The 72,089-nt window shown below is 36.6% G+C and overlaps 4 protein-coding genes across 6 annotated transcripts; 3 read left to right on the forward strand and 1 right to left on the reverse strand.

The window, feature by feature from the left end:
• Positions 1–13,773: 13,773 nt before the first annotated feature.
• On the forward strand, positions 13,774–20,463 carry LOC124344492 (ral GTPase-activating protein subunit beta-like). Of its 2 annotated transcripts, none has more exons than XM_046798045.1 (25): positions 13,774–13,955; positions 14,095–14,212; positions 14,297–14,412; positions 14,495–14,708; positions 14,927–15,091; positions 15,153–15,383; positions 15,446–15,606; positions 15,674–15,863; positions 15,926–16,338; positions 16,411–16,556; positions 16,635–16,716; positions 16,792–16,939; positions 17,008–17,283; positions 17,380–17,532; positions 17,608–17,834; positions 17,889–18,201; positions 18,267–18,480; positions 18,544–18,775; positions 18,827–19,024; positions 19,135–19,198; positions 19,312–19,482; positions 19,563–19,736; positions 19,833–19,974; positions 20,044–20,160; positions 20,242–20,463. In XM_046798045.1, the coding sequence occupies exons 1-25, from the start codon at positions 13,914–13,916 to the stop codon at positions 20,363–20,365; spliced, it is 4,431 nt and encodes a 1,476-aa protein (XP_046654001.1). In that variant the 5' UTR covers positions 13,774–13,913; the 3' UTR covers positions 20,366–20,463. The 2 variants fall into 2 exon arrangements, with proteins under 2 accessions (XP_046654001.1, XP_046654002.1); XM_046798046.1 differs by having other exon boundaries at positions 18,857–19,024.
• An 805-nt stretch (positions 20,464–21,268) lies between these two features.
• LOC124341680 lies at positions 21,269–24,686 on the forward strand. The gene is made up of 9 exons (XM_046794612.1): positions 21,269–22,316; positions 22,386–22,512; positions 22,579–22,744; positions 22,807–22,990; positions 23,065–23,188; positions 23,255–23,495; positions 23,591–23,747; positions 23,837–24,086; positions 24,175–24,686. The coding sequence occupies exons 1-9, from the start codon at positions 21,388–21,390 to the stop codon at positions 24,442–24,444; spliced, it is 2,448 nt and encodes an 815-aa protein (XP_046650568.1). The 5' UTR covers positions 21,269–21,387; the 3' UTR covers positions 24,445–24,686.
• A 450-nt stretch (positions 24,687–25,136) lies between these two features.
• Positions 25,137–31,918, forward strand: LOC124344493 (centrosomal protein of 131 kDa-like). The gene is made up of 10 exons (XM_046798047.1): positions 25,137–25,556; positions 25,737–26,736; positions 28,398–28,712; positions 30,169–30,224; positions 30,296–30,347; positions 30,415–30,651; positions 30,723–31,076; positions 31,137–31,244; positions 31,319–31,636; positions 31,712–31,918. The coding sequence occupies exons 1-10, from the start codon at positions 25,246–25,248 to the stop codon at positions 31,847–31,849; spliced, it is 2,889 nt and encodes a 962-aa protein (XP_046654003.1). The 5' UTR covers positions 25,137–25,245; the 3' UTR covers positions 31,850–31,918.
• A 26,506-nt stretch (positions 31,919–58,424) lies between these two features.
• Positions 58,425–59,980, reverse strand: LOC124341832. Of its 2 annotated transcripts, XM_046794783.1 has the most exons (3): positions 59,592–59,980; positions 59,300–59,525; positions 58,425–58,802 (listed from the first exon to the last, which is right to left on the reverse strand). In XM_046794783.1, the coding sequence occupies exons 1-3, from the start codon at positions 59,715–59,717 to the stop codon at positions 58,741–58,743; spliced, it is 414 nt and encodes a 137-aa protein (XP_046650739.1). In that variant the 5' UTR covers positions 59,718–59,980; the 3' UTR covers positions 58,425–58,740. The 2 variants fall into 2 exon arrangements, with proteins under 2 accessions (XP_046650739.1, XP_046650738.1); XM_046794782.1 differs by lacking the exon at positions 58,425–58,802 and having other exon boundaries at positions 59,025–59,525.
• Between the last annotated feature and the right edge of the window lie 12,109 nt (positions 59,981–72,089).

The raw sequence follows: 72,089 nt of genomic DNA on the forward strand, positions 1-72,089 counted from the left end.
TTAGGGCGCGCTTTTTTGCACCCTCTTCGAGTCAGCTTCGGTGCTGGTTCTCTCGGTTTCTGTTTAACTTGTTGTATTTATGGCATTGTAGATCTTGAAGCTGGCTAATGCAGTGTGAACTTGTTTGATTTATGTTAAACGTTTAACGGAAATATAACATCGAAAGAAATTTGAATTTCTTGTGTGAGAAAAAGTTCTCACAATAAAGTTGTTTTGTTATCCGAAAGTTTGCAATACACTATTGCGTTACTTGACAACACCATCGGTCGTCAAGCTACTGATAGACCCAAAAGTTATTCACACTTGTGAAAACTTTACAACAACTGCTTTATATATATTTTTTATCTGCACAATTCCACAAACTCCACACCCTTATTGTAACAGCGGTAATGGTGGACATTTCAATTCGGGGATCCAGCCGTACTGGAACTAAAATTGCCATAAAGAATGTATCGCAACATTTACTTACAGCATCACCTGTACCTTAATTTGTAAGACAGCCATTTGGCAACATGAACAAAGGAATCCATCCTTGTTGTATGTCACGCAAGTATTGAAACGTAATGTAAATATAGCGTAAATATTAGATTATAAAATACGATGTTAGTAGAAGTAAACTATATGAAGGTAAAATTTAATATTTGCATTTTTATATTTGTATTTATTTAGCTTTAGTAATCTAGAACAAAAACTTTTTTCACATGGAAAACCAAAATTAATTATCTACACAATGCAAAGGCACGTTTTTTTAACTGAAAGAATTAGTGTTCCAAATAGATGAAAATGATATTTCTAAGTAAGTATTAAATTTTTTAATTCCAGTCTTGTAGATAAATATTTCTTTGTTGTTAATCAATCAATTTTTGTCAATTTATCTGTGCAGATAAATATTTTACTTTCAATGTAACTTTGTTTTCTAAGTTGTAAAGTACCTACCAGAAGTTTGGAAACGCTCGAGAGAAGCTTATCTAGAAAGATGATTTTTGCGGCGTTCCCAAAAATCTAATATTTCACATGGGACAACAAAACTGTTTTCTAGAAGTAGCCATCATGGTTAAAGGCAGGTAAAAAGGAATGTACAAGTTTGGAAACATGCTGTAGGGGCCTATTAAAAATCGGCCGCTTACAAACATGCAATCAGGGAAAAGTACGTCTGTGGGACATAAAATATCAACGTATTCATTCTCGCAACTGTTTTTGGGTTCTAATTGGTTTAAAGTTGGAATAGCTTCTTCTTAAACATACCAGTTTCTATTCTAAGTTTGACATCTTCAATTGGCTGTTTAAGGTTGAGATAGGATGGCAGAGGAACAGTCGGGCGATATATACTCTAACAATTTTATTGCTTCCGGATAGAAGATATGTTAATAAACGAATTGCATTGCTTAATATCAGCGTATCTAGGGCAGCACATTGTACCCGAAGTATGTTCTTTTTTTCTATCTACCACAGGTGAGTCTTGACGTTTACTCGTTGAATCATGGTTTGCTGCACACAATCTGAACTTTGATTCACTTTGAAAGCTGACTTCGTGATTTTCTATTTTCCAGCATTTGTATCAAAATATGGAGTCTAGTTATATATTTCTTAATGAGGAAGAGCTCACGGGTAATTACCACCTTGAGCGGTAGGGATAGACTGGTGAAGGTTAGCAAGATTTTATTCTAAAATACGCTATGATTAGGGGATTCATGGGGCGTACTCATTTTTCGTGTGTTGGTTGTGGCAACCTCATACTTCATTTCTTATGCTGCCATGATGTTGTTAGTTATAACCCATTTGCGGTAGGGTGGCACGTGTCTGGTGGGGATTCTAGTATTTAACACGGTGATATAAAGCTATGTAGGTCTTACTTCAACTGGTGCTCGAATTGCCTTGGCAAAGCTCTACCTGTCTATTTTTCATTGTGGTCAGATAGAACATATAGTAGTCTGCTCTTTTGGTTTTCTTCATTTAAAATTTCTAAAACATTTTGTTTTTGTTAAATCTCGAAGCTCAGACCTAATGAATGCTAATGTAAGATTGTAATCCCTACGCCATGAGGCAGTTTATCACATATGCCGTTTGATCACCAAAAAGTCATTTCGTGAATCACTCATGCATTGATCATTACCCAAAAGTGATCAATCTCTCGTTCATCGCTCACCCAAAAAACTAAAACTTTATCAATCGATCACTCATAATGAAATTTCGACCACAACATTTTGAAAATTACATTTTCATTACTTTATTTCATACTTTTGGAATATTTAAACAAAACGCAGTGAAATACAGTGAATTATGTTTTTGAGGCTTTGATAGGATTATCGATCCGACCAGGCAGCATTCACCATTTAATTTTTAAAACTAGTATTTCATAGTTGGGATTCGATAATCTAGTTCTTTTTGCAGTAAAAATCAAGCCGGCAATACTGAAGACACGTTTGCTGGTGGCTGGCGATGGTGATGGTAACGCAAACAAGAAAAAAATTTAATTTGTACAAAATAAAAAACAATTAACAAAATGTAAGTGTACATGTAGATTTTCTTTTGAGCAGGGAACTTATGAACTAATGAACTTAATTCCGTACTTCTGTCGTTGAGGTAGCTATCCATTTTTTTTTCCATAAAGAAATCTGGGTTTTTTAGTTGATGAAATACCACCACCACCATTGTACCTTAAAATAATCATTTTATTTAAAAAATGTGAATAATGTTATAATAAATTATGAGTAAGCAAATCAGGGTCACATTGGCAGTGTTGTGATGACGAGCTGATGATTTCAACAAAATTATAGTTGATGCTTCTCACTTTCATCCACCCAAACAGTTTTAAAGATCGGGTAAGAGATTGAAACACGCCGTATGTGAACGTGCTTAAATATTTCTCCTATTCTCGAATAACGACCAGTTATTTTTGCCAGAGACAGAGATTCGCAACGTACGATTAAATAATTTTTAAAAACAAATTTTCTTGCAATATATTTTTTTTAAATAATTAATGGTTGAAAAAAGTTTGTGAACGCAGCCTAAAGACAGGGTTTCTTCATTTTTAATAACACCGTCTAAGGGTAGAGTGAAAGGCTCAATGATTCTTACATATTCCAAGAGCAATTTTTCTTCGGCTTTGTTAATGTTTCAATGTGGAAATGGAATAATTTTTTTCAGAAATTCATCGTTTTTCGATTCAATTAGCTACGTGACGCATTCATCAGCGTTGTAGAAAGAGCTTCAGCGCTTAGCATCGTACAAAGCAAAAAGGACTCCTAGCTTGTCCTTAATAGAATGTAAAGCTTAAGACCTACGAGACTGCTTATTCCAGATGCCTCGGTGTTTCGTATCTACGCGCTTCTTCATTTTCTTGAAATTCACCTTATAGATGTTGTTGACGACGTTTCATGGTAATCAGTTTATTAATTAAATGACAGGAACACCGCATATGGTTAGTTTGGTGCGTTTTGTATTGGTGGCTGCAAGTTTTTCACCATCAAAGGGTCGTCGATTCTTGTCTTTCACGATTAAGAGTATTTTTCAAAAATATCTCCTAATCCTATGTAAACATTATCCTCTTCTTCATCAAAATCCTACGGAAAATCGTAATTTTCTTTAATCACTTTAAGGAAATTTTTCCGGTTATCGGTTATCACTTTTGAATAAATTCCAAATTCCTTGTGCACTGTGTCTATAGCAGCAGGAATAACATCGTAGATGTGGGAGCCTATCGCACGACGAACCGCCAAACAAGCACTGCGTTATTGTAGATTACTTTCAATTCGGTGGAGGTCCTACCGATACAACTTCTTCTGTGGGCCGTTCACACATCTGTGGTGGCTTTTTCATACGCCAAATTAAGTTAGTTTTTGAGTTTTAATGTTTTCATTAAAATCGCTCAGTAAAAAAATTTATTTTTTACAATAATTTTCCCATGAAGCATCCCATCAATCAATAAAACAGATGGAATATGAAAAACATCAATATCAATGATTCAAAATTACAATTTTTTGTTGGTTTATATTTGCCGCATTGGTTTATCGTGGCTGACCGCGATCTATTTTAAAAGAGTGGGGTCTTCCAGATCGACCAAGTGTTTGTGATGATTTTGAGTACCTTTCCCACTGGCACCAACAGTTGACTTTTACGATTGAAAAATTTGTTTGATGAACGGAATAAGAGATTTCAATGAGGAAAATCACCAGGAACGATCAGCTATTACCTTGAATTTAAATACTATAATGACGATATCGATTGCATTAAGCACATCAACTGGAAAAATAGCACTCCTCAATCACACTCCCCTTTTACTTTTTTATAGATAAATCAGACTGAGTGCTCTTAGTTTAATTTCGCAAAAAAACATTAATTTTTTTTCTTGTATGCCGGCAGTCTAACAGGCATTGAAGACAAATTACGTATACAGTCCGTCTCGCATTTTCAAAAATAGGGGGTCTCTGTCCTGACCGTTCAACTGTCCGTCGACAACGTTGATTCCGCTACGATCTCCAAACACGCTATCTCTAGTCTGTCATCTCGATAGTCCACACCGTTTCTTGACTGCTCGTCCTACTCCTCGGTTCTCCACTCCAGCGCTTCCTGCCTTTTTTACCACTTATTTGTTTGCTAAATCTCTCACCCCCCCCCCCCCGTAGTCATCTATTTACTCTCCATTCCAACTCTTCTCTCCTACTATTCCACCTCAACTCCTGATTGAGGTGTCCCGTATACTCCTTTTCCAATACCCCTCTATTGTGCATTCACCTTTTATTCGCGACGTACTCGCTTGGCGATCTAACTTTACTGTATTGGCCTCTGGCCCCTCGCGTCTCCTTTAAACTCACAGTTTAAGGCTCACGGGCCCACGGGGTCACACTTCCCAAACTCCTCTAAACGTTGAGCGCCTCGTTTGACAATTACGGTTCCTTAAAATTGTGCCTGTTGCACTAGGAATAAAAAAGACAAGGTAGTTTTTTAGTTACCAACACCTTCTGAATGTCTACCATGTAACGTAGGTCAAATCTATGTAGATAAGTGTATTGCACAGCTGCGACAAAAATACTTAATTCCCGTCTTTTTAAGTAGTTTACGGGTATTTCGCGGTGCTTAATTTAAGTATGCGTGATTTTAGTGTTTTTCTACCGAAAATATGCCAATTTTTTTAGTAATTAAGTACTTTTTTTATACTCAAAGTTATAAAAAACTGCTTAAAATTTTATTGCTTAAAAAATATTGTAATAGAGAAAAAAAGTATCTTGAAATAGCTGCTGAAAGGTTTTTGAATGTTAAACTACTTAAATGAAATATGCATTTGTATGAATCAAATTACCTTAAGTCCCAAAGCTACTTATACCTAAGCATACTAACCCCCCACCACCCCTTGCGTTTGGTTGCGTAGACAGCCTTGGGTGTAAAAGCCATGGAAAAACTGTCTGGCACCGCCAAGGTTTTCCCCTGAGGTATATCAATAACCTTGTCTATATAGTTATGTCAATATGAACTATGACATACAAACATTTTTTAGAAATCTAAAGTATATTTTTTTGTAAAAGAATTAAAAGGAGGCGTTAAATTTTGTTTATTATATATTTATTACCCATGTCATACCGCTATGGGAACAAACATTATCATTCATTAAATGATATGGTTATAATTGGGAGTAATGTGAAATTGGTTGTTTACAAAAACACAATGCAAGGGTATGTCATACTGTAACGTATTATCAGATATTACACAAAAGGTTTTTGTGGGGTTTACAACAAAAGAGAAGAGATTTCCAAGTCTCCGTTAAAAAAAAAAATATTTTTACACAAGACAATTTCGGCAAACCTGGCCCCCAGAAATTAGGCAAATAATCTTTTGTTCGTTTTTTTTTTAAGAAAACGGTTCCAACCCAGCCCATTGTACTACTAGTTCGAATTTTTTGGGGAAAGGTTACCCTACCTTCTCCGTTGCATAATAAGGGATCAACATCTCTTTCAAATATTGCAGCCCAAATACTTTTATTTCATACCATCTCAATTTTAACTGCTCTGGTAACAGCTAAACAACTATCGAAAAAGTCTTCTTCGCCATCTATTTTAACATTTAATCCCACAAGTTTTTCATGAAATGTTGCCATAGAGAAAGGAACACTTTTAAAATAACAGTTTCGTCGCATCACTTTTTTTAAGGGGGCGTTTTTTACTTATATCTAAAACACCAAGAATAGCGTGGTGGGCCAAAAATTCTGATTTGCCAGGGAAAGTGATGTAACGCATGCAGTTTGGGTGTAACTCCTTGCTCCGTATTTCTTAAATATAGTTATACGAATGCCACATGATAAGTGTGAATCTTATTTTCTAACTCAAAGTCAAATGTTTTTCTTTAAATGAAATGCACTGTAATAGTATGGAAAAATTAAGCCAAATAGGGGGGTCTACCCAAAACAAATTGTTATTTTTTTGTCCCCCCTTTTCACTCTTTTCGTCTTTCGACTTTCGACCCTGAGGGCAAAAGAGGGGGTATACGCAGCACGAAAAAGGGTGAAAAAGAGCAAAATTCATCACATTTTAAGGACCACCCACCATAAATGGCGTGGGTTCCGTTTTAAAATGATGTTAAGAAGATATGCGGAAATTTTTCAACAAATAAACAAATTGATTTTCGCCCTTTTTATCGTGTTTGTGTCGCTGCCTAAAGAACATCGACAAAAAATGCAAAGAAGAGAGCTTAAGAGTTGTTCGCATTGCCAAAATGGAGCACCAAGAGTTAGAAAAAAAACGAACCATCATCTGTTATTCAAAACTGGTCCAAGTGTTTAAGGCTTTAAGAACTAAAAAATTAATTTCACGTGAATGTAGTTTGACCAAAAAAGCTTTTACTTTCTGAATAAAAATTGGTCGACACCTGAGAAACTAGAACACGGAAAAAAATATCGATGAATTCTGTCGAATTACAGATGCGTGTGTAATGTATTGTAAATTCATCTCTGTATGCCACTGCTTATATCGACCGAAAAGATCTAACGATGATCTCCTTCTATTTTTCCTGAGCGTATGAGAACTGTTTTTTTTTTTTTAGATTTAAGGCGACGAGTGCCATATGTAAACCAAACCTGAGGTTTGAACATTTTTTCGCAATGGCTACACCTTTTTACACAATCTCTCGTTCTAAGGCTAATAACCATTATATTTCTTTTAGGCGTCTCATGCAGACTGATAGATGGGACGAAAGCATCATTTCTTCACTACTCATCCCCTTCGGAGAACCCATCATCGACGGACCCTACTCTCTTTGGTAAGTTGTTTAATGCTCAATTTCAACCGATTTTGGCGTAGTATTTATTCGCAATTTTGTGATTACAGTTATCGACACAATCAAGTTTTTGATATTGGATTGATTCCGACGGCATTCTCTCAAATCACAACTGTTCTATTTGCCAGCAACCCATGGCATACATCCCATGGCGTTCACAACCCGAAGAAAAACACGCCTATAAGGATCCGACTTCGTCCGTGGGTACCGGCACGTTGTACGATCGATCCAAGCTCTCCATCCAGGATAATCTAATCTTTATTGCTTTTTTACACATAATATGACCCGCCCGAGCTTTTTGATTTGTTTTCACAAAAAGCGTGGAATAGATAACTGCTTCCTAGTGGTAGTGCCCGACCGGAAACCCAAAACTTTGCTTGCCATCATCAAGCAATACATTGTGACAGTAAAACCGGAAGAACGGAGGGCACACAATATTTTGACTGATTGACCTAAATGAAAGACTTGAAGAAGAAAACTTGAGTTTGTTTAAATGAAGTTTATTTGGACAACACTTAGAAAAAACTACATGGGTCTTCCACTCTTGGTCACCTCTGTTCAGGTGTTGAGTGGGAGTTTTTATATACCTGTTTAGGTACAGTATCCTAAGAATAATCAGAACAAGATTTTTTTTATCAGCCTTCTAACCCATACTGCAGGGAACTGTGTTTGGCTTTTAGCCCAAATTTGGGGGGGGGGGGGGCAAGGAAGAAAGCGAAAGGTGGGAAAAAATAAAAATTATTAAGCAGCCACTGGCAATGTCTCCTACCTTCCCCACTCCCCACCCCAAAAAAAATTTTGATTTAATTCAGACGGGCTGTCTGGAATTTTCATGGCGCGAAAAATTGACTTACCTGACATAAGTTCATTGTCGATTATTGGACAAGAGACTTAAAGCAATTTCTTTGAACTTTTCCCGCTTTGGGATGCAAGATTGGGCAGCTCTTAGGTTTTATCGTCACTTGTCCAAAAATTGAGCCTAAGGCTATACAGGCAGCCTGTTTGGTTTTATTCTTTTTTTTATTTTGGAGGGGGGGGGGTGGGTTCTTTCTTCATACCTTTACCTTTGTTTCTAACCCCCTACATTTGGGCTGAAAGCAATACAGCAAAGCAATATATATATAGGGGGCTTTAAAAAAATCGCGTTCGAATTTTTTTAGAATACCGTACCTGACGACGGCGTGGCGTTGGGGATAAACTTTTGCTGGTTTAGCATGGGAACGTGTAATCCAGATAAGGTTACAGATTACACGTGGAATTGTTGCTAATCACCCTGAATTGCAGGTCTCCCCGATAATTAAGTGCATGCGCAACAGGCCCTCACAAGACGTCTGAAGACGTAAAATTTTTAACAAATTTAAGGCTTGATGAATCTTACATGTATTGTACGCTCCCAGCAAAGAAAAATAAAGTTTGAAAAAAAAATTGTATTTACTCAAAAAATTAGCATAAAAAAAATTACGGAACTTAAAATTTCAAACTCAAGCAATGTTTGCTTAAAGTAAAAGTGAAGACAGAATTGGGAAATAAACAAACTGTAAAATGGAGAAAAAATTTCTTTGAATAATGGAAACTAATGTAAAAAAATAAGAAAGAACTGATGGTCAAGAAATCACATTGGAATAGATAAATAAGAAAGACGTTGAACTTATTCTTCGGACAAATTTGAAGCTTTTGTAGGAGCGTGCCGCAAAAAATTCTTAACATGGGTCTGAAAACCGAATAGTTATGTTGAACTACATCCTCAAATTCGGGTTGCATTTTGATACCCTCTACATAATAAGCTGGGCAAATAAATTTGATATAAATGTGAACCAAAACAAATTTAAAAAATGAAAATTAAGGATCCCAAAATAGATTTAATGAACAACATGATATGCCGTCATTAATTTTGTTTGTCTGTGGCTACTTGATTTTCTTCCACTATGATCAACTTGCATTCGTTATCCGTGTTGAGGTCTAAATGCTGCTCGTCTCGACTCAAATCCTCTCGCGCATCATTCGTGCCTACAGAAATTAAATTATGGAAATTATCAAATTTAAGTTAGAACTATTAAGTAAAACGTACAGTATGATTTTCTCGGTTGCATGTAATAAGTTATTACATGCAACCCGAGACTGGATATGTTATTACTAATAACATAAAAAACATAACTACTAGTACTGTTTTCAATACTTCAGCAGTTTTGGGGTAGATTGAAAGGATGATAGTAGCTATCATTCATATTTTCGTAACTCATAGATGTCGTAAAAAATTGGAAAAAGAATCTGAATGGCCGTGATGATATTTTCCATTGCTGCAATGTTTCCATTGCGCGAAGACCTTTCCGTTTGAGCATATGCCTACAATGCGCCAGTTATTTCAACCATGAATTCTCCATAAAGACCACTTGCTTTCTCAAAAGTTGGCGTATTAACAGTATCTTTTTTAGCTCTACTTCGATGTATCTCACTTCCTCGATCATTAGGAACAACATCTTTTTCCTCGGAGGAAATTTGTTTTCATCAGGATAGTTTGCTCACCTTTCTTGGTGTGATTCCCTAATACAGTCTTCTTCCTCCTCTTCGTGCAATAATTGTTTTGCATGGTCGGGCAGTTGCACTTCTAAGTCCTCTGACTTGCGATCCACCTCTTTACCCACCATGTGATCCACCTCGTGATCCACCTCGTAAAGCATCACCCTTGTTGCCGCTGTCTGGTCGACCCATTTGTTAACACTGAAGAGTTTAATGGAACGAGTATAGTTGCTTTAATTATATTCAAACAATAGCAGGTATCTGGCCACAGTATAAAGACGAACATAGATGAAACGATGAGGGCCCTCTCATTTGTAACCAACCATATCCGTTAGACTTAGGGCAGGAAGAAGAAGAAGAAGAAGAAGAGGAGGTTAGGTATGTTGACGATAAAAGAATGAAGGCGGCAACGGCATTCGGGGCGGCCGTTGCTACCAAGCAGTCACACGCAAGGTGAAAAGCGAAGCGATCAGGCATTTGATCCAACGGCAGGGCCTTCAACAGATAAGGTTGGGGTGGCTGTAGTCCCCCTTAATTAGGCGAACAAAGTCTGCCACAATTGAAGCCGGAAGCACAAAATTCGCGAGCTCCATCCCCGGAAGAGATCAGTGATAATAAAGAACCTAGGACTAAGGAAAAAGATAAGCTTAAAGCAGTTAATGCATTGAAAGAACCGTTAGTCCCAACGCAATTGAAGATCATGTACATTACGCCTTCGCTTATCAATTTTCACAGTCGGGTTTTATGCTTAATTGGAGGTGAAAAGAAGACCATTGCTACAGAGAGTTTAGCCACTTTGCTGTAGCAGTGGACACCAGCTTGTCACCACATTACCAGGCAGAGAACTGGTACTGGTGGCACTGTCTTTGATAGAGCCCAGCTTTGGATGAATTTTAGCTCAAAGGGAAGCCTTTGCAGGAGAGCTCGAGAGTTCTTTTTCACGCCGAAATTCATGGAGAGTATACTGAGAGAAGCATCTCAGAATAGTAAGAGGGAAGCAACACTGGCCGCCACATCAAGGACCAGACCAGGAAAGAGGAGTATGGCGAAGCTATCTCAATCCAATCGTGGTTTGAGAACGAGAAGACCAGAGCAACCCCAGCAAGACAGTCACGGTGGTGTTGGTAGTAGAAGGGGACGTCCGGCAAGCCGCATTTTGTGGATGCGAGGTGGACAGACACACGTTTTGACCATGAAATAATGATTCTGCTGGGTTTCATGTTCCTACGGACAAAAACATGCAAGCGGATGTGGATGAGTGGTGTTCCCAAACATAAATTTTCTTCAATCTAGAATGTAAAAAAAAATATTTACTTGTGATTCTGGAACTGACTTAATTATTGAATACATACACATATTAAAGGAAACTATACTTTAACTTACCTTTCTCGGGTCAGTCGTGAATTTCGCTTCACTGGTATGGAATCAGTTTCTGTATTTTAACAGATTTATATGCCATTATTTATATAGGTAATCTGTAGAAGCTTAAGTAAGCTGGCGGCATGGTAATAGAATGAGACAGCACTTTCAAGCTATATGTATCTGTTGTGTACGGGCAAGCTTTCACATTAATATAGAGTTGCGTGTTCATTCTTGCATTTCAATAAGCTTTTTATGACTGATAAATATAACTTGTAAATGTTTGTAAAACATATTTTGTGTATTTAGTTATAATGTAATCAATTTGAGGAAAGAAGAAAAATTTCGTCCAGGAGACTAAGAACACTGGGCTGACTTGAGGAGGAAGAAGGTAATATTATTTAAACCAGCTTCTTCTTTTTTGCTTTCTAGGAACATTTGGGTGGCGCTTTGAGACGATTGTTCAAATACATTTAATGATTCTAAAAGAAGATGCATGCATGTATTTGCAAAAAAAGAAGGGGATGAATCACCATTTTGTTTAAATAACTACAAAATAGAAGTTACTTGACAGACCTATTATGGATCCAAAAGGATACAGGCCAAAATTCCTAAAATATAGGGAAACCAAATTTTTAAAAGTTAACTTGTTTTGAGGCTGCTGTTTTTCCACTCATTTACCTTAGTTCTCCACATTCCTTTTCATAGCTTATACAAAACACGACCCAAAAGCTGCAATATGTGTGTTATTTAGAGGCAAGGAGTTCAAAAAAAATTTATTTAAAGGTAAAAAATCGGAAATTCAGATGATTATGATGCTCCGATGACCGACCATGTAAAAAGTAAGGAAAATTTAATCCTTTAATTCTCCCCCCACGTTTTTCTGAAACAAAGGGGTTTAGTAGGGAATAATCAATTCCGTAGACCAGGCAGCAGTGCACTCTCTCAGATGTGGAATTCTTCACGAAATCAATTTTGATGGTGGGTAGGGAAAGAATACTAATTGTTTTTAAAAATCGTGACTCACGGATGCCATAGAAGAAACGCAGATCTTTTTTTTAAGACCGTTTGCGTTCCTCTAGCATTTCCCAGTGAGTCACAATTAGAACCTAAAGTAAGCCCATTTACATATGGGCCTCTCTACTGTCCGGATACTTTTAGGTTCGTCAAAAACCTACCCTTCCCATTATTTTAAAATTCTAAAAAAAATTTGGATTGTTCCTGGTACCCGAGAAAACCTACAGAAAAATTTTCATTCAAATCGAATGAAAATTTGACTACTTTTTCGCCTTGCGAAAACAGCGTTTTCCCATAAGGTTCTCTCGGGTGTCCGGATACTTTTGGTGCCTTCTGTATGTTAATATCTTTGAAAGTATCGTAAAATAGATAAAGTAACATTGAAAGTGAAATAAGGGATAGAATGATTTTGCAAATAGGAACTTAGAGACTCAGTGCTCTTTCGTGAACAAATATGACTGGCCCGTACAATCAATATATCACAGGGTATTATAAGTTAAAACAAACTTTATAATGTAGGGAATCAGTTGATTAACAAAGCTCATTAATTGGTTTTCACAAAAAACTAGAAATATTTACACAATAAATTAAATTGAAATTTTTTCATCCTATCGTTTTTTATTAATTTAAATATGTTCCCCACCGAATCTCTCGGGAGCTTTTGAACTGCAGATTCTACTAAAAATTACCTTTTTTCCCTAAGAGATTTTTAAAATTCTTATTTTAACCGCCTTTTAAGGTTTGAAGAAACAAAAGTTCCGACAGCGCTCCAAATACCATTAACCCTGAGAGGTCCCTGGGGAATTGGGGCGATTCGTGATTGGTGGAAGGGGTTTTCGTGACCGTGACGCTTTCGTGCTGCTCTGATCGCGACGCGACTAATCCCATTCGATGTAGAATGACTTTTTACATAGGTAATGACTAAATTGTTTTAGTATTAACGAAAATAACGAGAGATTGGGAGCAAAAAAGGGAAAAAAAGGGGAAACTTCAAAAATAGATTGCACATACGATTCCACAAAATTAAAGGGTCCAATCAGTTCTAATGGAAAGAAGATCTTTCCGTCTAACCAAAAAGACTAAATTTGCATTACTTATTTTGTGGTTCGCGAGATATCTGCGAAAGAAAAAGACACCCAGATTGACTTTCAGTTGATTGTTGACTAGCAGACGACGGTAATCTGTGACAGCCAGTCTGCTTCTGGCGTTTGTTATTTACTTCATCTTGTGAAATACTGAATTATATTCCACACAAGAGGCGCAACAGTGAGAGTATAAGATGACAAACAGAGAAAACAATACGAAAACTAATTTTTATAATTCCTAATCAAGAAAAAAAAACGAAAAGAGACTTTTAAAATCTCGAAGGTGCCACAAAGGGGCTTGATTCCAGAATTTTGAAATCAACAAGTAGTTTAAGATTTTTTGTCAGATTGACTGTACTGAACGAGGAATGGTATGGTATGCAGCATTTGCAGGCCTACTTGCCCTACTAAAGGAATATCAGTCCGACCCGCCTCCAAATCCGCCTCTTTTAGATTCCGCCATTCCGCTTCCACCGTTCAGTAATAAGCTGGAGCTGGAATGCTGCATCCCATTCCCATTGTGTAGTATGCTATTATTGCTGCTCTTATTGCTTCGACAGCTCTTATTCCACAGCGATTTTGAAGGACTAATGAAGTTCGTGAATTTATGCGACTTCAGGGCAGTGGCTACATATTTTTGTGTAGTGGAGGTTAGAGTTATGTCTGTAAATGAATCTTGGAGTTCTAAACCGCATGAATTCTAATCAAAAGGTTAGTATAATCACAGTCTACTTTTGTGTTTCTAACTAGTGCTCAAAGATTTTAAAGTTTGTTTAATATGTTGTCCCTGTATGTGCAACTAATAAAATGTTCTATGTTCCACTTTGTATAAACCAACTTTCTGTAACAGGAGGACAAGATATACCAAGATAAGATGTATGTCGACTGGTCCTCCTTTTCATTCTTCAACCAGAGCAACATAGAAAATAGATCTGTATTGACATCCTTACCACTCTCACCTGATGCACGTATGTGTTCATTTAAATTTATGATGAACAACATTTGTAAATATTCTTTTTAATCATGTTAATGCAATGTTATATTTTTTTCAGTCAAACAAATAGTTACACTTGTTGTACAGCCAATTGCAACCAACATAGGCATAACTCATCCATCACCTCTCTCGGCAAAGTTGAATACTGACAGAGAAGTTGCTTGGTGTATGGAAGTAAGTGGTTCTGGCTCATTATTGAAAATACAGTTAAAGTAACCTTTAAAATTAAAATTTATGGTTTCTTAACTGGTATCAGGTTATTGGTTATGGATTAAGTTTACCACTTAATATAGCCACAACAGAGCATGACCCAATCCGAGATTGTGTTCATGTTTATTGTGAGTGGCTTTCAGCATTGCTTCCTCAACCCAGATCTGCGGTTCCCCTTCCATTGCTGAAACTTCCCAACCACTATTCCAGGAAAATTATATGCCAACTCTTCCAGATATTCATTCCCAGACCTGGAGAAGGTATATTAACTTCACATTGTTTGTTGCAAATTAATTGGAAAATTTATGGTTGTGGGGTTTTACCTTTTTAGTCTTATGTATAGGGAATGGATTGTGATAGATATTTAAATATATATTTCAATTATTTTCAAAAAATGTATAATGTCTAGAAATTAATTCAACCTTTTTTAAGATCATTGTAGAATTGATTATAATTTCAGCTTATTTATTTTTAACAGCTCCGGATCTGATAAATCGTCAGGCCGTTCTTTGTCACAGAGTTCTCAGAACAATTCAATCTGTCGTTACTAACTCATCAATAATTGATCAAGATACCTGGGATTCGCTTCTTTTGCTTCTCATGACCATCAACGATGTTCTCTTGGCCCCTCCTACTGTTCCAAGTACATAATTATATCCGTAAATAATATACAAACTAATTATTAATTCAAATTCTACCTGTAGATGATATTGGGGATCAACTTTGTGATCGAGTTTTAAGTGTCCTTTTTGAAATTTGGCTTCATGCATGCGCCAAAAGTTTTCCCTCTCCTCGGATGTGGAAAACGTTAACGGAATTGGCCCAATCATGGCGACATCGAACTAGTTTGATTACCCAATGGAATCGAATCAACTTAGCCCTAACGTCTCGGTTACTAACCGAATTATACGGTCCTCAATTTCTAAAACCGGCAGGTCAGACCCTTAAAATTCTAAATATGATGAAGTAGTAAAAACCTTTGTAAAATTCCCCGTAGATGATGAACAAATTCTGGTTCCAGTAGAGTTGTCTGGTAAAGTCTTAACGCAAGCTTGGTATCGCCTTTTGCACTGCATAGGTAACCCTGTGCAATTGGCTCGTCCAAGTATAATAAGCCAGACTCACAAATTTTTGCAATATACTATAATTAGTTCTCAGGTACTTTCCTCGAGACATTTGTTAACAGTTTGAGATTTAAATATGTTTTATTAATGATGGTATATAGCTTTCAGATCCCAGCCAGCACCCTTGTTTGTTTTCATTGCCTAATATCTTTGTGGAAGCAATGAAAGGCATAGCTGGACTCGTTGATGCATTCCTTGGGTTGCGTTCCTCCGTTTTCCCACACGAAAGAACAGAACGTAGGACACACAGTGGAAGTATTGGGCGCACGTCATTTCCCGTCGATAATGCCGGTTTGTAACCAAGTAATTTTTATTGGGAACCCGAGCATTTCATTTTTACATTTTCATTGCAGGATCAACTTCTATTCTGCATAGAGCTCGTTGTAACTCTCTCCTTCATCTTTTCGGTTCTTGGCTTTTTGAAGCGACTTTAATTGACTGCGAAACTCAATTTAACCTGAAAACCTCCACTGCGGAAACCAGCTCCTCTAGCTTGCACTTGACTGATCGATCACGGGCTTCAAGTGTTAGTGTCACTAGTGAATCATCACTCCAATCCAACCGTCCACGTAGCGCTACTGTGGTTGAGCTACCCCCCGACACTGCAAATGTTGGTGCAACATTAGATGGTTATGAAAGTGGTCGAGCCGAAGCACTTGGAGCTCTCTGTCGAATCTTTTGTTCGAAAAGTACGGACGAAGACATACTTCCGCAGTATCTTGCTCGCTTCTATGTGGTGCTAAACAATGGCTTAAAAATAAAAGATGTACGTAATCCACTTTCTTGTAATCTAAATTGTATTTATTTGCTTACATTTTTACATTTTTTATTTTTGCAGGAAAAGTTCATCAGTGAAGCCATGGCAAGCATTCTGTTGCATTCTGCTGATTTGTTTCGTGTGAACTTGGACGGTGTTTTTACTCTGATCCCATCAGTGATAGATTCATTAGAAGTAATCTTACTCTCCAAAGATCTTAAAATCAAGTAAGATTTGATATTTGATGTATTTAATTATTTATTGATACATATATGCACGAATATCACGATATATTTTAATTACAGGCCTAGCGTAAACCGAGTAGAACTACGACGAGCTTCTATCCATGTGCTTGTTTCGATTCTTGCAGCACCTCTTCATTTTCATGTATGTTCGATTCGCATGTGTGGATTCCGTTGGTTGTAAAATATTTATATTGTTTCCTCTTTTTTATTCTTCTAGTCATTGCCGATCAAGGAGTTGGCTGGTGGAATTGGTGAACGCAACACATTACCCACAATTTTTTCTAATGTCCGCCCACGTTTGACACAGCTTCTACTGTCTGCTTTGCAAGTTGAAAGTGATCCTTTGAACACCCATATTCTTTTAGGTATTTGAATTTATTTCATGCAAGTGTGCCAGTTGACATTGTTTCTTTGATCATTCGATACTCTTTAGGCGGTCTGGCGAGCTTAATTCACGACTTGGCAGCATTTGAGCAGTCGGAGCACAACGCAGTATCATTGGCTTCCCACAATTATCCGTCCACACCCATGCAAACCGATTCTGCATCAAACGTTATGTCTTCAACTTCAGATACCCATAGCTGTCACAGCACAAGTTCAAACTCCTATCCCAGTGTGAGTGAGATCACATTAGATTCCCATCTTGAAAACGATGCTTCCTATTCAGAGAGAATCTCATACTCTGGCCCTCTATTAACATTTCCTTTAGGTAAGCAATTTTTTCTTACATGTTTTATTGATGATCACGAGGAAGCTACTGTGTTGAATATAAGCTAATCTCACAAGAATTCATTTGAAAATTTAGGATCGTTTCACGGGTTAGTAAACGCTACTTTCCACCTAGTATCGTGCAAACTTCTTGCAGTTTGGAAAGCAGATCTAAATACATCTCTAGCCGCGCTAGAATTACTAGGTTTCTTGGCGGAGGTTTTGGCGAAGTTACGAGTCTCTGATCAAAGTAGGTCTTTTACGTTTCTCACCTTTTCGTTTTTTTGTTTTTTCTTTTTCATTGTAAGTACCAATTTATTTGAAGATGTAGGAGAAAGTCGTCGAATTGTTCGTGTTTTATGCGAATATATTTCTGTGCAATGTTCGCGGCCACCACCGGCTCATTCCAAAGACCTTCATTCAACGATTGTTGCAGCTTATACATGTTGTGCCTCCTGGCTGTTCGCTCATCCTTTTTTAGCAACAGACAGCGAATGCTTGCATCTTATTCTTCAAGTAATCGAATTGGGAATATCTGGATCAAAATCCCAGGTAAATGAATGCGATGGACTCAAATCTAAAACTTAAATAACCCAAACATTTCAGACAGGAAAAAATGGAGAAAGTATTCAGGCAAAGCACGAAAAACTCTTGAAGCCAGTATCTCTTCGAGTTCGTGACGCCGCAGAATTTTTGCTAACCTCATTGATAGAACAAGTTGGTAATTTCCCTTCACTAACTGGGCCTGGTTCTCCGTCCTGCATTTTAAATGAAGAGGACCTTTTCAATAAGTCAAATCTTATGAAAAGTAATTCCAACAAACCTCATTTATCCGCTGCTCAACATTTTCGATATTTCGCTGCGTCTGAAGGCACAATAATTCTTGGTGTATTGGAGCAACCCTCCAACAAAATACTAGGTAAATACTTCCTTTTTTATTATTATTATTTCTTGCATCCCATCGTAACGCTTTACCGATCTTAGATTCCGACCCCATGGTTACAATTCTAATCCGTAATCAATTTGGCCGCCAAGTTTGGGCATCACAAATACGTCACTTACCACGGCATAAATGTGGTGTTTATAGTTACACGGTCAATCCTGGTCGACCTCTGCCTATGAATGACGTAGGATCACTATTAAGCTTTGATCCACAGTACTTTCCTGACTCTGTTGATAGAGTTCGACCTTGTTTGGCGTAAACTGAATTTCTCTGGTAATATTTTCTTTCTAGATGTAATTCATTGTTTGTTTTAAACAGGGATAAAACACTACCCAGTTTGGAAACCCCTTTAATGATCGACGATCGTATAGCCGCAGAGTTGGATAAACTTGGAAGACTTGTCGATTCGGCATCAACTCTTACAGTCTCGGAAATTCAAGAAGACATTGAGATTAAATCGGAATGCCAGTCCCCTCTTCTCTGCAATGAATTTCAAACGGCCCGATTATTTCTGTCACACTTGGGATTTCTCTCCGTTGATGGACTTCAAGTATACTGTTAAATTACTAACTTGCTGATTCTTGCCGACGTAATTTATTAGTTTACTTTTGATAAACATACATCGATTCAGGAAAATTCTCTTCGAGGAAATTCGTTGGTTGGATTAGATTCAACTTCATCACATTTCTTTGAAGATTTAGATTCCTTGGACCGGTTGGGAAGCCGCAGTCACGATACCGTTTACGTATTTTATGTTCGGTCAGGACAAAAAGACAGTTACGAAATCCTCTCAAATATGGTAAATAAGAAAATACATGTGTTGTATTGCTTTGTCCATTTGGGAAATGCAATCGTTAATAGTATTTTTTTTATTTTGTTCTATTAAATTTAAATGTTTCTATTATCCAGAGCTTGGCCTCGTCTCTAAATCCTCATTTTCTGGAATTTTTGCAAGCTTTAGGTTGGCCACAAGGTAACAATTTTTGAACTATTTATATATATTTATGTAATTGGATGATTCCGTCCCCATAAAATTATAATCTTTCGGGGAATGTAATCTTTTAAAGATGAAATATCTTGTTCCAGACTCGTTGACTACAGCACAGGCCAAACCAATGTCGAAAGAAAGCATGGACTTGAATTCCAAAGCTAATGCCTATCAAATGACTTCTCAATGTCTTTACTGGGCTGACGGAGTTTCCGAAATCCTATTTGTGGTTCCTGCGTTGAGCTGTACATCTCCGTCATTTATATCTTGTATTGCACATCATTACTTTAGTTTTTGTTGAGGAACTAATTGTTTTGTCTGTTCTGCGTGTTTTATTTTTTTTTATCAGCTCCATTTCATGAGCCTTCGTCACTGAACGACTCGCCTCAGAATCAGTTGGGAAAGGAACAAAAAAATATCAATTTTTCCAAGAGATTAACCAAAGACAGTGCATACATTTCCGAAGTTAGAATGCTAGTCGTATGGTGCGAAAGTTATGAAGATCACACTACTATTCCCATTGGTAAATTTTCGCCATCTGCGTCGTTACACCTACTACTAATTTAATCTTATCATTGCTTATTGGCTCATATTTATGACGAAAATTTCTTGAACCAAGGTGATTTACTGGAGACGATTTCTAGCTGTCGTGATAACGGAGGGCAACAGAAAGCAGATGTAGTAAGCGATTGCTTTGTTATTTTTATTCATGCACAACAATCTGGACTGTACCGCATACATTTGCAAGGACCAAATTCTAAGTATGATTATTAAATTATTTATTAATTAGTAAATATTTTGAGTTTTAACAAATGTATTAATTTTTTTAGAGTGAATTTAGCTACACCGTTGGTAGACGGAATTGTTGTGTCTCGCCGAGCCCTTGGTTCACTAGTGCGGCAAACTGCTGTGAATATGGGGAAACGTCGACGACTAGATCATGACAGGTAAATTGGATTGGAAATTCTACCATTTACTCATGCATTTTGTCCTCGTCCTAAAAAGTAATTCAATGTTCTTAATTCTAGTTATCAACTCCCCCACATTCGCCGTAAACTGAAAGTATCAGAAATCGCATCTAAATATCGCTCGGACATGGATGTTCCATCATTTTATTCAAATCTGTTCTGTAATCCTGAAGTAGGAAGTTAATGTAATTGTTATTAGAAAAGCTGTTAAAATCCGTAACCCACATTAAAATTGAATATAATAAATAAAACTAATTGAAATGCAATTTCTGTTTGAATCAATGTTCAAAATGTTTCCGAGGCAGTGGCGAAGCAGTGTGAAGCTTGTTTCATCACGCAAAAATATAGCACTTAAGTGTAAAAAAGTCACGCAATAATATATAACGCAGTTCAAGAAACATGGAAGGGAAGCCCATAGAAGAGGTAACAGTGGTGGATAATTGCTTAAGATTTCTTTAGTAAATGGGAGTTATCTTTTATAATCTAAATGGCTCTTATTTTTCTTTGATAGAGATTAGGTCACCCAGTCAAGGAGAAGAAAAACAAATCCGATTTACATGAATCGTGGGGAAGCGAGAGCGCAAGTCGTGATAAAGCGTAATAAAGACGGTTTCCTCCCAACACCGAGGCAAAAATGATAACCATAAAAACCGCTAAACATTATAAACTTCAGGACAGGTATTGAACCGTGTAGAAATTAGAAAAGAGGAAAACTCGCGCGCGCGTATAACAAGGGATCGGAATAGAAGTTATCCTCTACATTAAAAAAAAATCATGATCAATTGTTGAATTTTAACTAAGTATTTTTTAAATTATGGCATTATTTTTTAGGGCCTTTAATACACTATCGATCGTCACACTTTAGTATGAATAAAACTCATGAAAATTCAAAATTAAGTAAACCCCCTTTTTTTGTTTCTGGTCTATTTTTCGACTGTACTGTATGCTCGATACAACCCTCGTTAACTAGATGGCTCCCGCGGCCTTACTTAGAGGAAGAGAAATGAGAAAAGGTGAGCAAAATCGAAAATCGGCTCCACTTTTCCAGCACTGTAAAGATAGCAATCCTTTCGGCCTCCTTAAATGTAGTAGGCTACGTTGCAAGAAGCAGTCAAACAACGCCAACACATTGCAGGGTGTGTCGTTTTGAAACTTGTCGGTGGTTTAATGGTTGACATTTAAATTTGAAATAAGTAATTGAGCGAAATGTGTTTAAGAGTGACGTTTCCATTTTTCACGTTAACGTGCCTTCTTGTAGCAGCTGCAATACTTGGGAATCATAGTGTTACCGCCCAGTTTGAATGGCAATCTCGTGATGAATTCGACGCCCTTAAATATCAAATGGATTCAGTTACTGCTGACAACTGCCCCATAAAAAACGTTAACGAACTGCACATGCCCGAAGATGCCGTTTCTCACTTGCCCGATATCAAGGATATCAACATCAATCCTGTATTCCCCAATAGAACAGCGCTTTTACACTTGCACAACATGGCTTTAAACAGAGCTTTCTTTTGGAGTTACATTTTACAAGCCCGTTTTATTAGACCAGCAACCAATGACACTTATGACCCCGGAATGATGTATTATTTTTTGTCAACTGTAGCTGATGTGTCATCAAATCCAAGACTAAATAGCAGTGCAGTTTACTTCAGTCCTAACATGTCCTACACCTCATCTTATAGATCATTTTTCAATAAAACCCTTCCCCTTTTTGCCCCACGGACATTTAGAGCTGATGATTATAATGATCCTATTCACTTGGAACGCTATTCAACATTAAACATGTTTGATGTTCGGGATCTTGGTGCCATCTCAAAAAATAGCAAGAGTGAAAACTATACCACTGACTACTATCGGATCAACAAGTGGTACCAAGCTTGGCTTCCTGATCAAGTGGATGGTCGACAAGATACAAAAACAACATATCAAGTTAAAATTCGCTATGCCAACAACACAAATGAAACATTCACCTTCCATGGACCTCCTGGTGCTGATGAAGTTCCTGGGCCCCTGAAATGGACTCAACCTTATTTTGATTGTGGAAGATCTAACAAATGGGTAGTTGGAGCTGTAGTTCCAATAGCAGACATCTTCCCACGACATACTGGTTTTCGTCACATTGAATACCCCACGTAAGTCGCATTTAAAAATTTAATTAAAGAAAAAAATAATCAATTCATTATTTTAAAAAAATTCATTAGCTATACAGCTGCTGCAGTTATGGAAATGGATTTTGAAAGAATAGACATAAATCAGTGTCCGAAAGGACAAGGAAATGATGGTCCCAACAGATTTTCTAATACTGATAGATGTAAAGAAACAACAGAAGTAATGTGTTTAAAAATTCGTAGTTATCTTGACATCCCTTATTAAAATTCATTATTTAATTTGCAGTGTGAACCTATACATGGATACGGATTTCGACGAGGGGGATACCAATGCCGATGTAAACCTGGACACAGATTGCCAAATACAGTTCGTCGACCTTATCTCGGGGAAATTGTCGAACGAGCTACCAGTGAACAGCACCATGAAAATTTTCATTGTGAAAAAATTGGCTGTAAATTGCTAAGTCATTACTTTTTACTAAGACTTTTGTGAAGAACATATTTTTTACACCAGGGATTCAGAAGCAACCAGTTCAGTGGGGGAAAATGACGCCATTATTAAGGCTTCAATACTTAGAGCGTAATTCTAATTACATGAATTCGACTCAAGGTCCAAATTCGACTCATACCAAGGCAAAGAATATTGATCACATAATTAGTTTCATTCGATCTGTCAACGAACATAACTGTAATAACAGGTATTTATTTTTCATTTCTTCCTTGGTTTTTGTAATTTAGTATTTCTTCCCACTAATACTTATTCCTTTATTAGAAATCTCTTCTCTCCGGATGATTTGGTCTTGCACGGTGACATTGGTTTCGGAGCAGAGCAACAATTTGAGAACGAGGCTAGGATGGCTTTACGTTTGGCAAATTTCTTAAGCGCATTTTTACAGGTTTAACAACATTTGCACATTAGCTGTTTACGTTGTTTCATATTAATCATATAGTATTTTGTTTAGGTTGTTGATTCGACTGAAGTATTTTCTGGGAATCGTTTAGCTGATCGCCCTCTAACTGAAGATCAATTAATGGCCGAGACCTTAGCTCTTGTACTAGGAAACACAAAAATATGGGCAGCTGGAACGTTTTGGGAGCGTCGAAAATTTCCTAATCGCACCCTTTTTGCTCCTTACGCCTACAAGGAGCAGCTTAATACGCGAAAGTTCAAACTTGAAGATCTTGCTCGTTTAAATTCCACTGGTATTATGATTAAATTATTATTTTTAAAAAGAGTTAAACATCTTCTTCGTCTTAACTTAACTTCTTAAAACTCTTTTGAACGTTTGTTTTAACAGATGATTTATATCTTAAAAAACCATGGTATCAACATTTAAAGTCACGTTGGTCAACTAACTTTGATGATCTGGAAAAATATTTTCTGAAAATGCGAATTCGTTCCGAAGAATATGCCGATCACACGCAGAAATACGAGCATTTCCCAATTTCCTACAAGTAAGATATCTTAAAAAAAAAAAAAAGATTTAGCATTTTTGGGGATTTATTGGCCTTCGAGTGAAATAACAATGTATGCGTTTTACTAGGGCTGCTGATTTACGCCATGGTTATTGGACGCGACCTTACTTTGATTGCAATGGATTCGTTAAAAAATGGGTTGCAACCTATGCAGCTCCTTTCTTTGGCTGGGATTCATTACGGACTAAATTGGAATTTAAAGGAGTTGTCACCGTCACCATGGATTTACAGACTTTAGATATAAACCAATGTCCTGGTAAATATCATACGCCGAACGCCTTTAAAGAAACCAACAAATGCGATCTCAAAACTTCTTATGTAAGTTCTTTTCATACTCTCAAGATCCCGTTTCATTTTAAGATTTTTGTAATAACTGGATTTTCGTTGGATTTGTATTTTGATATAGTGTGTTCCAATATTGGGACGAGGCTTTGATACTGGTGGTTACAAGTGTGAGTGCAAGCAAGGCTACGAGTATCCTTTCGAAGATGCCATAACTTACTTCGACGGGCAGCTAGTAGAATCGGAATTTCTGAATCTAGTGGCAAATCAAGCAACCCGATATGATATGTACAAATGTCGTCTTGCTAGTGCCTCTACTAATGGCTCAACTTGGGTTATGATTTTTGTTTTTGCGGTTATCACAAACATGGTAACACTTTGGTTTACGCATTAAGAATCTCGTTGTACCGTGGATCTTTAGGACACACATGTGCCTCTTTATGGTTTTGCATCAATGTTTTCAGACTTCAAAACCAGATCACCCATTCCGTCCACAGTAGGTTTTATTACTAGACTAAGGGTTATCCGTCCAGTTGCTACTTTTTATATCACTTATTTGTCAACGTTTTGATTGTGCTGATTTAAGCATGCTTGACTGAAAAAAAGAAATCAAATACACATAGCCTGGTCTCAGGATTCACTAATCTTTTTTATTCAATAGACTCAAGTTTCATTGTATAAGTCAAGTGCATGGAGCTCGATCCTCAACATGTCGATACCTGCGTAAACTAGATTTTTCATTTTTTGATTTCCAAGCGCATGAACTAAGGACGTTAAGGAACAAGTTAATAGAATACTATCAGATACTAGCCAGCGCATACGTGTGAATAAATGTAATACGGACACTCATTTCCATCTATGTAGTTTCATAACTAAAATAAGCAGCGCTGTTTTTTTAGGTTGAACGTGATTCATTGAGGAAGGAAGGTTTTTTTTTTTTTATTTCCCCGTATAAGGAAAGGGAATCCGAATCCCCTATCCTGCCTTTATAACCATAGGGATAACAACATCGTTGTCGCCATGGTGACAAACAATCATTGACTAAACAAATAAATATTGCGCCTACTCGAGTACTCGTCAGTTGTTTATTCCTTCACAGTTGATATTTCTAGTGCTGGTTGTGTTAGCATTTTAAACAAATCGACAATAGCTACGTAAAATTTGCCAAGTTCCTTATATCTTTCGTTTATGAAAGATGCCTATTAAATTTCGAAATAGAACTGAAAGTAACAGTAACATCGCTTCAGCAAATAAAAAGAAAATTAGCAATATTCCATCTCAGCTACACCACACAGCTGATTCTAAAGATTTCGGTTTAAAAGGTTCAAATGTGCAAATCAATTTCAGAATCGGTTCCAATCGAACGTCTGATGGGCTCTCAACAGGAAAACCTCTAACAATTTCGAGTTGCAAGTCAGAAGATTGCCTGCACGCTTCCGTTCGCAGGGAAACATTGACCACACGAAAAATTTTGTCTGATCGACCTGCCACAGCTGCAACATCAAAGTAATTAAAATTATAATACAACAACGAAACACAATTTCTTTAAGATTACAAAAAAGTCTATTACACCTTGAATTCGTCCAAAGGGGCTGCATGTAACAAAAAACCTGTTTTGATAGAATATAAATCATTCAATGAATATTCAAATAATCAAGTTTTTTAATGTCTCCTCTGCTTTTATAGGCGAAACCCTTATTCTTCCTTGCGTCGAAAAGTCACAAGTTCAACTTCTCGAGATGACAGCTCAGTGAATCCGTCAAGGGATTGGTTTCCCCCTGTGCCAGTCAGTTCCCAGTCGTGGTCTAGCAGTGTCGATAGCGAGTTGGCAACTGTTGGCAGTTTTGATACGGGTACTGAAGCTAGCCTTGAAGATAAGCAGTCTTTCGCCGTATTCAGCAGCGTTTCATGCGATAGTCCTGATGAACAACTTGTTCCGGACACTACGCTGCAAGACATCAATGATCCAGTTTTCAACCAAGATTCAACATTGCGTAACTTTACAAAACCTATTCCATCCATAATCAATTCAAGACAATTAAATCACTTTCATTCTGATCAATCTCCTCGCTGTGAGCAGTACAATTCTCACGATGAATGTTATCATGAGAAAGATGATCAGTCTGAGCCGACGGTTTATCATCAGTGTGAATCTAAAATGATTGACGTTGAATCACAGCCAAAGAATCTACCACATTCTACTTCTTCCCCAACAAAGCTCTCTACTGAAAAAAATGCCAGTTATAATCCGGAATGTGAAACAAACAAGCGCAAACAACCGTCTTACGAAATTGAATCTTGTGCGCATAACAATGTGTCTGCATCTGAAACCGAAAATGCGCCCGATTCGACTGATGATTCAGCGGGTGCGATCACCAGCATACATACTTCGTCTAGCAGAAGCGAGAAACCCTCTTGTCCGACGTTTCATGTAGTTAAACCAAAGCAACAACATATTAAGGATGATCAAGTCACAAAAAGAGAACCAAATATGCTCTCTGAAATCTTGAGCTTTTTAGATGACGCTAATAGTCATACACCGTTAGCAAGCTCACCACATCTTGCGATCAACTCTGAGACGGAATCCAATGCTGAAGGAGGATTCAGAAGGCCTGATTCCGAAGGCGTCACAAGGTTACACGGAATGACCATGGCTGAATTAACAGAAGAAGTTCTCGCTCTTCAGGTATTTCTAATCAGTTCAAACTAATCTTTCGTTTTTCATTACATGCAATCTCCGTAGCAGTATGTAATGAAGTAAAGCCGTGGGGAGCGGGGACTTGGCGGGTAACAGTTTAGACAACCTATCGCGGTTGTCTAAGTCTAACTATAGAATTATTACTAAGATAACAAATATATAGGCTAAATAAAACACTGCTACTAAATACCCTAAATTAAGGCTAAAGTTGAATTTATTTGATTCTACTACTTTAAGAGATATTGCAAATCAAAACGGTGGTTTTTTCATATTCCTATTTTTCGTGTAACTTCCCCTCCCCCCCCCCCAAAAAAACAAAACAAAAACAAAAACAAAAAAAAACAACAACAACAAACAAACAAAAAACATACAAGATTGAATTTTTTCAACTTGTTGGGGTACAATATCTTATTTATTCCTTTAATTTCACGGTTCATTTCTAATTTAGGTATATTATTTCAAAGTTATTATCTCCCTCTTGAACGGAATGTGGGTGTTTTCAGTGTTTTTGGCAGAAAGTGATATTTTCTAGGTATTGTCTTGCTTCTATGAAAAAATTTTCGCTTAAGAATTAACTGTTGAATTGATTCTTTAACCTTTAAAATTTTAAGGGTTCCACTAGATTTTCGTTCATCCAAAGCACTGATTACCTTAATGTCATCATTCGTTTTTATTTTACTTTTTCTTTCATGAGAGAATCGTATTTAATGAAAAGGAACATTTCTTTTTAGTATCCTCTAATACTGTCGGCACGGTAATGGGCGACGCAGTGGCTGATCACGGTTACATTTTTTGAGGAGCTGGCTCTTTTCGATTGTAACGAGCCCAGATAAAACGCGGTTTTCGGAGAACTACTAACGATCGAGTGTTGACGTTTTAATCGAAACATCATTTTAGATTTTTATAGTGGGTATCCACCACTATCTACCACTATCCCTTTTCACCTGCTATAGAAGAGCCTCAGCTATTGCGCCTCGCTTTCTCGCGCAAAGTCGGACTAGTTCACCAAGTCGGGATAAAGCGAGGTGAAATGCCTGACAAGGCGCTTCTGGCAGGCGAAAAATGAATTCGATTGTTGCGTTGCGCGATTTAAGCAAATAGTTAAAAAAGATGTCGAACATCCCTCTAGGGTCTAGGCGCTATATAGCTCATTATTAACTATAAACTAATGACGGCTACGACGGCTATGGGGTAGCGCATGAGCTATAGTGACCTGGTCGTTGCACGAAAGGCTAGAGCCCCCTACCCCGCTTGGGGGTTGGGGGTCGTGGTCCGATTTTCGGTCTTTTGGGGGATGAGAACTAGCTACTTATCTAACTATTTACGAATCAGAGTGCTACTGAGCTCAGGAGTAGAGGACTCCAAAATTCCATTTGGATCACGGATAAGCTCCCCCCAAACGCGGATAGGATACTCTAACCTTCCGATAAGCGACTAGGTCTCTATGACTCTGACGCTTCCCCTTTTCAAACATGGAAAAGTGGGAAAATGCGCGAAACGCAAATAAGAATTTTGGAAGTATATATACTATATACCAAAATACAGTTTTCTCATTGTATGCCTTTTGTAGAAATAGGTCTACTTTGGGCTGGTATTGATGTATAATGTAACATTAATTAATATTGTGCAAAATTGAACAATTTTTTCAGATGCTTGTTCAGGATAAAGACAATAAGCTTGTTGTCATGGAACGGGCTCTTCAGCATCAAAGGGAACTTTTAGCACGAAACGTTAAGACTGCCAAACGTGAGCTGAATTTACGTTGTAAAGCTCAAAAGGAGGAATACGAATCGAACACGAATCGAAACTTCCAATTTATACAGCAACTAGTCGAAGAAAAGAAGGCACTTGCTGAAAAATGTGAAGCATTGGCCACTGAAATGCGGCAACAAACAGCCAAAGTAGAATATGAACGGAGAGTAAGCGATGAACGCCACAACGCAGAGATTCGTCGATTGAAGCAGGTAAATAAATTCGAAAATTATGTTAAATCGAATAGGCAAATTTAGTGTAGTTACCTAGCTACATATATTTTTTAAATATTTTAAAATGTGATTTATACATGTAAAAACTTGTGTATAGAAAAATTGTCTGCACTCAGTTTAAGCAACGAAGCGATAGAAATTTCATAAATGTTATTTTTTTTAATGACAAAGAATCATTTGTAAACATGATCTTTTGTCCCAGTTGCCAAAGGAAATGGCACAAAGTTGTCATGTTTATTGTCTCTCAATGGTTTGACATTAAGTTTTTGTTTACTCTATTTCAGAGTCTTCTCGTTGTTATTAATTTTTGCGAATTTTTGCAGCTTTTTAAATCTGTGTTTATCTTTTCGTCTACATCGTGTATCGGCTGAAGCCAGTTGTTTCAATTAGAGGCCAATTTGTGAAGACAATTTTCTAAAGCCTAAGCGCCTAAGCTAAACTAGAGCTTTTTTTAAGCTTAAGCAAGTATTTTTTTAAAAAGCGTTGGAAGATAGCCAACAGTTAAATGAGGAACGCTGTGATCAACAAGGTAATTTTTAACGAGTCTGAGAGCGTGAATAAAGTTTCTTGCCCATTTCCCATCTTTAGGTATGAACGCCGTTGTTAAAGAAATACAAATACAAATAGCCTAATTCTTTTGAATGTTTACGAAATATTTAAGAGAAATCTTAAAGGTTTTATTCTTGGTTTTCTTAACAAGCAAACTATCACTTAAGTGTCCAAAGTCTCCTTTTATTGCTGAAAGCTGTTTCTGATTAGAAATCGGAAAAAGACTAGAAGAATTCAGGAATAGATTTATCTTGTTCAGAATAGCAAGCAATTCTATCGGGACAAAGTCTCTGGATAAAATACTTTTTAGATCATGATAGAAAATGCAGGAATCTCTCTACCATAATTCAACAGGTTTTTATATTATTTTTATACGGCCTCCGTTTGGGAGTAGACCTAATTCGTGGCTTGAGTTTTTATTTTTTTTAATGCTAGAGTTTTAATTCGAGAGATTTAGTGTAGTAGGAGAAAAGATAACCACAAAAACTAATCGTTATTTCTTTCATAGAAATATAGAATGTGCAAAAGTAAATAACCAGTAGCATTTCTATAGTAACACACCTTTATGTTACTTAAACAAATAAAATTTTGGGTTTAGTCACCATCTGAGTTTCCGCTCCAATCGCGTCCTTTTTACCGCTTCACTTTAAAAATTGCCGCAAATTGGCCTAAGAAATACATCTGGCGTATTTAAAATAGGCGAAAACGACATCCTTATTTATACACCAGATTTTACAGTATTCAGAATAATGATGTGCTAAACAATTGATCGAAAAGATCGAAAAAGATCTTGCTTTTTGTTCAGTTTCGAGATTAAAATTTTTTGCGGGGTAGATTAACTAAAATATTAATATTGAACCTTTTGTAATCCGAAAAATTTTTTTAGACTTTGGGTAAAGATCAAAGGTACCACCAAGAAAAGTGGTTAGCAGACCGCACAGAGTAAGCATAAGTAATTTGCGAAACTCCATCTACTTGCATTTAACTTGAGTCGATTTTTTAAAATTAAATAGACATATACGCGAAGCAACAGCAAGAGGGTTGGAACCAGAATTACGACGCCTTGTATGATTTTAATATCTTTAAATATTTTTTATTCCATCGATATCTACATATATATACATACATATAGATGAGTCAACACCAGGTTGAGTTGCAGAGCCTTCGATCTATTCACCAAGAAGAAATAAATCGAATAGAACAAGCTCATTTAAATAAAACTGTCCAGCAGCTAAATGCACTTCGAGAAAAAATGGATAACGATCGCGAAGATGCGTGTGCTAAAGAGCGCGAAATCATGCGAGTAAAATACGATAAACAGTTAGACGAAATGGAACATATCAACACTTCCAAGTTGCAGCGATTGCAGGTCAAATTCTTTTGTTAAAGTAACCCACTTGTTTTTTTTTAATTCATACCGTTTTAAAAATTTGTCATCAGGTCGATATGGAACGTGAAAGGGCTCGCTGGATAGAAGAAGAATCACGAATGAAAATGCAGGAAGACGAAAAAATTCGTCGTCTTGAAGAAAAGCGGCGACGAGAAAGGATTGCCGCACAACAGCTTTTACAGGCAGAAATTGCCACGATCAAACAACAGAATGTCGAATATCTAGCTCAACTAAAGAAAAAGTGGGAAGAGGAAAAAATAGAGGAAATCAGAGCACTAAAACACCAATTGGATACAAATTCCAATGAGCGTGAAAGGCGGCTTATTGAAAATCAACGAAGGGAACGCGAAGAAGAAGAACATAAATTCGCTTTACAATTATCGAACGAATTAAAGCGACAACATGTATATCACATATTTTAAATTGAAGCTGAAAGCTGGTTTATTTTCATTTATTTTTTGCAGGAACAATGGAAAAGCTTGTCCGAAAATCAATTACAACGGATTAGGGATAAAAATGCAGAGGAAATAAAAAGACTGGATGAAGCTGAATCCGAATTACGTAATAAACTGGTAAACTAATTCTGTTATATTGATTAATAACTTGAACAATATATTTACTATTACTATTTTTCACACTCGATTAGGTGGAAGTTCGGCGTTCTTTGGCAGAACGTGATGAAGAATTGGCTGCTTTACGTTTATCACTCTTCCAACACGTAAAAGAAAATAAGGACGTAACAAAAACTCTGGAAAAATATACTGTAGAGCGCTCAGATTTGAAAAAAATTCTGCAAAAGGAATTGGAAGATGAATTCCTTAAAATAAACGAAGAAAAGATGGTGCTCCAAAAAGAATTTAGTCAAGCAAAATCGGATCATCGAATAGAGATTAACAAAAAAAATTCTGAAATAGCTCATCTGTCGGCCTGCCACGAACAAATGCTTAGCGATATACATGAGAAGGTAAATTTACATGAATATGAACAAATATTTTGTTTCCTATTCAACAATAAGTCATAACAGAAACTTTTTGCACAGGTTAAGCAAGCAGTTGCCAAAAAAGATGATGCTTTGGCGCAAATTCAAGAAAAATTCAAAATTGCTATTTGTCGTTGTCAACATCTGGAGGAACTACTTGATCGTCAACAGAGAGACCTATTAGCCCGGAAAAATTAACTGGTTGTTCTTTCGTAAAATGACGATTTAGTTTAGTTTTGTGGTGTGTATTTGTTTTCTCTTTGTTTTGTGGGCTTTTTAGAAATCGTCTATATGCTATTTGTATTTATAAGAAAACGCTATTAAAATTTCAGAAAATTCTTTTTTGTCTGGTTTATTTTAAAAATTGTCGAGCTAGTCTATAGCTGTTCAATAGCGTGGGGCTCTTCCCTAGCAAGACAAGTTTTCTGCTATCGAAAAACGATTGATACAGCGTTGTAATTTTTTTCACGCTGATAATTTTCAATATGGGGTTTAGCGTGTGCAAAAAATGAGCGTGAGTGCCCGTAAAACGCGTTCAAAGTTTTGAGTTTTACGGGCTGACGTGCTGTCCAAGCCGGCCAGAAGGAGGAGTCAAGCGGCAGGGGGGAAGGGACTAAAAATGTGTAGCTTTTAAAAATTTAAAAGCACAACAGCTTTATTCACTACAATTCCATGCGGCTACAATCTACGTGTTGCAACTAATTAGTAAATGGTTGGGCTACTGGTTCGGTGGTCTATTAGCCAAAACATTGACTAATTCCATGAAACATATGGCCGCAAGATATAGCAGTAATTGATGGGGGTGTCCTTTTCAATTTTAAAAATTTCAATTTTTCCGAAATTTTTGAATTTTACTTAACCGAAATTCGAATCTCAATTCTTCCGAATTACAGTCCGGACTGCTGATCACTAGACCAGCGTTGACTTGAATGAAGAAGGGAAATCATGGGTTCGTATGGTATGGTATGGCTCAGGTTAACTAAAGGGGGGGGGGGGATTGGCAACTTAACCTATTCAAGTCCTCCACTGGTTTCCATTGAAACTTCAAATCAGCCGGGGCCAGAATTGCTGGGAATTCGGCTGCTAATGATGAAGGGCGGGCATTAGCCGCTAGATGGTGCGACAAAAAGTGTCATGGCGGCATTCCCTATCAGGTGTCCCATCTCCTTATCTCTGGTTTCATATCTTCACAATTAACAAAGTCAAGAGTGAATAAATTGTTTTGCGATCTTCATTTGCTCATCTATTAATTTTAGGTTTGACTAGATTTAATAAATTCTTATCATTTGAGATATTTTGTTTTACATTAACGAGACAATTCTACGTCAAAAAGTATAAAAAATAATTGCTTTTTCCCACTACATTCTCCTTCTCTTCGTCCCTATATGAGAATAAAGATTTCATCGCGAATACGCGCTAGTCAGTTTGATTCATGACATCAATTACCTTATCGTAAAAGATTTATTCAAAATAGTATCGAATTGGAAAAAATGTAGAGAAAGACTGCAGTCTTTTCTATTCAAGAGGATATGGCCAAAGCATGATGCATCTTGTCTAAGAAAAGACTTTCTTCTCATTTTTAGGTATTGAATACAACCTATCCGATTACTGATTCGCATAATTTTTAAAATTAATCAGGAAACACTCTACTCTGCTTTGATAACCATGCGATTAAGAAAGTTGTTCATCATAAATTGGCATCTTTCCTGTCTCCCCATATCAGAGATGTCGTTGCAGAAATAGACAAAGAAAGTAGGGGAGACCGGACCCTTGTTGGACACTGTTCCAAGTTGGACAGTGTCTTAAAATATAGTAAAAATTGCTTTAAAATTCTAGATTTCACACGAATTGTTCTAGATGTAATGATGCTGAATCCTGTGTAGTTTAATTAATTTCCCGACAGTAGAACGGGAGTTATAGGAGGAAGAAAAAAACACGATAAATTATTGCAAAATTTTTCACCCGAATTATTGATCTTGCTCCAAGTTTGTTTGAGTAAAAATTTTTTTAAACACATCAGTGTGTAAAACAGTTTATCCTTTACAATTGTGTGTAAGAAAATTATTTTTAGGTGCTTTGGTGTACCCACAATTAATGAATTTGCGGGGGGAATGATTTTGAGGCCATTTTGGGCAGTTCCAAGGGGTAATATTGGACAATGGGCAATATATGGACTTCAGCGCCACCTACATTTTTTACCCCATTTAAAAGTTGTAATTCTTTCCCTTTAAGAAAACTTTTTCAGTTTTAAAGATATAATTTCCAAAATTTGTTTGGGGTTAAACTACATTACCATCTACATTTCCTGATTTTTTCATAATTTTTAATTCATACTATCCCTCTTTTAATACCCTGTCCAACTTGGTACAGGCCCCTGTCTAATGTCACCCCGGATCGGTAAAAAAACACTGAAAAATGGAAATCAATGTAAGTTCTTAAATTTTAAAGTTACACATTTTAAAAAAATCAAGGGGGTGGGGGCAAGGCTAAAGAATGACCTTAGCCAAAAAAAAACTCTTTTGCCTAAGGGGGTCGGGAGATATGCGGGAAAAACCGCGACTGTCCAAGATGGGTCCGGTCTCCCCTACAATAACTAAGACTGGCTTTTGAAGTCCCGTAACGTAAAAATCAGCAAGAATTCTTTTTTTCTGTACAAGCAAAAACCATTTTTTTGCTATACAATTAATCATCTATATTCTTTTTTCTACCTTTCTTGACGGGGTTTATCAGCTCATTGTAAATTTAATGGAGTAATTCGTCATCTGTATTTTCTTAGTTCTTTCCTGTTTTTAGATTAGATAAAACAATTATATCACAACTATAAGTAATTAGCCTGTGGTAGTGACGTAAAATATTTTCATGAATCAGATGGCAGCATTATAACTAACCAAATTTTGCATCGATACTAAAAATGTTAATAAAAAATGATAATTGACTAATTTATTGAAATTACCTATTATCTACAATGAAAAATTTTCGGAGAAGAGACAAGAAGTGTGTGAAGAAAAGTGCTTATGGATGGATCGAAACAGCCAGAAAAAGGAAGAGAAAATATTTTTATACTTGTCAAGCTGAATTCCATTGGGATAACAATTTGTCTCCATTCTCCAAATCTTTTTGTGAGCTGAGTTTGCTAAAGGTAGGTAATAACCGAATAAAGTAAATTTTATATGATGATACTGATGATAAATGGTGATACAATTTTCCTATGCTCAGTTTGGTTTTGGAGGTTGCATAGCACATTTATTTAGATCTGTTTTTTTTTACCATTTTTTTAACAATTACATAGTTTCAGGAACGGTCGGGCTGTTGTTGAATCAGTTTCTGTGTGGATTGGATTTTTTTTTTTTTTTTTTTTATTGAAAGGCCTACTCAGTTTTGAGTGTTGCCTTAGCTCAGACCATACAGTTACAATGCTCATGTGTCGCCATGCTTAACATATAAAATTATTACAAAGCTATACAATCAGTTTAAAACTATACGGGAGCAGAATAAAACAGCACGTTAGTACAGAGGTTTTGAAGTCATAAAAGAAGGAGCAAGAAATCATTTAAGAGATATCGTATAGGTTTTGCGCATTGACGAGTGACAGGGAGAAGGTAAGACCGGCAAGAAGACGTAGAAGAGAGAAGGGAGAGAACGAGGGCAGAACGAGAGCAGACGAGCTGGGAAAGGCAATGGCTTGGAGGGCATTTGTTTGATTCGCTAGTGACGGGTAAGACTAATATTCGTGGTGGGCTTTATGTTTGTTGCGAGCTGAGAAGTTAAGAATGTTGCGAAGAGAGAAAAGTTAAGATTTGTGATGGGCTTTATGTTTGTTGCGATCTGAGACTTTGGGCGGTACTACATATTTTTATTTTTAACCTTTCGGTCTTCAGGATGAAGTCTTTAAACTCTTTCCATATGTGCCGGAACTTTGGGATGTCCTCTAGCGATGGTGGAAACGCTTTGTTGCTGCTTAAGCACGCCTGGATGAGGTGTGATCTTTGACTTGCGTATCGTGCACAGTGGAACAGAAAATGTTCCACTGTTTCGTCGCCATGGCCACACTCACACTGCGGTGATGAGGTTGTTTTGATGAGATGGAGATGGTGATTTAGTCTGCAATGCCCCGTTAGGACTTGGGTTATTTCCTGATGTATGTAGCTTCCATTTAGGTAGCTGGCGTCCGATGGTCGCGGGAAAAATCTTCTTGTGTGTGTTCCTGTTTTGCTGCCGGCCCATTCGTCACTCCACAGCTTTTGAATTTCCGTCCTGATCTTATCTTTGAGAAGCTCTATTGACCAGGGTTGATCTTTAGTTACTTGAGAGCCAAGATCGAGGACAGCTTTTGCTGCTTCTTTTGCGAGGTCAATACCTTCTGCTTCTTTAGCGACTAGATTGAGATGAATGTATTGGATGTTTGGATTATGTTGGATTATTATTATTGGATATGTTGTGTGGATTGGATGTTTTCAACATCTTTGGTTAACTTGTCAGCCAGTTTATCGCCTGAGATGCCACCGTGGCTTAGAGTATCAGTATCAGGCGTCATAAAACCTATCATCAGGTTCCAGATGTCGAGTAGAAAAGGATATAGGACTTCCAATTTGAGTACATTGGGAAGATAAAGGCACAGGTTACAGATTGGAGTTTGACTTAGTGATCGGTATAGGGTTTCAGAACCGAGAATGAGACTTGTTTTAATTACGTGGCGAATATCAATTGTTGTTTTTGTTGATCGGAAAATTGCTTTATCATAAGATATAGGGAACCAGGAAATTTTGTAAGGGGAAATGAACCATTTGGTGCGATTTTCTGTTAGGGTTACGTGAATGGGTCATCTTTGAAGTTTTAACGGTCTATATTGATGTCCTTTATTAATGCGGAAAGGATTGAGATGCTTTTGGGGCATAGGTCTAGTTTGTTGACGTGATTTTGTGCCTTCATCAATATATTTTTTTATTTTTCTCTAGTTTGAGTAGGGATTTATGAAATATCTGGTGAGATCCAGCGGGCGATCCAGATAACTATCTAAGCACCACATACGACTAACATGGGCAATGTCTCAATTCAACTTTGATAAGAATTCATGGAAAAAATCTATGGACCGTTGCTAATAGAAACATTGTGCTGAGCTTATGTTATGTTAATTATACACATAAATTTTGATTTGTATTTTACTTTAACGATTTACCATGCATAAAACGTTAATTCGGTGCTCAGTTTTTAAAGAGAACTGAATCGATGGACGCTGAATCAGCATTGTAGGACTGATTGCTTCTTCAAGCGGGAGACCGTTTTAGTTTCATTTGTGGCATGTCCTCTTTTTGGTTTTATGGATATTGAATCATCGTCTATCTTTTATACCGTGAGATTTCATATGTTGGCGGCAAAGAAAGATTGTCAGTCGATCCTAATCAAAGCTTTCACTGTCAAACTTTTCTCCAGTCTTTTGGTCAGTGCGAAGCCAATTCGTCGTATTTATGGTTTCCTGATTTAAATCTATCACGCTTTCCGTATATTTGTTTTTTTGTGTCTCCATATCTGTAAACTGTTTTACTCTGCATTCAGGCGAGTTATCTTAAAATGCTATATTGTATTAGTTTATGATAGGTGTTGTGCACTCGCGCAATGGAAGAAGGCGTATGGTGGTTAGCAAGAGGGGGGTGAGAGAGAAGACTAGAAGGGTGACGAGCCAGAGAATCAGGACATGGAGGTGATGTTATCCACAATCACGTAAACTCGCGAATATCTTGGATCGTGTTTCTCTTTAGTGTGTTATTTATCTTCTCCTCCCAATTCAGTTTTATTTTTTTGATCACAGTGTTAGTGTATCATTCAACCCCAGTGGATTATATTCCGTTATAATATGCTAATGTATATATAATGTATATATTTATAGAGTGCATTTCATGTGCTTGATTGGGTGTAAGACCCCTTTATTAGAAATTTAGTTAAGCTAAGCCCATTCCTAATCTTAGATGCATGGTATTTTTTATCTCTTATTTGATTTAATTTATATTACAGTAAATTGTTTACTTGCTGATCTTTTGTTAAAGTCATTTCATTGCTATTAGAGTAAATTGTTTACTTACTTATTTATATGTATGTTATTATGTGTATTTATTATATGTGTATAGGCACCAGTTGAATATTTCAATAAAGCCATTACATATTACTTTTACTCGACAGCCCAGATTGTGATTGCCCTTTTTTCGTTGCATATCTAATGTACGAAGGGTACAAAATCTTCCATGATTCCAGTATAGCAGTCTAAATATGAAGTCACGGACAGGATTTGGACCCTTTTATTAGTTGTACTCTGGGGTCAGTTTGAATTGAAATTGTTTTTCATTAATGCATGGCACCAACGAAAAATTGCAACCTAAATGGATACAGCAAAAATTTTACGAACTGCAACCAAAAAAAAGATCGCTCGAAGTCCGTAAGTAATAGTAGAAGAGGCATTATTTTCTAAATGAATGTAGAGAATAATAAGCAGATATTAAAAATATGTAATTTGCTTTTATTATACCGTTAGTTTATGGAAACACACGACGTAATTGATAGCTCTTCTTCTGGTTATGCGACAAAACATTAGTGTAACAGAGGCAAGATAAGATATCCTTTCTCGTTCTTGATGATGCCGTTTATGGAAAGTAACTAGGTAAAACAACATCGTTAGAATATATTTTTCAAAGGTGTTTCATAATTCTTAATGTTGGATAAGATCTCTTATGGAGTGGAATATTGTTTAACTTCATAACGAGAGTAAAGAACAGCAAATGGCGAAATTGTCCGGCTTGATAGCCCATCAGCTGGTATTCCGTTCCATACGGTCCAGTTTGTCCGGCTCTTAAGTTCGTCAGCTGGAACTTCTATCGTCGGCTGTTCAGTTCATCTCGTCCTACTGGCCCACCAGCTAGTCCCTATCATTCGCCGTAGCCAGTGCTGAACCTGAACCACGAAGAAGGAGTAGATGTAAAAATGTTGAACATTTATCATGAAAAAGAATTCACAAGCAGAGTTTGGACTTTGAAGAAGATCTTGCTCTGTCCGCTGCCGTACTTAATTGTTTTCCTCGTCGCATAGTACCCTTACTTTCATCAGCCAAAGACAACTAAAGAAAATGATATAATCAAAGTACAAAAATCGAATTATATGCATAAACTCATCGATGTTTTGGATCTGGTTAGAACACCTGCACCTTGTAATTGTTTGGAAATGATGACGCAATGCACGAAAGCTGCATTGCACTAGCGCTTTCATATCTGCCCTTTTAATGTCGTTCCCACATCAATAAACGATTGAAAATATTGCTTTAAGAAACTAATTTCAAGTTTGAGAAGAAGATGATGAAAGGAGCTTAAGAACAAAAATGTTTTTTCTTTAAAAATTGTAAGCTTTTCTGGGCAGAAAAAGAATGTTTTAAAAATTGAAAAACTTTCCTTACAATTTTCAATCTACAGCTTGTATAGAATCTCTTGAAAAAATGGGAAACTGTTAGGTTATCGCCAAAACCAAATGTACCACACCGTCTGAATTTAATTTCACATACCTGATTGGGTTTTTGGAGTCTGATTGGTATTTGAAGATTACCAAATCTGATCCTATCTTGTCTTTTGAAATAATCACGTTCAAGATACGTGAATTCCTTAAAGTTTTACTGGATCCTAATTGGGAAAAAATTGCGAGGATTTTGTACTTCTAAAGAAAGCAGTGAAGTATTGACATTTTTCCTCAGAGCTGCGAATTTTTTATCATCTAATAATCACGCTGCGATTATGCGGATAACATACTTAAATAAATTACAATTATTTCGTTGAGCGTTTATGCCCTACGCTAGCTTTCAGTCAGTAAGAGTATGAGAGCTATAGGGACTTATGCCGTATGAAGCTATATATAGTTATCTATATCTATATCGTGTATTGCACCAAAAAATTATTTAATTTTTGGTTTCAAAACGCGATGCTCGCTTTAGACCATAAAACGATTTATTGAGACGACAAACCATATTCTTTGGCCTTCAATTTCAAATCCTGTTAGTTCAACCATATAGAATTCCCATAGAGTATTTACGTCTTTACGTTCAATTGTATCATTTCAAGAGCTACACTGTCTGCAATGGCAAGAATTGCCCGAAGCAAGTCGTGTCTAACAATTAAGGAGTACGTCTTTTCGTGGTCAGTTCCAGGACTGTAGATATATGATGACGAGCCTTATTGCCTTGAATACGGTTTCAGCATCTGGTTTAGTTTTATACAACCATTTTTTTCTGATCGCACTTCTTCCTGCTGGCAAACTGCATATGTCCCAGGTTTTATTCTTTAGAATCGACAGGCATTTTTCATCCATGGGTCTCCATTCATATTGTTGATTAGGATGAGTTAATAGCTTCTTCAGCAGTTTCTGGTTCTTCTAAATCCACTTCCGCCATTTCAGCACAGTTTTTTGGTTTGAAACTCGTTCTATCAAACGTTCAGATTTGTTTCTGTTTCATTGCCCAGGAAGATTTTCCTCTCCCTAACAAAACTGACTTGTTTCCCTTTCCTTTGCACTATTGTGACTGGTTCAATAGTTTCAGCTCAGGCTTTTTTGCTTCAGTTAATTGGCCCAGGTCAGAAGATAGCTGCTATGAAAACGGTTGATCTCAAAGTTCAAACAACATTTCCGTCTGGGTTGGTTGGGTTTGCTCAGCTGGTTTCACGTTTTATGGTATTAGAGTCACACTCTCCGGGTTTTGACTTGAAAGGATCATAGAAGTTGAAAACTCTTGATTCACCAGACAAATGTTTTCTTCGTTAAATAATTTATCCTTACTTTTCTGACTGGATTCTGTCTGACTGGAACAGTCTGAAAGCTGTTTGTATTTCAAATTACTCTAAAAGCACACACTTTACCGCCTTCCTATCAAACATTGTTCATTCATTGGCCATTGATTGGTTTCATTCACATGGTTCATCCTTTATTACATGAAGATAATTCCTCCTGAAATAATACCAACTTCGGATCAAACATAACCATCGTTAAGTACATGAAAATAAGCGTCTTCTTAAAATACTCGAAGACGAAAAAGTGTTTGTTTGACGCCTTTCCAGATTTCGTAGGGCGTTTTCACCTCCTGTCTCTTTGGCACATCTGGATTATTGATGTAGACAGCATTGTTGTTGGCCTCTGTCCAAAGTTTAAGATAAAGCCCTGCTGCATGCAACATACTTCTGGTTGGTTCAAAAATGATCCAGTTTACCTATTTCCGAAACAGTTGACTCTTGCCTGATTCCTCTTTCGTTCAGGCTTGAATCCGAAATTTTTACGTCGCATAAAAAACAAAATCTTTTGTGAAGAGATGATATAAAGACTTTTGTCATTCGCGCATATAGCGTTTCTACCCAAAACGTGTGAAAATGGTTATTTTCTGTGGTTGGGGGCGTACTTTTTTTACCGTCAAACAAAAAACAATATTAGCTCAGGTCCAGTTATCGTTGATATATCAGTCATAATAGCTGAAGCGGGGTTAATGGTTAGCAAACCGAATAATCTTACGACAGGGCCAAGAATCTAATCCGATATTACCATTATGTATTTGGGTTGTCCTTCATGTCATACGCACTTCTAAACTTGATTAATGTATATTAGGTTTTTAATGTAGTCACCCTCTTCTGGTACTTATTTGAAGTTGAACATGAAGATATGGTGGTAAATGAAGAAATAAGTAAGCGTTCTTAAAGAGAATTATTATTATTGTTAGTTGAGAGAATTGTTAGGAGGAAGGGATAAGAAGGAGAAGAACGATGGCTTCAAAATGAATATAATGAAACAGTTTGAAATATTCCTTAACTTCTTGTAGATAATTTACTCATACTAAAAATTCTGAGATTATTGCTATTGAGGTTGATCAATTATAACACCACTAAAAGCTGAAGACATTTGAGCCAACTAGTACCAAATAAAAGAGAGAACGAATTTATCAAGAGTAAAACATGCTCTGGATTGCTCTATAATCAAATTTCCTCGGGAAAAAGTTCATTCACAAGAAATAATGGCAGATGGGACCCGAAGAACTTCTCTAGCCACAGCGAAGACATGGGAATATTTTGTTTTGATTTTCCGTAAATATTTGGTACTTCTTTCCCATCAATAAAGGTCCCTTGAAAGTATCTCTGGGCTTCAGCAGTCTAACACGAAGCTGATGCAAATCTGACCTGAACCCTCAGGAACCCAACTTTTTTTTACCCAAAAAACAATGTTTATGCTTTAAGGGCAGGTGATTAGCGGGAGAAAAGGGTAATGTCAAAAGTGGTAATTTTAGGAGTTGTTAAAACTCAAAAAGTAACAGGTAGGTTTTAAAAATTGGGTAGGCAGTCATTGCCGATCAGAGCTTGCTTATAAAGCGTTTCGCTAAACTTATAAGCTGAACTGTATATATTTTATGCTTTTCATCTAAAACTTTAATCGGGAACTGAAAAAAGTAGCCTAAGGAAACTCGAAAAAGTCTTATCCACAACTAATTTGAATTTAGCTCCAAAAGAAGATGATGTGATGGAATTTATAAGGACAAAGTAAAAATTAGCTGCAAACAGTCCCTTGTTATAATTTTTATAACAAGAATTTTTGTTAATATTTTAGACATTTAGCTTCGACAGAAATAGCTAAAACAACTACAGGAAAAAGCTATTCTACATAGAGATCTAGTCTATATCGATTTAAACCAAGTTGTATTTTGGATATAGCTTAGGCTAGCTGACACGCTCCTTACACCAGCTAGTGGCAATCAAACAAAAAGCTATGTGTGGCGTACGGGTGTGATCCACCATTCATAAATAATTTGTGTTGAAAAAAATCCCCATGGTCCCCTAGAAACCTCCTGTGCTACCCCTTTCGGCATTGTTTCGGTAAAGAAAAAATGTGCATACATTTTCATTAAATTAACCTTCCTCAGTACCTAACACTACTACACCGTCATCTTTGAGAGGCTGAGAGCCTTATAAGAAAAAGAAATTTTGCTTGCCCAGTTTGGTTTGCAGCTCTGATAATTTAAGACTTCACTTTGCTCATATCTCATTTATTCATTATTTACTGGTTGAGAGTACAAATGACAACATAAAATTACACCAGACTGTAAAAAAACAGTAATTGACAGGGATAATATCGGTCGCGATTTCACTATTGACGTAATGGTGGAAAAGTCCGAGCGTATAGGTGGTACACTTCCATAAATATGTAGAACACCGCCTGCAAGTTTTACCGCTTCAAATATTCCTTTACGGTATGTTTACTTAAGCTTGTGAAAGGAAGAAAATAAACTTAAGGGATGGGCCAGCAAATTTTTTTTTATTTTAGCGGAAAAAAATTTGTTACATTGTTTTAGTCAAGGATCAATATTTAGTCCACTCCCCTTCTTCATTGATTACTTCTTGAAGTCATCGTTGCATAACTTCTATCAGGCTCTCGATATACGTTTCATTACGAATTAACTTTTGCCATTCAGAATTTACTTGGGCGAATAACTCGTCAGCTCCATTTGCGTCACGTGCGTGAAAAGGCAATCCCTGTTCATATCTCGATTTGTTGAGGGCAACAACAAGATGACCCCACACATTTTCGATGGAATTCATACCCACTCCTTTCACGGGCCGATCGAGAGCCAAAATTTCCTGGTGTTCAGCTAACCATTATCGGTTAGTGCGCGAATTATGGACAGAAGAACTAATAAAATAATAAAAAATTTAGTAATCTGCATTATGATTATTATTATTGTGTTATAAATACTTGTCCTGAACAAAAACGACAGGTTCCCCATGTGAATATGCTTGGCGAATGCAAGTAAGTAGAATTCCTTCTAAAATATTCGTTATGTGTTGCGCTGAATTTAAATTATTTTGAACGCGATACAGTGGCGTCAAGCCACCCAACCACAAACCACCCCACACACTTACAGTCGTTCGTCCGCTTCTTTTAATGTAATAGATATTATTTTTCTTGAATCTCTCATTCTGATGTCGCCGAACGCGGATCTGACCGTGTGCTGCCGATGACAGTAAGCTTGGCAGTTCCCAGCGCGTTAAGAGTTAACCCCCCAGCTGCCCCTCAGCCAGTGAAAAACTAACTATCTACGGATATACGGCACAGTTTTTTTTACTAGTATGGGAATGGATAGTAAGTGCTGGCAAGATCCCTCTGTAGCTGTAAATATTTTCTTTCATTTCCCTAATAATTTTTCGTTGATTTCTTTTGGAACCTTCTTTCGAAACAAAAATTCTTTACACCATGGATATTGTCTGTTTTTTTTTTTTCAGTTCAAGTCACTGTGTTTATCAGTGGTAAAAAGAAAAAGAGTTAAACAACTCTTATTAATTCATTTTTAGGCAAACGCAGTTGATGATTTGATATTTTTTGTTTAAATGTCGAATGTGTTTCTCCTTCGGTTCAATTTCTGCTTAAACCCATTCTTCCTATTTAAATGCAGCCGTTACAATTCAGCAAATGGCTGTTCCCATTCCCTTATTCCAGTTCCAACCACAATTTTCCAACTATGAGAAAAACTAAAGGAGCGTGAGCCAAAGTATTCCCACTGGGATTCCCAGGCAAGGTATATAAAACACAAACACTTACTAATAACCACGTAAATTTCATCAGGGTGTTTTCTAGCGATTTTTAGCTTCTTGGCCACAAAGATTTTTTCCTTTTAGGTAGTTTGAATGAAATCAGTCCTTCATTATTTTGCAGCGAAGACACAAAATGTTTAAATCTGGGTATCTTTTTCCAAGTTTAAGAGTCCAGTTCTAGTCAACTCCTCCTTGGCCTTTGTTACAAATTCAGCAAGGTAACTATCATGCGGCTTGAATTTCGCCTCATCTTACAAAGGAAACGTATTTTTGGCAAATGCAGTACAGCAGTAGGATTCTGCAAGAGTTGACATACTTATTCTGGTCCAATTGTGTAATTAAGAGACCGCAACGTTAAAAAAATGACATTATATAAATACTGTGTCGCTTGGCTTTCACAAACCGTTGCTATATTCCCGTTTTTATATTTCTGATATTTGGGTGTAGTAGCTTGATTTCATCTCAGCCAGTTTGTTGTCCTTTTTTAGAAGCTATGCAGAGAGAATTCCATTGTTTTATTTTTCTCAACGCAGCAATTTCAGAAGGTTCGGCTAACCTGAAGATGTTAACCCAAAGAATCCATATCAGTCTCATCAGAGGGCCTAATGTGGATTGATCACCCAGTCCCACTTTCCCATCTCAGCTTTAGCAGCTATCAACTTGCTGAGTATTAAAATTTATAACTCTTGTTTGCTTTGAAATTAGACTGCATTACATCAGTGTTGTTTTGACAGATATTGTTAAATTATATCGTTTTTAATCTTCATAGAAAAATCTGGAGATTCTGTTGATTTTAAAGTTCTTGAAAATTAAAAGCAAAGAACGTACTCAAACTTTAAAAAATAAAAGGTTACTCCAATGAATACAAGTTTTTTACTCACAATGGGTTACCTCTACCTTGTCTCAAATCTCAAATAAATCATTTGGACAAGGTTTTTGTCAATACTTTGGTTAGCTATCATTGGAAGGATGAAACATAGCTTTTTGATAATCGTGACCAGGTGAGAAGTATGAAAAAAGATTGGTATTTAAACACATCTATCATCTATCATCCATCATCATCTAAAATCTATCTCAATTGGTCATTGTATCAGAGTGAATCAGAAGGATCGTGAAGTATTAACATTTCTCCAATGATTCAGCTATGTAGAAATGAAATGTAATAGAATAATTCAAAAAATCGTAAAAAGGTTTCTTCATTTAACATGGATTTTTCTAATACGATAAAAAATATTTTGCAATTGACGTATAAAATCAAAAAAAATACGTAAAAAATGTATTTGTTGGAAAACTACTCTGGGTCAATTCCCATGGATAGATGAGGATTTTTTTATTTTCTCCAACTCTTGCTGGAAAATTATCTTTTATTAATTCCGGACTTTTTGTTGAGTAAAGGGAGACTCTATAAAAACATCTAGCACAAACTGTAATATTTGAGTTCTGTGGCTAGTTAATTTATTGCTGCCTAATTGGGAATGCCCTCTACATAAAACGAGGGGTCTTCTCGAAAAAAATTATTAAAATAACAAAAATAATAGAAAAATAAAGTATCTTAAGGCCCAAACCTTTATCTTTATCGTCCTTGTCGGTTTCATTCTCAAGACCGTTGCCTTATAGATACTAATTTTATCTTCTTTCTGAACTAAAACATTGTGAGTGCCATTTTTTTGCAAGTGTATCTTTCCTTCACAAATTTCTACAAGAGATTCAACTATTTTCATTAGTTTTGAGAAAACTCAAAAGAAAAAAAGTAAGGTTATTAATAACTAAACATTTTTTAAACGATAATATCTATGCTTTTAACTTCTAATGAGCCAAAAATTGCATAGGCTATAGCAGGCAAAAATTGTTTTCTTTCACTTCAAAATATTTCCTGCCTAGCAGTAAAGTTAAGCTTAGTTAAGTTTAGCTTAAAGAAACTAATTGCTGAAAAAGCATTACCTGATCTTCATTTCGAAAAATTAAACACTTTCCCATCCGAGTTTTTATTTGTGGAAATTTGTTTCCCATGACTATTGCTGAAGTACTGTTTATCAATTTTGAGTACCTAGGTAATCAATTATCAAAGATCTTTAACATTATTATCGGGTAAATTCAATCACACACATTAATTCATTTGTTTGTTAACCCGTTTCGACATTTCTTTTTATTTCGATTTCGTCATTGTCGACACCCTATTTTTAAAAACGCATGCCTCTATATATATTATTTTAAACGTTAGTTTTGGCATCAATTTTGGTAATTTTGACACATATTTTTCCCCGTTTTGACACCAACAAAAATCATAATTTTTTTAAACTGCGGGATTCTATATTCGCCAAAATACTGTCTCAGTGTCTCCTAGTTTCCCGTCGTCACCGCTTTGAATTCAAAACGGACCTTATTCAAACGCATACACAGTTCCTTGTATATTTCAACAAGAAATACATGAAAATGTGACTAAAATCATGTTCTCTTTTGCTTCAGGTAGGTTGCCCACAAAATGCTTTTTAAAACATATTTGAATTCACAGTGGAATAGGAAGAATTATGTTTTTACGAACCCATTTCCCCATAAGGCGCCACTAGCTTCCAAATGTCACAGCTACAAATTCAAATGCCATGCCACCACTCGAAAAATCTACACGAAACACGTGAAAATGTGACGCATGTTGGTTGCCAACGAAATTATCTGTGAAACAGCTGGTTTCACGATGAAACAGGTTTAATATGTGTTTTAAAACAATGATTTTAGTAATAGTAGGCATGTTTACAGTCAACATAGTTACGAATTCAAAGTGAGGAAAAGTGACTAGATACTTATTCAATACCCACGCTTTTTATGCCAGAATTTTGTATAGCCTTTACCGGTGTCCCACGAATTGAATTTTTATATTCCTTTTAAGTTTGAGTGCATTAAAAAAATTTCTTTTACCCCCCCCCCCCCCCCCCCCCCTCTTTTCCATGTTGAGTGTTTTAAGAGATCGCGACAGTAGACTATAGATTCCAGAGGTGATTTTTGGAGCGAGAATCCCAATCCAATAAGAATTGATTTACTTTCCCTGTGTATCACTAGACCAGTTTCGGACATTTTTGTTGTCAAGCAAAAAAGGTTTATCCAAGGGCAATTTCCGTTACGTGCGATTGTGTCTATATATTTGAGATTTTCACATGGACCATCCCGACTATCCATTTCACACAATCTCACTATAGGAGTATGCATCATTTCTACAACTCCGAATCGAAGAGGATAGGCGGTGATATGAGCATCAAATGTTCTTTTTAACAGGCTGGATTGCATTTACAGTGGTGGATTCGCAATTTAAATGAATTGAATCAAAGATTAATCCATAAGATCCCCGACATTGAAATCTTTTCAGATGCCTCATTATAAGGCTTGGGGCACAGTATGTAACGGCGTCACTATTCGTGGGCCTTGTACGGTGACGCAAGCGAAATTACACATTAATTCACTCGAGTTTATATGATTACTGTATACGCTAAAGTCATCTGCAGGGAGAAAGTGAGACCTATCGATTCAAATTTTTTTAGAAAACACACCGGTAATGGGTTAAGTAAAAAAAGGGTGAGGATCGAAATCAAGTGAGTTTACCACGATAGCTAAAGGCTTGACCGAGTTTTGGTGAGGAAAGCAAGCTGTCAATCGAGGCAGTTCACTTTCCGGGAGTGACGAACTGAATGAAAAGCGGATAAACAATGACGATCCAAAGGGCAATGTGAGCGATTCGCTGTTGAACCGATTGGTGTTAAATAATTTGAACTTTATCTTGCCGGTTGATATTATCACCTTTTCAGCTCTTACCGGAACGCGCAGCTGCACCCTTTTGTTTCCTTGCGCCCATAGCGGGAGGCAACCGTGGTTAATACCTTCTCTTTAAATCAGTTGGAATTATGCCGACTATGCGTTTCATTCTTTCGCCCTAATCCCTAAATAAGAGAAGCTGCGCAGGGAAAAAGCTAAATTAGTTTTGATTTGCCCCTTGCCCAGCTATGGTTTCAGGTCTTTATGGAGCTCGCATACGACGTTCTGGTCCTCCTCCACGCATCCCAAGATCTGCTGGTTTCGGCAACCGGGGATACTCATCCAAGCAAATCGGATCATTGCAGTTAGCCACATGAAAGTCATCCTGCGATACTTCGTCGGAGTCGTTCAGTTCAATTGATTTCCACAGATCTATGTTGTCCAAAATTCCAACCCCATCCCCTCCCAAACCAAAGTAAAATTGTTCGTGGGATACGAGCGTCGTTATTCAATTCATGGCTAAGCTGGATAATGCTCTCTTCCGTTGTTGACAAGAAAAACGACAACATTAATCGCTTTGGCATAGCTGCTCCGCGTATCGGAGCTGGCTGCCATCAATTTCCAATCTATCGTTTTTTTTTCAGAAAAAAACGCCAAGTTTAGTTTATTTAAGCCCAGAAAGGCACAGCAGAGCGGAAACTAGCAAACCTTCTCTATCACGGCTCTCCCTGAAGCGGATTGTTACTCGCTTCATGCCATTAAAGTCTACATCAAGCTAACGGAAACCTTTAGGGAGAATTCAAATATTAATTTTGTGCAATTTACCACGTCATAGTATGGCGGCCGACACCATTAGCAGATGTATCCGAATCTCTCTCAAAGAATCGGGGTGGACACATCGGTGTTCAGCTACTATTCCACAAGAAGGGGAAGGGATGTTTTTTGAAATTCTCTGCATCCGGCATTCCGATCGATTAAATTTAAATTTAAATTATATTGGAAAACAAACGAATGCGACCCTAAAGGTCTAATTCCTACCCAACCCACCTGGTTCTTCCGTATGTAACTATTCGATTAATTTAATTTGTGTATCTTTAAACGGAGAGCGAGCAATAATAAAGAATAGAGCTGTTCGCCAATCCTACTACTTGACTGCAAGTAAACATCCGTGTTTGGAAAATTTTCCAGGACGCCTGGTTTTTTTGCCATAACAGCATCCTTCACACCTTCTCAGTTGTTGTAGGGGAAAAGAAGCTATACCCTTTGTTGAAAACCATCGTTGCCTTCTTACTTTTTTCACGTTGCTTTCGGTTTCCTCGAGTTCATCAGTTTAATTTATGATTTCATTTAACTTCTTCACCACTTATTTGCAACCATGTGTAACGAGCCCATATTTTGTTATATGTTATCTAAAAACATAACTTAAACGCCAAAAAAGTCTGACGAAAAAGGGGTTTTGCGCGTTGAGGAAAAAATCTTTAAAGAAGCTGGAAGAAACATCGTCTACTATGGTCTACTATGGTATCATTCGTTATATCTTATGTAATTCTTATTATCATAGAGCATATAAAATTTCTTTCAATATTAATTTTTAGTCAGAAGTGCACTAACCTTATTAAGGTTAAGCAACACAACGAGTAATTGTATGAGTGTCTCTGCCGTCGTCCCAAAAACTGTATTTTTGTGCCCAAATCCCTTAAATCCCGAAAAATCCAACGCAATTTAGCAAAGCAAACTGTATTTGATCCCTCTTTGTCTGCCTCGCTACATATTTGTGAAACTTATCTAGAAGAATCAAATTGAAATATAGTTAAATTTATGTTTGTGTGATTTCAAAAATCGTATACAACCATCGCCATTTTTTCGTCGAAACCACAATCGAAACCACCATCCGACACACACATACACCATCTCAGCTGTTTCTTCCCAATTTTCAGTTTTTTGTAAATTCGCTAATCGTAAAACTTTCTTATTTAAACTATTATTATAAAATTGAATTAAACAGTCCTCCTTTTGAACCTAATATTTCTTTCCGTGCATTTTAAATCAATATTCCCCTTTCTTGTCCTCCACAACTAGTGGAGCTCCAAACAGAAACACCTTTTCTACTTTAGAAATTTCTTCCGAACAGAAAAGGAAACAGGCTTAGGCTAGTAAGCGGAAACTATTACCAGAGTGGACTGTTAAAAATCAATTTTGTTCAGTTCTGTTTCAGTTTTCCTCCTCTCCACAGGAATTCCAGAGAGGGTAAAAGAGATGCTTATTTCCGCTAACCACTACAGCACTTGAAGAAATTGTTGTTTTTGGAGCGCAAACTCACACCGCTGGATGGATCTGTAACTGCCCACCGGCCTACAATCTAGTGAAGGTTCCTTACTTGTGGGTGCTGTTTAGCCTATGCCTCTCTCTCTCTCTCTGCCTGTCAACTGGTAACGACGCCATAGTCGCTTGTCATTCAAAACTCTCGTTTTTCCTTTTTTGTTCCAAATAAACTATTTGGAAACTGCACACACCCGTATTGTTCTTATTCGATTCTGGTGAGTTTTCTCAATGTTATAATGTGTCACTTATGTATGTTCCACACATTGGAACTTTGTACCCTGTATTAGTTAATACGGATGCCTCATGTGACTCGAATAACCTTGTATATTCTCAACAGAAATTGGGCCCGGTCGTCCCAATCTTAGCACAACAGACCAAATACGAGAAATTCAACGCCAACACCACGGGCGAAATTCTAAACGTATAAGTTCAATCCAATTTTCGTACTTGACTTTGTGTTTTTTTTTACTTAACTTTGCGTTTTTCGTACTTTAATAGTACAATTCCTAAACAAAAGTCACTAAGTAAAGCTGATTTCCAAATGTTGTACTTGACTGATTTAAACAATATTTCAAGCAAACAAATTAGTGGATTTACGGCCAATATTTATATGGAAGCTATTGTAAAATATTTATTGGTGTACCAATTTTCGAGAATTTAAACCTCAGAGTGCTAGTAAACGAACACACTAGCTGTCGAGCACAGCCTCCAAGTCAAACAAAGAATCTAGCGGCAATTTCAGCGAATTCAGTGAATTCTACGAATTTTCCGAATGTTTTTAAAAATAATTTTGATGTAGTCCTTAACGAACAACAACGTATCTTCAAATAGTGATGATGACAGTGAGCATGGTCGTGAGATTCGAAAGAGAAAGCGTGAGCGTTTTCTACCATTTTACGCGAAACGGAATTATGTATTTGAACATTTTTACAACGAAAGGTGCGACGAATCTTTCGCTTTGATAGACCATCAATTCAGTTCTTTTACAGATATGTTTTTGTAACACTGCTCGTCTTTTTTTATTGTCTTATGGTTTTAAATTTGATTTTCAGAAATAGTATCCCCTCACTTGCCTAAAGGGAAAATTAGAGCCAAACGTAGGATCACGACTTGGACGTAGTTCTTACGGCCCTACAGTTTTATGCTACGGGATCTTTTAAGACTAGTCGGAAATGTTTTAAGGATCAGTTAGTCTTCCTTGTCAAGGCAGTGCACAATTTTTCTTTTGCACTCAGTTTGGTATCTAAAAACTATATATTGTATCCGGATGATCTTGCTGAGGCGAGTGCAGCGTAATGTCAAACCAAATTTGATATCAAATTTTACTAGGTTAAACGAGATTTTCAAAATGTCACCGGAATGTTGTGTCAGAATGTGTTGATGGGAATCACGTACGCATTGCGCGACTTTTCCTCCATGAAAAGGTTTAAGTCTACAGAAAGAATTATCAATCCATTTTTGTCCAAGTAATAGGAATCTGAGTGTATTTTATCAATTATCAAATATTATTAAATTATCAAATGCTTCATAATAAAAACAGGGAAAATGTGATGCCGTTTTATATCTTCCAACGAAACAAAGCCCGGAAGTTGTCACGACTCTACGATATTCGAAGCCAGTGTGATTAAAAAACAATTTGCTAACGGCTCATTCGGCCATGGCTTCCTTCTCGGGGACAGTGGGTATATAGCTGTCCAACGTATCTCATAACTCCTTATGAAGTTATTACGGCTATCCCGCCACTGCTAAAGAGATATATATATAATAATTCAAATGATTTAATTTTATTAAAAATTTTTGTTTCATTCTTATATTCGATTACAGAAACATTTCAACCAAGCCCACAAATCAACGAAGTGCATTGTGGAGCGATCATTTTGTATAAAAAAAAAGAGGTTTTATTGCCTACACGGAGAACTACGTTTCACTCAAACTAGAGCCTCGCGGTTTGTAGCATATTTTTGAAATATTTCTTGCTTTCATCATCTATATATATATAACATTTATAAAATCGATGCAGGGTAATACCAGCATGTTGTGTGTTACACAATATTGTTTTGAATGGAAACCAATTACGATTGACGAAGACCATTTCCCCATAGTGCCAAACAAGAATTTGAGCGTCAGGTTAATCCGGCGACAGTGGTTTGCAAGCGCCAATGAATAACAAATCTTATTTTTATAGTTGTATTTTTCATGTTGACAAAAATACAATAAATTAAAGTTCGTTTTATGAATTAAACATTAACTCATGTAAATCAACTGGAAGATCATTCAAATGGAATGCCATGCTCTCGTCGGACTTGCATGGCCAGAAAAAGTACTTTTCGTCTCTTTTCTTTCATTCGATATCTTGCGGAGGTCTCTTAAGAAACAGCGAATTTAGCTTTTTTAACCGCCTGTTAATCGCCTGGTTATGACTCATTGGCATATTAATGGACACTTGTTGCTGTCTTTCTGCTTTGAAATGGTTGGAGGTGTGACGGAGCCGGAAGGCGTGTCGGAACTGGAAGCTGACGAAGGGCTTGGCGTGGATGGTAGGGCAAAAACTGCAAAAATGATTGGCCAGCCCAAGGGTTTGTGAACTGCCGTGCCATAACATATCGCTAGCTGGTAATTGGGAAACGGTATGGTGGGAATGGGAGTTGGCTTCAAATTTCAAATATGCTGTTACATAGTAAATTAGATTTAAATAAAGATAAAGAATAGATATATAAAAGCTATATAGATATAAGCTAGGCTAGGCTAGCTAGATATAAAAGCTCACAGAATAGAAGAACTTACTGCTCCTCTACAACCTCGAGCAATAGTTCCACACCACCACCATTTCCTTGCAATTCGTTTCGAAAAAGAGCTTTGATTTCGGGGTTGTCTAAAGTTTATGTATCAACACTAAACTGGTTTGTCAAATCAAGCAAGACATGTTTTTTTTTAAATAACTGAGTGTATAATCTTTTCGTACAGTTTTTCAATAAAAAAACACGTGTCCTCAACCTTTGAAATATAATATTTTAATTAAATGTTTTATATGAATACAATATATATATATATTGGCTACATATTCCCGTCAGTAAGAAACGATGTGCACTGATGTACTACAGTTGTACTAGCAGCTGTTTTAAGGCTATTCATTTTTTTTTATCTTCTTCAACAGTTTTGGTTTTGAATCTGGGCTCTTGTTCAATTGCTGAAAATGTATCCTTCCATGCTGCCTTTTCGTTTCCTTGGCAACTGTCGCGCTGTAAGAACCTGTGATGGTATCCTATACAACAAATTTAAAATGCATATCGCGTTACATAGGTTTATAGTTGAACAAATATAAGGTAAACAAACAAACACTGACCATATATCCACAAAAAAACTATATTGCATACCTTTTTAAAATGTAATGGTCAGCAAAGTTTCTGTCTCACGTTCTGACCAAACGTCTCGTTTTTCTCCCGGTATTCTTTTAGGTTTTGTACCGATCTTTAAAGTAAAACAATTAAAGAAACAACTTTACGAAAAGTAACTACACACGTGACAATGTAGCACAGGAGTTTTCTAGAGTTTTAAAATGTCATCTGCAAGACTCTTTGTAAGCTTCGTTATTATTGGCAGATAGAAGCGCCAATTGATCTCTCTTACCAAGGTATTACGGACATCCGCTTCGGGCCGAGGCAAAGGGGGCCGTTAGCCAACAGCCCCAATCCACAACAACAAGAGCAAGCAGCAACGGTACAAAAAGAGGAAGAAAGCGCGGAATAAAAGAAGATAGAGGAAGGAAAAATATAAGATAGAAGAAGCCTTTCCGAAAGTGATGCCACCACCTCCAGCGGTAGAACCACTACCACCCAAGGTAGCCAGAGGCAAAGGGAGACCAGCCAGGAGAGAGGGAGCACTGGAGTTGAATTGATACCAGAACTGGGAAAACAAATGAAGAAATACTTGCTTCTTCCATCTAATAGTTATGTATTATGATATAACGACAAATGCTGTAGTTAAATACAATCTGTTTCTCCCATAAAAATTCCCTCTAACTTCTAAATTAAAGGAACTTTTCGTTAAAAACAAAACCTCCTTTCAACCTCTGTGTTGAATTGAATTGAACACCACCCAACCGCATGAGGAGTAAGGCAATTCAGCCAAAATCTCTAACAACTTGTAAAAAAATATTAAAGTAGCAAGAAAAAAAACTCCTGCTTCTACAAAACAGGCAGACGAGGGTGGCAGCTAGCGATAAGAGGCTCTGCAATCCAGGAAAGTGAGAACAGCCAATCAAGTGGCACACAAGCTGAGACACAAGGCTTAAATAAATCAAACACCTTTTAAAACTAAAACCAATTCAACTTAACTTTAATTTTTCTCTTAAATGAAACAAAGTGGCTCTTCCAAACAAAGAAGCTTCTTAGAAGTCCTTCAAAGGCCACGTGGATCAATAAAAACCAAGACTACGAGATTGTGACGATGGATCTTACGATCCACAACCTTTTGATGGGAGCCAAATCAGCAAGAAGGGTGAATACAAAGCCATCATGGCAGAAACTGAAAGAAACGGCAAGAGCTAAAGCTTCCTATCAAGTCAGAGCTTTTTACTTAAAAAAACAACAACTAACGAAACGTCAAATAAAGCCGTTCAAACTGGAATGGACACTTTTCTGTGAAGGATTTAACGCTGCCGTTTACCAATCCATAATCTCTGCGAACAAAATAAGTTTATTTCCAAGATTGTTTAAAAGATTAAGCCCAGTTGTGCGTAGAGAACCTGGAATTAACGGAAGCAATCTACATCGTATCACTCCACATCTTTAAGGCTATGTATCGCCAACTAATGTCCTCATTGAAGTGCAAACACAAAATCTGAAAACGCTCGAGCCAGTAAAAGATTTGAACGACCCAGCAGCAATCAGAAGGTTCCAGGGTCATTTACCATGCGAATAGTTTGTTTCACAATTCCATTTCCTCCTTCTTTCGAGGAGTCGTCTTTTAGGCATATACTGACAGGCGGCAGCCAACTCAAAATAATTTATCTATAAAGAGATACCCACTCGTCACCCCTAATTACGTGGAGATGATCGTGACCATGAAAATGTGTCTATAGTATCGGCTCTTTTTCGCCTAATTACTGTTTATCACTTGTGAAAACTATGGTATTTTCTTCTCTTTATTTCCCCTTGTTCCCCCATCTACTACTGAGCAGCTCATTTCCATTTCCTCACTCTAAACTAAGTTGCGAGCGTGGATTCATTTACTATTACTACCACGGAACTTCCATATCGGACCAACAGCTGACGAAAAACCAGCCGTGATGCATTCTCAGGTATTGAACCTTGCAGTTATGGCATCATGGGAACGCAATCCTGACTATATGATTGGATTTCCACTTTCCCATCCCTCCCCCCAAAAATATTTTCTTATGGTAGCATCTACAAAGATTACGCTTCTCTCAAGTTAAACCACTGAGGACGGGATAAGAGATAAAAAACAAAAATAAAAGCAACTTTTCTATGTTCTTAAGCAGCTGATGTTATCTCCCGAAAGCTGCGCTGACCCTTATGCTCCATTGGGTCTTGACGATGCGGCTTTTTAACTCGAAGTTACTACTGGTAAGTGCTTAATCACTTCGGCTCTGAATACAGAGGTTTCTCTGTTAAAGACTGCCATACTTCCAGCCATAAAATTTATTTTCTCCTGTAAAGAATGGCTAATTCATAAAAAATAGCAATAGAAGTAAAACTACCATCCCTTTAGTAAAAATGTATTTTAGTACATGGAAGTATATGGAAATATAGCAAAAAGATATATCTTTAAAATGACGTTTATAATACATAAATCAGAAAAAAATACTTCAATATGAAATATTTATTTGACATATTAGGTAGTATCCATAGGCACAATCTAAATTTTGAAAATATCTGTTCACAGAAAATCCTTCAATCAAGTTATTAGCATTATGATGATGACAGATAGTGGAGTAAGTGGCTGACGGGAACGCTGTTCACGTTGAAGAGAAGGCGAATGGTGGTGGTGTTTTGAACAAATAATAGGTAACAATAGAAAAAAAATATACAGGGGAGAAAAAGACTTAAAGAGGGATAAAGAAGAGGTGCAACAGGTTTTAGATTAATTACGAACACATAAATACATCCCTTATTACACTTGAATCTTCACGAAGGCACTCAAAACTTCAATATTTAAACAACCACAACTATACCCGTACTGAGGCTCAAAATTAACGGCAATCCTATAACCAACAACTTTTCGTCTTTCGCCTTTAGGCCCTAAGAGAAAAAAAGGGGAGGTCGGATAGGAAGCAAGAAAAGGGTGAAAAGGGGGGAAAAAGAGAAAAATTCATCCCAGTTCAAGGACCGCCAACCAAAAATGGCGTGGGGTCCATTTTAAAGTGGGGGGAGCTAATCTCAACTTTGAAGTGAGATTACGGGGGAGAATTATTATTTAAAAAAAAAATAAAAAATACCATGAGAATCAGCGTGAAAAACTGATTCTATTGATATTTTTTTCAAAGAAATCCCTTGTTCATGCAAGGACCCTATTGTAGACATGGAACTCTGCCCCCTCAACTAATGAAACAAATTGTCCTACTAAAATTGAAAGTATATGTACGACATTAATTTGTAAACTTTGTGTGGTTAATGAGTACTTACAATATGTTTTATAAATCTTACTAAAGGGAATTATTTTTCGGGAGACATGAGCTCTTTCCCCGGCCATTTGTTTTATAAACTGGTGTTATTGCAGAACAAATATATGGCATTGCCAATATTATTTTTTGTTCTAAGGTATTACCAACTACAGAAACAGAAATATAAAGGACGCAATTAATTTTTTGTATAATTTGAATTTCAAAACATACGACATTAACAATTTTATATTTATTGCAATTCTTTACAAAAAATTTAATATATTACACAGCCCTTACATTTCTGTTGTTTTCTTTTAGTCAGCCTTGGTTTCAGTGTTCGGGAGATCAATAGGTGATTTAAATCTTAAAATATTTGAATCACCTTTCCATGAATCACATTTTTATCCGGATTTAAAATACCGATCCAAGAATCACTTCATTTTAAAAAAATATTTCACCTTTTTCTCTTTTTCTTCAATTCATCTCTTCGTTTGCCCACGAAAGAAAAAAGAGAAAAAACCGTAAAATACTAGGGTTGTGGTTCCTCTCATTGATTGGCACTTTCAAATCGTCGTCCAGTTGCTGCAAGTTTGGTAGTCTTTGTCCTATACATTTTGGCCACGCACGAAATTGCGTTTACGATGTGCATGTGTTCGGTGAAGTGGGTGCTGGGGTAAAAAGAGAAACTGATTCATAATGTGTCCTCTCTGATTTATCTGCTTGTTAGCTTTGTCTAGAAAAATACAAATAATTACGAAAAGAAATATGATTCGTAAAAGGAAAAATTAAAAGTTTACCATTCAACGATGCATCACTTTATTTGGTATTTGTCGTATCCTTCATTTTCATATTGAACGATAAATCGGTTTCATCTTCGCTGTCAGCAAGTTCTAATTAAAATAACAGATTATTTTAATCTGATGGTTTGACTAAGAATTCCTCAAAAAGATTATGTTACCTGTTTAGCTGTCGTTCTCCTGGCTGTGCTGGTTCCCTGCCGCCTGTCGTTTCCACTGTTTTCTTAAATCCGATCTTTAACATATTTCTTTAGACGCCAGATATTCCTATTAAGTGAGCTCTTCAATGTGAGCCTGGGCACTTCGGAATCGGTTGTCATTGATTGTAGCGTGTTCGGCTCCATGTCTATTGATAGAGGCTGAAACAGTATCACCAGCCAGCGAAGCTTCTGCCTGATCCACGAGTAGTGGAAAAGTTGTATGAGACATGTGGAAAATGTGATTTCCTCTCGCGTAAAATGCTGCCAACGGTCCTCCAATTGTTTCACCATTAGTAGCCGCTCGTTCTGCCGAAAGAAGTTTGCCCAAACTCATGGAAAAAAGTGACCGTTGCGTGGAATTTATTTCCGTTTGTTTCCGGATTTTGTTTTCGTGCACAGTCAACGATCGCATGGTTTCCGCTAAACTCTTTTCGTTTTCTGTACCGTGTTTAGTTGTGTATAAAACTAAATAAGATCAATTTTTTGATCCTCGACGTAACGTAGACAATTGTTGCAGTTGAGAACAGCCATAATGGATTCGTTAAATTCTGGGACGAACAAAACAGGAGCTCTTCGTCGTAGATAGATGTTGAGTTTTTCAACGATGTTGTTGATTGTATCTTCTTCATCTGTCAGTTCGTCAGTTCATTTGAAATGGTACAGCGTTCGTTAGCCTCTCTTCCAGTCGAAGCATTATTTGCTACACGATGTGAAATATCTTCGTTACTGGTGTCAAAGCTAGTCCCGCTTTCCACCTACCACCGAGTCAGCTTCCACAAACCATATTTTTGACGTTATATCATGAGAGGAAGTAACCTTTTCAAGGTTTTTTCAAGATATTCACGTCCAATCTGCTTGTGAAGGTTGCGATGGCCCGCAAGCCACAAAAAACAATGAATATGTAACGTCAGGTGTCCTTGTTCTTCGACAGCTCCACAGAAAGCATTGGGACGCCAAATATACCGCCTTGTCTGAAAGGACGCTTTTCATCTTGATCCCTACCAATGACTTTACGGAAAAACAAATTTTGAACACGTTCAAAATGGAGAGCTGCTGCTATACATTACGAACGAAAACCCCCATTTTTACTATACCCCTGAGACGCAAGGGGCTCACTTACCTAGCGAACCTGGTGGGGAATCTTGGGACCCTTTACTGAACACCCGCCGGTCCTGGGGATAGCCGAGAGTGTACCTTTAATTTTATATCGTGATACAGGAATCCTTTTAACAATACGTTAGACAGAGACCTGGTTTGCTTAGATTGTTTAAAGCAGCATACATATCCAAACGACTTCTTGCAGCTGCAGCTTGAGAATGCTGCATTGGCGAAGAAATCGCTTTGAGCTGAGTGAAGAATTCTACGGCTAATACACTCACACTTGTGGGAAGTGGCGGCATACGTTTTTCGAGGGCTGCAGCAGTGGCGCATTGTCTTGTCTTGATTGTGTTGTTTGAATTCAGCTGCCTTCTGAATATCGATAGCAGATATCTGACCAAATACTTCTCCTTTGTTCAGAGATTGCCCATTGCAATCAACAGTTCGAGAATGAAGTTTTGTACTCGCCATGACTTTGTTGAACATGCATTTTCGGGTAAGCATGTCCTACGTTGGGAAGACGAAATCAACATGTTGAAACTGACGGGTACTTAAATTCAGCAGGTATCATACCAAAGCTTGTTGGGATATGGGGATTTTACGAAACTCACCATACCCTCCTATTCCAAACGGTAGCAAAATTGTATAGCATTTCTCTAGGTAACACGGATCGTCTTCACTAGATCGAACAATATTCATATTTTCATTGTTGTCTGCAACTTGAATTACATTGTCGTTCCGCAAAACTTCCACGACTTCTTTTTAAGGATTCTTTTAAGTAAACTCAGTACTTCCAATCGTTGCTGTAGATGACAACAGAACAGCGTCAGCAGTCTCTTCATACGTATTATCCAAACAAGATGCCCCATCACCAGTTTTATTCTCCTCGCCACCTACTTCTGCACCCGAATCCTCAGCTGTGGGCGCAGATTCAATTTCTTTTATGCAGAAAACATCATTGGAAACTTCTCCAGAAGGCAACTGTTGCAGTGTTTCTGTATCGGTAATGATGGGGGCCATGTGTGGATTTCACATTTTTCGCCAAAAATGGAGCACACCTGAAATTTTTTTCCGGTTCAATGACATAGACGGTCTTAGTAATAGCAATTTTAGTTTTTCTTGCAGCTGTCTCGTTTCTGCCAAAGGGTGATAGTACCACTACACGCACAGGGGCGTCTGTTGGTTTTAAAGGCACTTTATTTCTTATCAAGGGTGTGTCTAATCTTGTTGAATACATGTGTCCGGTTAAACGCTATCCATATTTCGGTGAGCCGCGTCCATGGAATTTGACTACTCTTCCGAAAGTTTGAATAGGACGGAGAAGAGATAAAGTACCGTTTATCAATCTTCGAAGGTCTTCGGGAAGCTTCCGCACCAACTGCCGATGGCAACAGCGAACTTGGGAAGACGATTCTGGTTAAGCGCTCACAAAAAATCCCGACAAAAAATCATCAAGCGAGATTCGCATCCGTCTTCCTGTCGGTGATGTATTAGTCCTCGTGGCGAAAGCAGAATATTGCGCAAGGACAAGACGATGTTGTCGTTGAAAAACTGTGAGACATCATATTGACGAATAAGGTCTCCGTGAAGTGTCGGTACTCCACAGTCTTATACCGGCTCCATTAATGGTGTAAAAAACGTAGGATTCAGTTGTCCCGGACTCCATTCTTTTGTTTCGGAACGCGCACAAATGGGGTCGCAAACGCAACACACACAGAAGAGGTCATGGTAGGCGTCGTGAAATTCGTCCATAATTTCACCGATTTCCAAAAGTGACACAGGTTTCGGAAGACCAACGTCGTCAAGTGCATCGATTTTTTCTTCCATGTAATGTAATAGTTGTTGTTTGGATGTACCTGAACTTCTATCGCAATTATCATTCCATGAAATTCTTTCAGAAAGACGGTTCGGCAATACTCGACGACCATAGTTCCTACTGAAGGTTAAGAATGCAAGAGAGAACACAAAATAATTATTTAAGCTATAGGCAACGCAACATTTAGTATAAGATGAATTAATTTTTACCTATTAAAGTATTTGGAAATTCCGATTCCATTTTCTGCATTTTGTTCTAAAGCGAGAAAATGCAAATGAGTACTTCATCTGTTCTTATGAACTTAAAATTTTTGGTCACTTGAATTAACATTAGACTCAGTTGGAGGTCGACCATCAGAATACGGTCGTCGAATTATTCCAATTCAATGGCGTGGATGTGATAATGAGCGTGAAGTAGCGCTCACCTACCAAATTATACAATAATTAGCTAGATTCATTCATTTTTATTCACTCGAACTCATTTAAGATATAAACAGGTTACCATATACAATAAAAATCGTCATCCAAAAAATAACTTACTGAGGGGTGATCTGATTCAATTGAAGTTCGTCCGTTGGAACATGGTTGTCGAACTATTCCGATTCAACAGCGTGGTGGTGACAACGACAGAGAAGTAGCGCTCTATACCAAAAAATTTCATGTTAAGCCAGCTTAATTCATTTTTATTAACTCAAAACTTATTCAAAATATTTACAGTTAAGGCTACTATAAAATAAATATCAATCCCGAAAAAGGAACTCACTGAAGGGTGATCTGATTCAGTTGAAGGTCATCTATCGAAACACGGCCGTCGAATTATTCCCATTCCATGACGTGCTGCTGACGTTAACCGTAGCGCTCACCTACCAAATAATTCGATATTTAGCTAGCTTAATTCATGTTTACTTACTCGAACTCATTCAAAATTATAAACGAATTACTATAAAATAAATAACGACACACAAATAAAAACTCACTGAGGGAGGATTGATCGATGAATCTGTTGTAGCACTAACCTAGAAAATAATTCCTTATTTAGCCAGCTTGATTCATTTGAGTTCACTCACACTTAGAGCCTACAAGTTCTAAACAGTTTGCTTTTATCAAAATTAAAAGAAATAACTCACTTTGGGCTGAATAATTTGTGAATCTATGTTCAAAATTTTTGATTTTGTTCGTTGTGGGTTCAATTGTAACTTTCGTTTCCCCATAACAACAACTCATATCTGCAAAAATATGAAACGGTAATTAATAATGTTGACTTCATACAAAAACAACTTTTGATTTCATATTATTGCATCCCCTTTCCACTCAAATATCAACTTTCTTCAAATGCTCACCTATGTGAAATACTGATATTGTGAATTTAATTGAAAAGAAATAATTCATTTAAAAAAATTACTCACTTTCTTTGTATTAATAAACGATTTCTCTAACGAATATCAGATTTGATGATAAACAATGAACATCACCATAAAATAACAATCTAAACCATTTGGAAGCCATTGCCAACTGAGAACAATGGACGTAGGCAACGTTGAAATAACGATTCATACTGCCAAACATATTCATAAAAATCATTAATTTGAAAAACAAATTTCATTCAATCTTAATTAAATGAAGAAAAAACCTGTTCAATGACTCTTTAAGATTGACTACTACATATTATATCATATTAATCATCTCGCTAACTTCTCTTAAGACACCAGCCACATTTCTATAGAAATAAATAGCTCTTATAATACACAGCATATTCAATTCAAAATTCTTTAACACTTCCCACGGCAAGACATGAACGTCAAAATTTCTAAAAAAATCTTTCAACTCATCACGACACATATCCCCATATCGGAATAAATTCAAAAGTAAAGGAATTCAGTCATCTTGCATTTTTAAAATATTGATCCAGTGAAGATTTAAATCGAGACCATGTTCGGAAATATTTTCGACGAATATCTTGAAGTTTCAAAAAAATATTACTCGCTTCGGCACTCATCATGGATAAATCATGACATTGCACGCGGAGACCACTGTCCAAATTTTTGACAAACATTTCATGAAGTTCATGAATCTAAAAAAAATAAGGCAAATCAAAAATCAGATTTTACGATTAAATAAAAACCGTAGCTCAAAATGGAAAATACCCCATATTCCAGTTTTCCATGTCAAGATCAGGATTACGTGATTCTATTATCTGAATTAACTTCTTAAATCCATCTTCTTCGTCGTTTTTAATGGAATTTTCGTAAAAATCCTACACACAAGATAATTCACGAGTTTTCTTAATATTACTTTCGAATTCGTAGTCCACATCGTCAAATGATGGAAACATATCGGAGCAAAGAAACAGTAAACCTCATCCAAGTTCAGCAATCAACGAGTGATGAAAATCCACATTCAGACGTCGAAAGAACGATTACAATGGAGAACGCAATAACATTGAAATCATTTAAAAAATAGAAAAATATAGCTATAACTTCCAATATCCTCAAATCAAGCACTACTATTTTGGGAAAGGAACATAGAAAACGTAGCAACGTCTTAATCATCGCTCAGTTAAAACAAAATTCATCGATATTATGAAATCGTAATGTTCATTTAAATCATTAAACCGTCGATTTAGTTCATAAATTGTCTTTGCATTCTTCTTGTGCATTCGTTGTTTTATTCAACAGAAAAATAAAAAATTACCTCAAAATAGTAAACCTGACTACCATGACCCGAATCAAAATTATACTTAAGTATCCTCAACAGAAAAATAAAAAATGACCTACAACTAGTAAACCTCACTACCATGGTCCGGATCTTTATTGTATTTAACTATCTATAATTGAATTGAAGCTGTAGAAAAAATGTAACGTTCCATCAATTAACTTTAGTCGTCCAAAATAGCAAACTTATAACAACAAAAATTAAGCATTCACATTCTCACCCCCCTTCCCTTCTTCACAGCTTTTCTTTCCTGCATTCTCCTCATCATTAGACGATGAAGTCGAAGCGCCATCATCACATTTTCTTTCCTTCCACAACTTTAGCAAGATTAATCAAATCGATATCCTTAGGCTGAACCTTTTGCACAAACTTTATTATCATTATTTATACGGAAAAAAAATAATCGCACTTTCTTACCACTATTGTTGTTCAACTATTTGCCTGCAAAGACAAACCCTGATACGAAGAGATTTTCGCGCGCTAAAGAGCGATAATATTACGTTCTTTCAAAGTGCAACTTCTCGCATACTCTTTCCATAACGTAATGTATATCTAGGAAGTAAAAACGAAAAAGAATAAAGTAAATTTTAAAGAAAATTAAAAAAAAAATGTAGCATACTCAATAATTAAATTCATCCGCAAGTTTAATTTCGCGCGTTATTTTTGGAGGTGATACTTGATCATCAAGAAGAAGTTCACCAATGTTTAGAACATATGCACGTAATTCGTAGAATTACGTCCTCTTCCGTTTCTGAAACATTTGTCAAAATTGTGAATTTGGTCATCTGGATATTGTATTGGCATTCTCCAATCCTAAATTGCTCCGGAACAAACTTAACAGTAAATCTCTCGATTTAAAAAACACCATTCACCTAAATGATCAAAAATATTAATGAAAAGAGTCACTGGAAAATCTTTTAAAGGAATTATTACCGGCAATTGTTTTTCAATACATTCGCAATCAAGTTTATCACGACCATAAAAAATCATGCGAGCACGAGTACCTCTTACATCAATAACATGAAAGGTTACGTAATAACTTCCATTTTTAGCGTGAAGTATCGGTTGAACCGACACCATACGAATTACGACGGCACAATTAAAAAAAATAGAAAATGTGGTACATTGCAATTAATAATATAAACAATTCTAATCATATACTTACACAAAATTGGGTAACAATTCCATCAACAGCTTTACCGGAATCAACATATTTCAAATAAACCAAATAGAGAATGAATGAACAAAACTGGTGAGAGTCTAGATGCTAACTGAAATGGCAAATGACTTTCAGAACAAAGTAGACAACGATAGAGACATCTTATTTAGCTAGCAACGTAAAACCAACATTCTCCTTCAACGTAGGATTGAGATTTATTTTCTAAACATATCAACTAGACGACCTTTTGACGTCAAATCATGTGTTCTTTAAACTACAAATTTCAAAAGATAGTTAAAAAGAATTTTTTCTCTCCAACAAATGCTATACCATATGAAGAAAACAAAACACGGATTTAAAAATATTCAAACTAGCTCACAAAAAAAGAGAAATCATTATAAAGTCAATAAAGTTCAGACAAAATCGGAATTCTTTTTCCTTTATTCCCAGTAATGCATAAAAGTTATCTATGTATAGTGTAGAGATCCTCTAGAGATTCCCTCATACTCGACACATTCCCAGGCCAAATCCTCGTTCACAGAAAAAACTCTTCCGCGAAAAGATTTCTCAATAAAGTAAAGTTTAATAGATCAGCCTTTTTTCTTCCTTTGTAATTTTATAAAGCATCAGGATAACAGTAAAAAAATAAAGCCATTAGAATTTCAAACGTTAAATTACTCGAGCGCTAACAGCGATGGCTTTTAGCACTAGAGATATAAGGCATGTAGAAAGTTTCAGTTGTATGGTTACATCAACACCTGACTAACGTATTCTGCACCTGACGTAAGCTGCCGACCATTTTTTACTTTTGACAAAACAATATCGTGTTTTATTTGTCCCACTCCTCTTCATTTGAGTGTGGGAAACTGATATTTTTAAACGCGTTGGTTTTCACAAAAAAAATGCATTTCTATTCAATCATTTAAGAAAAGTTCTTGGTGAGCTGGCTGTCAACAAAGAGAGTATGAGATGATGAAGTGGGTTTCACCTTTCCAGTTTTTTATGACAGCATTTTATACTTGTTACTTTTCGTTTCAATATTTAATACTTTACGGGCAACCATTTCAATTGAAAAAGACGTCAAACCAAATTCATCAATCACCATACTGTTATGATGAGTAATGCTGCTGTAACATTGATGAAGACACAGTCCCAGCACGGTATAGCATACAACAAGTCCAAAAGGAAAGACATGGTAAGCATCATCTTCAAATTAACGATCAATCTCACACTTAATCCATTTCTCTGATGAAGGAAGGAAACACCACAAAACCACATAAAGGATGGAGCCAATCAGCATCGAAAACAGCAAATCAAAACAGACAGATGAAGAAGAAATCTATGTATCTTCAACAGCTTTCAATATTATTTGTTTCAAAGGGGAACAATCAAGTGTAAATCAAGGTTAGAAAAGACCGATCACAGAAAAGGAATCCAAAAATAACAAATGGTAATTTTTTCTGTAAATGTTTTGAAAAATTTATATTTAAATTTACTTCTGGAAATATAATGCTCTAAAGATAGTCGATTGCGATCAATCAGCTTCCCCAACTTTATAAACGAAAACTAAAAGAACTGAAAACAATCACTTAAAAAAAACACACATCGTTCCACGCGCAGAAACCATCAACATCTTCATGCGGTGAAATGGAGCAACTCGCCAAAACGGCACCTACAAAGACAACAAGTAAGTAACAGAAAAGTAATTTGCCCTTGTCCCAAAACTTAGGCATACAAATCGACACCCTTGTCCAGCACAACTAGGGTTAAAGCTAATACAGAGCAATACATAACAATTCTAATGGAGGTAGAACACTGGAAGAATCATGGCAGGGTTTTTCATCTCTAAAAATCTAAATTTAATGTTGCTACAATAAAAGGAATAAAATAATTAGAAAAAAAGATAAAGCGACTTAATTTTTGTGAATTTGAGTACAGATACCTGTAATCAGACGAGTGAAAGATTTGAGTTACAAGGCCAGGACTTGATTTTATATTGAAGAAATTGCAGCGACTGGTTGGATAAAATGCAAAGCAACAAGTGCATGTTGGGAAGATTATGAGTTAGTGTCACAAGAATCATGTGGCTTTAAATTTCAAAAGAAAAACAAATGCTACTGTTTCCAACTCTTCCATTCCTGATTTAGGTATGTGAAGTCCAAGACACTGCAACTTGGCCTGCTAAAGAAACTTTCGCGGATGACTGTATTACTTTAAACATATCGAATCACCCAAAGACTCTTTTAAATCGTACATCATGTAGGAGTTCATAGATCTAGAAAATGAGACTCATACGATATTGATCGTACCGATTTGTACCCGTGAGAAAGTCGCCTTGGAGGTGGAACAAATACAGTTCTCACCTATTTTCGGGAACGCGCCAGGGAACCTTATGGAAAAGGCGTTTTAAAAACATAAGCTGCGTTAGCCTTATAACTTGTTAAGGTTCCAGATTTTTTGAGTAAATAGAACTTTATTGAATTTTTAAATTAAAAATCTGTTTTTGAATTTTAACCGTTTTCTCCTCTCATTTCCCCTCGTGTAGAGTTTTTGCATTGTCCCAAATCTCCACGAATTGTAAAGATGGAAATCTAGGGAAATCTAGAGTGAGAAAAAAAGGAAAATTGCCTATTTTTTAGTCCCCCCTTCAACCCACTTCCACTAACACCACAGACTAAGAGGGTAAAGACCACGATCGTCTATAAACCCCTTGACGACATGCACGTCCTATGCCGTATGGTGGCACGTCGATCAGTTGTTCTGATTAGAATTGCTGTTCCTCTCGTATCCCTACTGACGGTGAGTCTTCACACACCGTAAGTTTCAAATTTAACCAATTTACATTACAATTTTGTATTGAGTTTTAAATTTATCTTAGATATTCCCCATATTGTGTTATTTATTTCATATTTTTATGTCTTCTCTACACATGAACTATAAAATACTTTAGGAACCCCATTTTCCCAATTTCAGGCCTATTTCTATAAATCTTTCACCGCTGTTTAAAAAAACTAGCTGCCAAAAAAGAGCGGTAAATATCAGTATAGTCCTCTCTCTTCTCTGTTAACTGTGCTGCAGATACTTATGATGTTACAGTTGTTGTAAGTAAATTAAATTTTATTAATTCGTGATAAACTATTTCAATTGTTTATTATATTAAGGAAATGCCTCGATGTGTAATTATTGGCTGCAGAAATGGTTACAAGAATAAAATTGTGCTAGCTTCGGGAACTGACGTTTTCGAAAAGAAAATTAAATTCACATTATTTTACAAACCAAGTGATCTAAATTTCTCAAAAGTCTGGGAAGACAAAATTCCAAAAGAAGATGGAGCTGTTTTACCAAATCGTTACGCTGTTTGTCATGAACACTTTGATGAATCTCAAGATAATCAAAAATGATGTTACAATCATCAATGGGGAGGAAATTAAGTTGCCAAGAAGGTGGAAATTAGTCGTGGGTGCTTTCCCAACAATCTTCACAGGTAATCGATTAAGAAATAAAATCCAACATCCACAATACAACATATTCATATTATTTGTTTATTAGGAACCCCCGTAGAGTTGTTTCTAAAAAAAAAGCTGTAAGAAAACCTCCTACAGTTCGATTACCTCTTGGCAACATCACCAACTATACAACACACCATTTTGTAGCATCGCCTGCATCGGTAGCATTCAAGAAGAGACGTATTGTGAAGAAAAGAATCAACAGACAATGTGGCCCATCAAAATGAAGACACAAATTCTGATGATTCTTTGTTAATGGATAAACAGCCAGAAGAACAAGTACAAATTGCTGAACTGGAACCACAAAACAAAGAATTTTCTGCTGATGAAGCACACCATGTTGAATTACCTTCAAGTTCTTGGTATGTCAGTAAACCCACTGCTGATAGCTGTAATTTTTTCGAAGTTGTTGCTAAAGATGGAACCACAGCAATTGAAAAGGATGTCAATATTGATTTTAAAAATCAAAAAGTTTCCGTAACATCACTCCAAAACAGTTCCCAGTTTCGAGGGAAAGTGTATTCCAAGTACTTTAAAATATATGGAATCATTGTTGCTTAGCATACACAAGTCGAAAATATGTCCTGGCATTATGCACAACCCTTTAAAGCACCCACATCATTCAACAGTAGTTCGTAATGGAAATCTTATTTCTAGTATTTGGAGAGCTAACAGGTATGTAAATAAATATCAACCATATGTCAATCATTATTTCAGTCATTAAATAATGCTATATTAATATATTTCTTTAGCTGTAGGATTATGATTGCCTCCAACGAAGAAACAAAGAAAGTCCGTCCTGGTTGTCAATTACTCGACCTTTCTTTAAGGAAACAATCAAAACGCCAAAAAAACTGTGAAAGACCATTCTAAACTGAATCACCACTACACGAGTCTCAAACAACAAGCCAAGAAAGTTAGACAGAAAGGAAAAAATGAATCGCAGTTGAAAAAAAAAACTTGAGAAAAAAAACATTCAAATCAAAGTATGTATGATCTATGTAATAACCATTTCTTCTACCACTTATAATATATTTTTTTAATTAGGAACTAAAATTAAAGATAAAGGAACTTCGCGTTGAAATCGAATCCATTAAGAAAGATAAACTTAAATCTATTCTGGACGACCTATATGATAAGGTATAATCCATGACTGTGTGTACATAGCATCGGTAAACAACAAAAAAGCTAAATAATTTAGTTACTTGCGCAAAGTAATGAAATTTAATATTTTCCCGAAAATTAATAATAATTGTGTATCTAAGTAAAGATTAAAATTTTAGTACTTTCCGCACTTCTAAGCTGATGATTAAGTTTTGTTTTGTCGGTTGATGCAGTGTATTACCGGTATTAGCATAGAAAGTGTTATTAGGCGATATTTCGTAATTGCTATTAAACGTATTGACTATTTTACTAGTAAATGTAGATGTTAACAAACAAGTGTTTCATACGTATTCGTATAAATTTACTTTCCTTAAGAACTTTAACTTAAATTGTTTTCTTTCAATGAACAACGACATTACATTCGTTAAACAACTGCATTACAAATAACTGACATGAACCCGCTGTAATTTTCAATAACATATGTGCATGAACTTCATTTTTTACAGGGTAAGCTCGTGGTTAAAACAATTGTTACAGAAGCAAGATGCAGAGACAAATATTGTCGGGACATGAGGTATGAGGTGGAATGGCTGTTGGAATGCTTATTAATAAGAGTGAAAAGTCCGGCTACGTATGAACATCTTAGAATCAATAACATCCTACCCCTTCCATGCAAAGACACACTTAGGAAGATGACCAGTAGCCTCGACTGTGAATTTGGCTTTAATGAGTTTGCCATTGAGTATATAAAAAAACATTTTAAGAACAAGTCAGTAGCAGAGAGATACGGTTCCCTAATGTGGGATGGGATGAGTATCATGCAAGACATTCGTTTTGACAAACATAGTTTCCAGTTTAAAGTATTTACCTATTTATACCCCAGCGCAAAAGATGTTGAAGAAGATGAAAATAATTTCTCAGTTGTGCTGCGAAATGACACGTTCCCGTAAACGAGATCTTTCCACAAGGTCCCTTTCTTGCTGTTCTCTCTCAAAGTTAGCGACCCTTGGGTCAACCCAATAGTCTCTATACCTGCCACTAAAACCAGACATCTTTACACCGTAAGAGCTAAAATAAGTCTGAGGATATGGGGGTGTTGTCAGGCCCAGGAAGAGTACGGGTTTTTTGTTTTTTTATTTATAGAGCTAAAATATATGTGTCTACACCCTTAGGGTCGTCGCTTCATTTATTCTCGAACAATTCTAATTACTCTTCGGGATCGTTACGCGATCCCTCTGGTTATTCCTAACTCTGGATGAAGAATGGGTTGAAGATGATGATAACGAAGATGGAAGCACTCAAGAAACATCAACTCCCGACTTAGCCGATCATGCGCTTGTGTTAGTATTCAGGCCCTACCTGGCTAGATGGATTCAGCCTATATGTGTTTTTGCTTCAAAAAGCGCAGCTTCTGGTGTCGAATTAAGAAAAAATCGCCATGAAAGCCTTGGTTATCCTAGAAGAGGTTGACGCACGAGTTCTCACTACAGTGTGTGATGGTTCTTCTCCAAATAATTCACTTTGGAGTGCGTTTGGAATTTCTGGAACCAGCACTGAAAAAGTTTGCATGAAGAATTCAATAAAGCACCCTACCGCAGACACAGATATCTATTTCCTGAGAGATGCTCCTCACTTATTGAAGTGTATTCGGAACCATATCTTCAATCACACAAATGTCCAAGTATGTAAACATCGTAACATTATTTATAAGATGTTATGTTCAATTAAATTTAGATTAACCTATTTGCATTTGATGTAGGCTTCTGGAAAAACAATTAAGTATTCAGACCTGCTGAATTTATTTAAACATGATACAGTAAGGGGTAGCAGAGGCCTAAGTGTTGTTCCGAAATTGAAACCGGTTCATCTAAACCCAAATAGTTTTCAAAAGATGGGCGTAAAGCTAGCTGTTTAAGTATGGATTTACATATAAACATTGATAATTAAACAAATAGTCATATCATTATTACGGCAAGGTTCTTTCTAATTCTGTGGCTGACGGACTGAAGCGCTATCGCCTAGACAAAGATGCAAATTTAGCAAGTCAATTCAAAAACTGTGAACCGCTAGAAAATCTAGTAAGGCTCCTCAATGACTCATTTGATGTGATGAATTCTCGAAGACCCATTTATGCAATACGTAAACAAAATTGGAACGAGAGACGTGAGGTATCGATAACTTTTTTTATCGTTATCGAAATCTTGATCTATAATTATCATTTATGCAATTTCAGGTTTTATCAAAATTATACCAATGTCTAGAAGAAACAGAACTTGCAGCTTGTGGTCATTTCACAGAAGATAAACGAGAAGATGAAATATTGTTGACTGATTCTTCAATTGATCATGAATTATCTGGCATTAATTATGAAGCGGGGAAAGAAATCAAAGTTATCGACTTTGAATGGTGCTCCTCAGCAGACGCATTCAATATTACATATAAGAAAGATGTCTACTCGAATGAAGTTTATGAACCGTTTTTATCCATAATCACGCTGAATGGATTGATAGTCACGATTTTAAGCACCATTGTTGTAGTCATTTTTTTGCTGGACTCCGGCTACAGCTACGTATTAACAGGAAAATTAAACCAAGACTGTATTGAGGTAAGCATTTAACAAGCAATCCACCACTCAACCGCACCAAATCCATGGACCACCCTTTTTTTTCCCATTCCGCTATGGGATCTAGAAATCTGAAATAATTCAGGCATATCCAGTTTTTTACTCCGGATTCATCTGAGTTTGCAGAATTTAAATATTCCCTGCCGTTCGGG

This window comes from Daphnia pulicaria, chromosome 6, assembly GCF_021234035.1.
Source record: "Daphnia pulicaria isolate SC F1-1A chromosome 6, SC_F0-13Bv2, whole genome shotgun sequence".
Lineage (NCBI taxonomy): Eukaryota > Metazoa > Arthropoda > Branchiopoda > Diplostraca > Daphniidae > Daphnia > Daphnia pulicaria.

Bases quoted from the DNA above. Each gene is read 5' to 3' on its own strand.
- LOC124344492 (XM_046798045.1), top strand. From the start codon at position 13,914: ATGAATCTTGGAGTTCTAAACCGCATGAATTCTAATCAAAAG. The intron at 16,940-17,007 runs GTATTTGAATTT...GATACTCTTTAG, and splicing joins GAACACCCATATTCTTTTAG to GCGGTCTGGCGAGCTTAATT. The intron at 17,284-17,379 runs GTAAGCAATTTT...TTGAAAATTTAG, and splicing joins TCTATTAACATTTCCTTTAG to GATCGTTTCACGGGTTAGTA.
- LOC124341680 (XM_046794612.1), top strand. From the start codon at position 21,388: ATGTGTTTAAGAGTGACGTTTCCATTTTTCACGTTAACGTGCCTTCTT. The intron at 22,513-22,578 runs GTAATGTGTTTA...TTTAATTTGCAG, and splicing joins GATGTAAAGAAACAACAGAA to TGTGAACCTATACATGGATA. The intron at 23,189-23,254 runs GTTTAACAACAT...TATTTTGTTTAG, and splicing joins TCTTAAGCGCATTTTTACAG to GTTGTTGATTCGACTGAAGT.
- LOC124344493 (XM_046798047.1), top strand. From the start codon at position 25,246: ATGCCTATTAAATTTCGAAATAGAACTGAAAGTAACAGTAACATCGCT. The intron at 25,557-25,736 runs GTAATTAAAATT...CTGCTTTTATAG, and splicing joins GCCACAGCTGCAACATCAAA to GCGAAACCCTTATTCTTCCT. The intron at 31,637-31,711 runs GTAAATTTACAT...CTTTTTGCACAG, and splicing joins TTAGCGATATACATGAGAAG to GTTAAGCAAGCAGTTGCCAA.
- LOC124341832 (XM_046794782.1), bottom strand. From the start codon at position 59,717: ATGAATATTGTTCGATCTAGTGAAGACGATCCGTGTTACCTAGAGAAA. The intron at 59,526-59,591 runs GTATGATACCTG...TTCCCAACGTAG, and splicing joins CCATATCCCAACAAGCTTTG to GACATGCTTACCCGAAAATG.